We start from the raw sequence: 70,463 nt of genomic DNA, 5'->3' as shown, positions 1-70,463 counted from the left end.
GATCAGAAAACACACTCTGTATAATTTCAGTTCTTTTATGTTTGTTGAGGTTTGTCTTATGGCCCAGGATAGAGTCTGTCTTGCCATATGTTCTAGGAACATTTGAAAAGAATGCGTATTCTCCTGTTGTTGGGTGGAGTGTTCTATAAATGTTACTGGATCCTCTTGTCCAGTGGTGTTGTTAAGTACTTCTATATACTTGCTGATTTTCTGTCTAGTTGTTCTAGCAACTATTGAGAGAGGGGTGTTGAAATGTCCAACTGTAATTGTCAGTTTATCTATTTCTCTTTTCAGTTCTATCAGTTTTTGCTTCACATATTTTATAGTTGTTTGGTTCATGCATATTTAGAATTGCTATATTTTCATGGTGGATTGGTCATTTTATAATTATATAATGTCCCTTTCTATGTCTGGAATTTTCTTTGCCTGAAGTCTACTTTATCTGGTATTAATATAGCCATCCTTGATTTCTTTTGATTAATATTTGCATGATACACCATTTCCATCTTTTTACTTTCAAGCTGCTTATAACACGATATTTGAAGCAAATTTCTTATAGATAGTATGTAGTTGGGACATGTTTTTAACCCACTCTGCCAATCATTCTGTTTTTTTGATTGGTGTAGTCTATTTACATTTAATGTAAATACTAACACGGTACACTTAGGTATGCATTTAAATTTTTGTTTTCCCTGTGTTCTCTCTTTTTCAGTGCCCTGCTTTCTTTTTTCTGCTCTCATGTTTATTGTTATCTATATAACTCCTTCTTGGGACTTGAACATTTTTAAAAATTCCATTTTGATTTATCTATAGTGTTTCTGAGTGTACCTCTTTGTATAGCTCTTTTACTGGTTTCTTGGTATTTTATTACATATACATGACTTATCAGTCTACTGGGGTTATAGTTTTATAAGTTTGAGTGCTGTGTAGAAATCTTACCTCCCTTTATATGTATTTACTCTCCTTTGTTTATAATATAATTGTCTTAACTATTTACACACATTTAGAAGCACATCGGAGAGTATTACAATTTTTGCTTTAACCAGCAAACAAAATTTGGAAAATTCAATAGCAGAAGGAAAATCCACCTTACTTACTCATTTTCATTTATAGTGTTCTCTCTTCCTCCTTGATGTGCAAAGTTTCCTTATTTTACCATTTTATTTATGTTTAAAGAACTTCCTTTAACTTTTCTTTTATGGTATGTCTACTGGTGACAAATTCTCTTAGTTTTCCTTCTTCTGAGAATGTCTTGATTTCCCCTTCATTCCTGGATATTTTTCCTGGATATAGGAATCTGAGTTGGCAGGTTTTTTTCTTTCAACAAGTGAAAAGTGTTGCGCTAATTCCTTCTGACCTCTATTATTTTTAATGAGAAATCTGCTGTCATTGGAGTGGCTTTTCCTCTCCAGGTAAGATACCATGTCTCTCTCACTGCCTTCAAGACTTCTTCTTTGTCTTTAGTTCTCAGAAGTTTGACTATAGTGTGTCTTGTAGATTGCTTTGGGTTATCATGTTTGGAGTTCACCCAACTTCTTGAATCTGTAGGTTTCTGTCTTCTGCCAAATTTAGGAAGTTTTTTGCCATTATTTCTTTGAGTACATTTTCAGCCTCCCAACCCCCTTCTGGGACTGTCAGATCTTCTGTTAGATCTTCTGTTATGGTCCCACAGGTCCCTCAGACTCTGCTCAATTTTTGTACAGCCTATTTTCCCTATGTTGTTCAGACTGGGTAATTTATATTGTTCTGCTTTCCAATTCATCAATTCTTTCCTTTCTCCCCTCCATTCTGCTGTTGAGCCCATCCACTGAGTTTTTCATTTTGGTTATTGTATTTTTCAGTTCTAAAATTCCATTTTATTCTTCTTTACATTTTCTATTTCTCTGTTGAGACTTTCTATTTTTTTATTTGTTGGGTAATTGTGACATTTTTTCATCTTGGTGTTGGCATCTATTGATTGGCTTTTTTTTTTTCATTTAAATTGTGATTCTCTCTCTCTCTCTCTTTTTTTTAATGTTTCTGAAAAGATCTTTATTCCAACAGGGCTCTTTATAGCAGTTAATTTCTTTTTAACATCTTTATTGGAGTATAACTACTTTACAATGGTGTGTTAGTTTCTGCTTTATAACAAAGTGAATCAGCTATACATATACATATATCCCCATATCTCCTCCCTCTTGCGTCTCCCTCCCACCCTCCAAATCCCACCCCTCTAGGTGGTCACAAAGCACCGAGCTGATCTCCCTGTGCTATGTGGCTGCTTCCCACTAGCTATCTATTTTACATTTGGTAGTGTATATATGTCCATGCCACTCTCTCACTTCGTCCCAGCTTACCCTTCCCCCTCCCTCTGTCCTCAAGTCCATTTTCTATATCTGTCTTTATTCCTGTCCTGCCCCTATGTTCTTCAGAACCTTTTTTTTTTTTTTAGATTCCATATATATGTGTTAGCATACGGTATTTATTTTTCTCTTTCTGACTTACTTCACTTGGTGTGACAGACTCTAGGTCCATCCACCTCACTACAAATAAGTCAATTTCATTTCTTTTTATGGCTGAGTAATATTCCATTGTATACATGTCTCACATCTTCTTTATCCATTCATCTGTCAATGGACACTTAGGTTGCTTCCATGTTCTGGCTATTGTAAATAGAGCTGCAATGAACATTGTGGTATATGACTCTTTTTGAATTATGGTTTTCTCAGGGTGTATGTCCAGTAGTGGGATTTCTGGGTCTTATGGTAGTTCTATTTTTAGTTTTTTAAGGAACCTCCATACTGTTCTCCATAGTGGCTGTATCAATTTACATTCCCACCAACAGTGCAAGAGGGTTCCCTCTTCTCCACACCCCCTCCAGCATTTATGGTTTGTAGATTTTTTTATGATGGCCATTCTGACTGGTGTGAGGTGATACCTCATTGTAGTTTTGATTTACATTTCCCTAATGATTAGTGATATTGAGCATCCTTTCATGTGTTTGTTGGCAATCTGTATATCTTCTTTGGAGAAATGTCTGTTTAGGTTTTCTGCCCATTTTTGGATTGTTTTTTTTTTGATATTGATATAGCAGTTAATTTTAGAATTAAAATGAGCAAAAATTCAAAGAGTCATCTCCAATTATAAATCTCTGCTATCTAAATTGTGATTCCCTTGGGTTTTAGTTGATGAATGATTTTTGATGGAAACCTAGATATTTTTGGTATTATGTTACAAGATGCTAGATCTTATTTAAGCCTTCTGTTTTAGCCTTCTGTTTGTTCAGCCTTTTTTGATATCCAAGGGAGGGACTCCTCGTTACTGGTGGGAAGGGCTGGAGTCCTGGCTCTCCACCTGGTCACCACCCACAACTCCCTGGCTGGGAGAGGTGAACCTCATTACTGCTCCCCACATGCTATCTACTGGCATCATGGCTTGGGGTATTGTGTTCTTGTTACCACTGAATGGTGGCGAGAGTCCTGATTCTGCTGGGGCTCCTCAGCCACCACCCCCATGAGAAGGGGAGGGGCTCCTCATTCCTGCTAGTAGGGGTGTGGTCCAGACTCCCTGTTTGGCCTGCTCCGACACCATTTTAACTGGGGATGGGGCAGGTTTTGGTGCCTCATTACAGCTTGAGGAGGGTGGACATCTAGACTCCCCTTTCATCTTTGCTGGTGTGGGTGGTGCGGGGAGTTGATTGCGTGGTATTTGGCTGGAATAGAGCAGTAATTGTCTATAAATTTTCTATAGTGCTAGGCTGCTCCTTTTCTATTCCCGTGGTGAGAGAGGACAGTCTTTTGTGGGAGCTTTTGTTGTTCGTGTCCATTGGCACTTCCAGGTTATTGCTTTCTTCAGCGGAAAGTCTGAAGACTATCTATGTGGCAAAAAGAAAACCCGGGACCTCACCATAGTGTGCTTCCTTAGGTCCCAAGGTCCTGACCACCCTGCCTTCTCCTCTCCACCTTTCAGAGTCTCCTTGTGTTTGTTTGGCATAATGTCCAGAGTTTTTAGTTGTGTTGGGGGGAAGAAGAGAGAAAAGCATGTCTACTCCATCTCCCTACTAGCTTGCCTGTGACTTTTAAAAGATTGAACTTGGACTTCTTGTAGCTCTCTCCCTATTTGAAGTAGGTTTGGGTTATTCTCAACAAACATTTGGCAGCTGTAAAAAAGTGGAAAAGGGGCTCAGCGGGAGTCGGGAGAGCTGGGTCCTTGCCTGGGCATCATGGCCCTGGGCAGGTTTCAAACCTCATACTCCATCTCCTTATTTTCTGTGGCAGGAAATAATTTGCTGAAATAATCTCTGACACTGATTTCCCTGCTCAAGCTATTTTCCCTTTCCTTCCCTTAAAAAGTAGCGAAGACTTTTTTTTTTTTTATTAAATTGATTCTCTCTCACCCTGGGGACTTTTGAGTTGCAGGGCTCTGCCCAGAAGTTTCCAAGCATGCAGAAGATAATCTCCGTAACCAGACGTTTGCTTTCAAAAGCCAGGGCTCAGCAAAGTGACCGCCAGGTCTTCCTAGAGGGGAGGGGAGGGGATGGAGCTGGGGCTCTGGAAGGGAGAGGCAGGAGGTAGAGGAAGCATTTTCCAGGCCTGGAGAGGGGAGAGGTGGGTGGGCAGACGCCAGGAGAGCTCAGTTGTCTTGTGGAGGCAAGAGGGCTTCTGCCCGTGACCAGGATGCTGAGCACACTGGACTTGAGCTGTGGTCTTTGGAAGCGTGGAAAGTCTCTTTGTGTCCCCAGGGGCATGGCCTGTCCTGCATCTGTGGCTTGGGAATCAAATTCACACGTGTTTCAGTGATGACATCTGCCCTCCGACCCCGCAGGGGTGTTCTGAGCATCACAGAGGGTAATGCATGTTACAGCATTTTTCAAACCATTAGATGGCATCATCGAATGGATCCAGGTAGGGGTTGCTTTGTAGGATTGAGCACATGGAGTCTGGGAGGGCAGCTTCCCAGAGGACAAGTGGGTGCCCAGTGGCCTGGGAGTTCCAGCTATGTCCCAGCTGGGACCTTTTGTGGGGGAAGGAGGCCTCTGGTAATTTTCCAGTGTCCGCCTCTGAGACTTCTCTCCTAACCTTCCGCTTTGAAGGTCATCTCATTGCCAGATGCTATTCCCTCTTCATTTGTCTCCTGCATCTTTCCCACCACTCTGTGTTCCTGGTTAACAGAAGGAAGCAGACATAATCTGTTTGCAGTGGTGAACTGGCCTCTTGCTACCCTAGCTTATGAAATGCTTCCTTGCCTTGTCCTCTCCCTCCTTCATCTCAACCTTCCTTCCTGCCCTCTGGGCTCTTCCCTCTCTCTCCTTCCACTCTGCGCTGCACTCTCAGCAGAGGGCCCCGCCCCTCCTTTGTTCCCACCTCCGGGAAGGCTGGGGAGGGAGGGGTCCCTCTCTGGAGCTGGGCTGGCGCCCACCCATGATGAGACAGAAGCTGGAGGAGTCAGGAGGGCCAGCAAACTAGGGATCAAGCAAACCACAGCGAGGGGAATAACGTTGCTTTAAAATACGCCAATTTACAGAGTCCCCATTTAGTGTGTGACTGGACCTCAGGCTGTCACCCTCCCTGACCGACTGTCTCTGTGTCTGTCTACTCCCCCGCTCCCCTTTCTACCCCTTCGCCGCCGTCAAGGGCTAAGACACCTGTTCTTACCACTTAAGGGTCTTTTTTCACTCCCTCCCCCCTCTTCCTTCTTTCCTGTGTTCCTCCCTCCCTCCCTCCCTCCCTCCCTCCCACCTCCTCTCTCTGTCTTTCTCATTCTCTCTCTCTCTTCCTTTTTAAAAGTGGAGGCAATGGCTTCTTTGTGAACAGAGCTAGAAAGGGCCTGATGGTCACTAATTCTCTGCTAACACAAGTGGAAGTGTCAGAGAAGCCGAGAAGGCAGGGGCCATGACCCGAAGGCAGGTCTCCAGCCCAGACAAAGGCAAGTGTCCCCCAGCGACGCCTCCGGTACCTGTTGTGTTGTCGTGAGCCTGGGGATATAATAAGGCAGGGTTCCTCCTCACCCCCCGCCTCCCAGGAGTCCCCACCCTGTCTCCCACCACTGCCAGCCTGGGGAAGGGACTAGCCCCTCTTTATTACTGGCTGTAGCGGCACCAGATTTTGCTTTCATTTGACTGAAGACATTTACTTTCAGAGTCAGAGCTTTGGGTTGTAAAAAGCAAGCAAGCAAACAAACACTCCCCTACACCACGCCTCCAGAATCAAGTTTGGTGAGGCTTTGGGGAAAGAAATCCCATACACCCACATATTGCCGCAGTGCAGGGGTCGACGTGGTGAGAGGAGCTGGGGACGGGGCAGGGGGACCAGGCTTCTGTGGGTTTTTATTTTCCTCTGGGAAATGGTGGGGTACCAGAGAAGTTCCCCTGGTGGAACATGGCAGGGCAGGCACTTTCCACACGGGGGGCTTCATGCACACTGGAAACAGCCGGGCTGGGGGACCCAGAGGGATGGGGGTGGGAGGTATCGACCAAATAGCTGATGAGCCGGGACAAAATCCCTTACCAGGCACCGTTCTTGGGGCTGGAGATCCATGAGTGGATGGACGTTCCTTCCGGGATGGAGCTTACATTCTCAAGGGGTATGGTGGGCAGTAAGCACAATCAATAGTAGATTAATTATGTGATATGTGATGCCCAGATTACAAGGGGGCATAGCATTGGGGATGAGGCAGCTTGGGGGGATGCAACTGCAGATATCAAGTCTCTAGGGTGGGACACCTGAAAGGCTGACTCCAAAAGGGCTGGACTGCGGTAGACCAAGATGCCCCTGTGGCACCAGTTTGGCTCTGGCAGGGTCTCCCTTAAACTACACAGTGAGAGTTCCTCTAACTATTTACAAAATACGTTGAGCTCATGGAACAAGTTAAAAACATACCCAATTTAGATAAGAATGTCAGCTTTCCAATCTCTCCCCGTTACTCTCTGACCACACCTGAGGCCTTGTTTCCCCCATCTCGTCCACCCTGAGTTCCCAGCGTTGAGGCCGCATTCCAGTGAAACAGGTATTTCTGTCTGCTGAAAGGCATGGCTGAAATTGTAGGTCTTGGAAGGAAAACAAAGCTCAGGTTGGTGGAGCTCTGCAGTCGAACAGAAGAAAGTCGGCCGAGCAGGGTCCACGTAGGTTAATCACTTAGGTTAATTCAGAGCTGGCCACCCTGTAGTCAAAGAAGGCTCAAGGTCAAATTATCGAAAGCCAGATCACCCAGATGTGAAGAAGACGGTGTTCATTAGATTTCTTCCTTGCCAGCTGAGAGTGGTGAGGCTGGGAAGCCATGGGATGTGCCCAAAGGTTCCTCTGGAGGCATCAGAGACCTTTTGTTCTGGACCTCCAGTGCTGGGGCCATTCAAGATGCCGAGCCATGCTCACCCCCTGTGGCCAGCTCCCTGCAGAAGTACACCTGGGTCAATCCCCAGGCCTGCCGCAAGGCCACCTGGACATCTGATTTACCTGTATCCACACTCCCTCTCCATTCACCAAGAGCGGAATCCTTGCACCAGAGACGAAGACCTCAGGGCGTCCCCTCCATCACCCAGCCTCGGGGGCTGTACGTCTGGCATAGATAAATTGGACACTCCTTAACATGGGATTTGGGGGATAAAGTGCAAACCAGGCAACTGAAACTACACAATTACAAGGAAAGTGAATTGAGTCGGCTGCTGATTGCGTCCACTGACCTGCTTGCTCCCAGGACATCAGGCAGTTGGCTCTGCAGCGTGGTAGCAGGTCCTTACCAACAATTTGAGGGAGCAAAGGCTCGTTAGAGAGCGGAGGAGTTACCTGGAGTAGGTGTTCGGGTGTGGACCCCAAGTTTCACAGGGGACACTGAGAAAACGGAACTCAGAGAGAAAGGTAAGCAGGAAGAAGCGGCATCTTCTACAGAACAATGTTGGAGGGACCAGGCATGATTTGTCCGGGGAAGCTAAGGCCTGGAGAGAAATATGGTGCCATGACTGAAGAGCTCAAGTCCTGTTGTGTGGGGGTGGGGCTCCCTGGCACGGTGGAACACGGAGCCCTCGGGGCGACAGGGCGTCCCATTAGGCACAGGGACCGCTCCCTGCAATGACAACTCCTTCAAACTGGTATGGGCTGCCCTTTGAGGCAGAAAGTGTTTTCCCAGTGGACATTCTCAAGCCCAGCCTGGTCCACCTGCCTGTGATGTCCTGTCGAAATTCCTGTTGGGGTTGGGGTCTGGACTGGGCAGTCCTGTGATGAGCTCCTCTTATGTTTGCCTGCCTGGAACCCACACTGGGCTCTGAGTTCCCCAAAATGGCCTTGAGGAAGCACCCATGTCCCAATCTTTCTGCATGTTTCCATTAGGGCCGACATTCCCTTTGGCCTGTTTGGTTCCCTGGGATTCAAGCCAGGCCAGTCAGTGTTTGGTTCCCCCTCACTGGGCATCGTGGCTGGTTGCCAGCTGATGAAACCCAGTCCCCTAAGACCAAGTTCCTTTACCAAGTTTAGGATTCATCTCTCATCCAAAACTTCATCCCCTTTCTGTCCCATCTGGCCTCAAGCCTGGGCTGTAACAACACTAATCACCAGAGTTGGATGCTTAAGGTTGCTATTGTCCATCGTTAACATACTGAAATTGCTGTTATAGATTCATCATTAACGTACAAACTCGGGTCGTTTCGCCAGGGCAAGGTGAGCTCACAGACCCCTGAGCCGGGGACCACCTGGGACATCCTGACTCCCAAAACCATGATTCAGAAATGTCACAAGACAAAGATTCACCCCAGCTTCTTTGTTCTTCCCCTTAAACACATCCCCCAACCCAAAGACCAGGTGGGAGCGGCTCTGAGGCTTGTCTCCCCGTCCCTCACTTGATGCCCTGCAATTAATGCTGCACTTTCCTTCACCACAACCCGGTGTCAGTAGATTGGCTTTGCTGTGTGGAGGCGAGTGGACCCGGATTTGGTTTGGTAACACTGATGGGATGCAGGCTTGGAGCTGCCAGGAGGGTGACAGTGACAGCCTCGTGGAGCAGAAAGCCAGCAGATGGAAGGCAGAGCCATGCAGAGAGCTAGAGATCAAGGGCTGAAAACCCAGAATGGGTGCTTGGTCCTGGCAGGCCTGAAACCAGTGCACCCTGAGCCTTCCCTTTAGCCATTTGGAGCAGAGTTTTGGTCACTTACAACCAAAAGTCCCAATAGCAATGTCACAGATCCGACCTACTTTACCATTTGCTTATTCTCAGATTTGGCTCCAGGGGGATACATTAGTAAGGGTTAGAACTGGAGTGCTAGCTATGTGCCATGCACCGTGGAGAGCACTTGATAGGCGCTATCTCCCATGTGGCTGAGATGATTATTACCCCAATGTATAGATGTATAAGTGGGACCCTTTCCATGCCTGTAAGTGGAAAGCCAGCAGCTCAAGCCACGGGAATAAGGACCCACTTTATCGCTGTCTGCCCTCTCTGGCTTCCTCCTAGGCTCTACGTATTGTCCCCCTGGCCATTCCCAGGAGCCTGGCGAGCATCGCCTTACACTTCTGGTTCCTGACCAACCACTGACCAGATCGCATGGTGTAGAACTGGGGGCAAGGGGAGTTCCAGAAGGAAATTCTGAACACATTCCTAGCAGCATGGAGAATGGATATTGGGCAGAGAATAGATGCCAGTGCAACAGGACCATGCTGTCACTTGTCCCAGCCACACAGCTGGGCAGTGACCAGCCGGGTTCTCATAGAGAATCTCTCTCCAGCCGCGTTCTGTGTCTTTCTCCCCTGCTTTATGTCCCATCTGCCCCTGGAGCAAGTGGTGGGCTTCAGTGCCGGCCACCAATCCTGGGTCCCAGAGATGAGGCACCTCTGTCTCTGCCTTTTGGCCTAAACTCTCCCAGGGAGGTTTGTGGGTTTGAATCCTCTTTCTAGAACATTCAGAGTTTGTTGGCCTCCCTGTTCAGCACGTTTAAGGCACCACACAGCCCCGTGGGCCCAGCATGTAGAGGGTGGCACCTGGAAATGCAGCAGTCAGATTTCCTAACGATAGAAGAGAGGTAATGCGTGGACTCTTCAAGTGAACTATGCAGACAAAAGCAGGGCCCTCTCCCCCTTGAAATCATACATTATACCGCCTAGTCCTCCTTTGATTTGAGGGGAGAATTTGCCTATGGCCATCAGGCTGTGGTGTGAAGTGCTCCTGCCTGGCATGAAAAGCCATGCTCTCTTTCTAGGTGAGGAGAAGGACAGGGGCTTAGTTCATCTGAGGGGTAGTGGGGAGGGGCGATCCAGGTGTGCTGGATGGGAGAAGAGATGCATTCCTACCTGTGGTCCCCACATGCAAACCACTGAATAAAAGCATTGGCCTCTGAGACTGGGAGTAAGGAATGTCTTATCACCATGGTTACTGGGAAATGGTCCCACTTATACATAATAAGGGCTTTAGCAGAGGCCAGGCCATCTGATGCTCCCATCTGGGGCCAAAAGACAGGGTGTCTGAAGTGTCACTCCTTATGAAGTTACATGAACACAGCTCTGGGCCAGGTGCTGGGCCACGTACTGGGAACACCGTATCTGAGAAAAAAAAAAAAAAAGGCTTTTCTTTGTTTGTTGGGGTCGGGGGGTGGGAGCCAGGGGAGGGCACAGTCCTGGGCATCTTCACCTAGTCACCCCTTTGTTACCCGGCACTTGGCGCTGCGCCTGGCACACAGCAGTGCTGCACTAATGAGTGAGTGTGCCGCCTCAGTATGGGGGTACCACCCCAGATATGGAGCTGCAGTGGCGGGGAAGGGGGCGTTGGAGCGGCCATCTCTCCTTTAGTTCTCACGCCCCTACGTGGCAGAGAGATGCCCAACAAGGAAAAAGTGCCCCTCCCCCGCCAGACGCCTCCCCTGGCCCGCTCTGGCCCAGCACTGCAGGCTTCGAGGTGGCAGTCCTGGAAGGGGACCCCAGCTGCCTAACCGCAGGGGGCCCGGGGTCGCTGGCCCAGGCCCAGCGAGTTTCCGAACTCGGCGCCTCCGGGGCCAGGGCGGACCCTCGGCACCTGCCAGGCCTGCGGCGTGGGCAGCGAGAGGAGCGGGACTGCCTAGAACTGGGGCAGCCGCGCCGCACAGGAGCAAAACAAGAGCACGCGCACCTGCCGGCTCCGCCCCGCCCCTGCGCGCCGGCCAATCGCGGGTCGTGGGCGGGGCCGGCGCGGGCGGGTCGTGGGCTGGGCCGGGGCCCCAGCTGCGGCCCGAGCCGGAGCCAGAGTCCGCGACCGGCGCAGCCGCCGAGCCTAGGGCGAGCGCAGCCTCTTGCCCGCCGCCCGTCCCCGCCACCCGCAGCCTCGTCCCCGCCGCCGCCGCCCCCGGGGCATGGCCTGTCTGACGGCCGCTTTCTCGGTCGGTACCGCCATGGTGAGTGAGCGCATCCTTCGGCCCCGGGGCTCGGTTCTGTTCTCTAGGAGAATAAAAAAACCCCACAAAGACCAGCACCCTCACCCTGACACCTGTCCCCGGAGCCCCGGGAGAGGCGCCCGACTCCCATCGCCCCCCGCCCTGGCTACCTGGCTCCTCGGGATGCCCCTTGCAGCCGAGGATGCGGGGAAGGCGGAGGGGCCAGGACAGGCAGGGAGGAAGGAGGCCAGGAGCCCCACACGTGTACTGATGGCCTTGACCTCGTCTGCCTCCGGGTGAGGGACCTGGGGCCTGGGGCCCCGGAGTGTACTGGGGCGGGGCGGCAGCCTGGGCCAGAGGGAAAGGGGGCCCCATCCCTCTGCCGGCGCGTGCGGCCAGAGCCTGGGGAGCGGGCGCCTCTCGCGCTACTCTCCGGAGCACCGGCACTGTCTGGGGGAACAAAAGAGAGAGGCGGTGGAGAGCCGGAGCCCGTGCTGTCCCTTCGCCCTCGGGGACAGCCTCTCCCGGACCTGCTCAGAAGGGGGCGGCGGAGTCACGGGGAGGCAGATGAGGGGCGAGCCTGGGTACCTCTGGCCACATTTCTGCACCCTGTAGAGAGAATAGGGTGGGGACAGAGGCACGCATCTCACTTTTCCCAAGGGTGCCAGCTCCGTAGGGGGACCACCGGCTGCAGGCGCATTCTTTGCTAGACACTATTACAGTAAGTGCTATTCCTCTGAGTGGTCAAGAGTCTCCTCTTGCGCTTTAAAATATCTCCATAAAGTCACATTAGGAAAAAAACAAACTAGCCATCGTCTCACCCATCCTAGGGCCCTTCATTTCTATGCCTAGCACGCCGACAGTGCAGTTAGGTACCTCTGGACCGATTTCAGGTCATCTAAAGTACAAATAGAAAGCATTCCGTATTCCAAGCCCTCTCGCCCTCCCTATCCATCCGCCTTCTATCCTTTGCCTATGTATTTACTATCCTGCTAGTCACTTCCCTTGAGCTGTAACCCCACCGTGCACATCGGGTTTTCACCTCCACCCCTCGCCTTTATTTCATTTTTAGCATCCTGTATTTGAAGTCAGCAGAGCTCAGCAGGATTTGACCGACAGTTACCTCTTGCCTTGAGCTCAAGAAAAAAAAAAAAGTAGCCGGGTTTCTGCGCATGCTCTGCTCTGACAACTGCATCCTATGATTCCAAACAGGTTACTGTAGAACATACCGAGCCTCGGCAGCTCATTATATAATGATTTTGTGTAAACCGATAGAATGGGGCCTCAGACACATTAAGGAGGTTGGTAGAGCAGGAAAAAGCCATGGGTAGGGGGACCCACAGGCCGGGTCCCATCTCTAGGCATGTTCTGCCTTTATGACTTAGCTTCTTACATATAAGAGGGATCGAAAAATGAAAGAGGCAGTCCCCTCCTCATGACATTTGCTTTTATCTGGTTGCATGTTTGGGTAACACGTGGCCATTCTTCATTTTACCCGTGTTCATTTCTTTGGGATTCCTAAGTGATGGTGGCAATGGAAAATGAAGGAAGTTACTCTTGTTAGCTGTGGGTAAAGAAAGTTTCAGGTCTTGGAGATACTGGGTAACTAACTCTTGAATCCCTTTCAAAGCTGCAAAAGTAGCTCATACATGTGGGACAATAATGACTCAGAATGTTTTAAGGGACAGGTGTTTTTATGTCAAGATATTTTGGATGTTACGTTATGGTTTGAGACAGCCCCAGGACTCAGGTGTTTCGTTCGTGTGGAGGTGCTAAGGGCTGAGCTCATTTTTTCAGAGAATGTAGTTTTGTGTGAAAACCATTCTCCCTGAAAACCTTGTGCTTTTTTGTTTTTAATTTAAAAAATTCTACCCAAGTCATAAACAGAGCCCTTGGGAGATACCCAGGATCCTAAACTTTGCTCTGCGGTCCAGCCCGGGGCTGGCTGCCAGGTGTGAGTCTGGAGAAGGTGCCTTGGAGGATGGAAGAAGCACCCACATGGTGTTTCAGAGTCCCTGAGCTGGGCTGGGCAGGGCAGGCAAGGGCTCCCAATGGGACTGGTATTTGGGGCTGTTGGAAGCCAGATTTTGGAGACAATGAGGTTGGCATTCTGAGTGACCATGCCAGTGACACCTACCCTTTGCTTAGTTAAGGGCGTGATGTTTGGGTTCTTTTCCCTTAGGCGGTGGCCTTGAGGATTCTGGACCAGTACGTTTTCCTCTTATGTGCCCAGGGTCCCAGGGAGGGATCTGCCCTTCAACCGCAGGGTCTGCTGGTCTAGGTGGGCACCATAGCTGGCAGCAGTGAGAGAAGTGAGAGTGCATGCCTGGAGCCTGCGAGTTCCTCTTGGCTTTCCTCCCTTCCCCAGGATTCTGTGGGGAAAGTTTCTATCTCCAACTGGACTTCCCTGGGTAAAGAGAGTGAAGCAGCCTCACAATGGCTCAGGGGCTCTCTGACCATTAGAGACCCTCCCCAGCTAAACAAGCATCTCAATATATTAGCATTCAAACTGAAATCAGTGCCCAAGAAAATATTCTTACCAACAGCAGTCAGGAACAGTCCAAATAGGGTCTCCTCTGCATTCCACACCTGTGAATGGACTCACTAGTATTTACCATTTATTATGCAGCACAAATTGTGTGTGGAAGGGGAGGTCAAAGACAATGCTTCAGCAAGATAGGGAAGCAAACAAAGAAAGGGAAAGAATGGGGAGGGAGGATGTATTTGTTTCATCTTTAATGAACTCAGGAGGCTCAGGACAAGCTAGCTGTAACCTACATCGCCGGCGGCTCTCATCTGAGGATGTGTTTCCAGAGAGCTGGTCTATTTTGGAGTGACAGCCACTGCCACCCATCAGACAGGATTTCAGGATTTTATTAATTGGACACCCATGGCGGAAAGGTGGGTGATGGCATGCACCGCTTTGGTGTCAGTTGCTTTGGGGGTAGGGTTGTGTGGTCCCCCATTCTCTTGTGGATTTCCCTGCAAGGTACGGGGGCTGGGATGACCCAGGGTCCACTACAGCTTGCCTACAGAAAGCCAAGCAACGTCCCGGCCCTGCTGGGGACTGTTTGGGAGGACCCGTGCAGGCAGGGAAGCCGCACAGAGCTGGACCCCAGCTTGGCTACTTCTTAACGGTGGGGTCTCAGGCAGGTAAGGTGGTATCCTCGTGAAATGGAGCGGCAGAGGGTCATACCCCACCCCGGCCCCTGCCCCCGGAGAGCTGTGGAGACAGAGGAGGAGTAATCTGTGCAGTCTGGAGTTTAATGAGCGCACTGTAATCGTGCATTGCTGAATGAATAGTCACTACTGTTCATAATTGCTTACCTACTACGCGGGAGGTATTAACGCAAAACTGTAAATAGTAAGTACGAGCCTCTGGCTTCACCCTCTCGCTCCCAAATCAGTTTACTCCCCCAGCTTTGTCCCACTGGCCCGTCCATTTGTCTCCCTCCCCACTGCCCCCTGCTGGTGAAGGCCACTCACCCTCCCCACTGCAGGCTCTGCTGCAGGAGACGGTTCTCACCGGCCCGCTGGTCTGCTACTTCCGCCTTGAGATGCCTCCGCGGCCTGCAGAGACCTCGGGATAAAGTGCACAGCCCTTAACAAGCTTTGCAAGCCCTCCACCGTGCAGACCCCGTGTGCCTCGCTAGTCCCACCTTGTTCCAAAAGCCCCTCCCCCGTTCCCAAATCAGAGCTGCAGCCCCTGAATTTCAGATCTCCAGATGTTCCGCTGTCTTGCTGCCGAGCCTTTGCACGTGCTGTTCCCTCGCAGGGAACGTCGGTCGTGGACGAGCACCCCTTCCCCACCCCACCTCGCTAAGCTCACCTCACAGTTTATTTCCTCAGAAACACCGTGTATCCCCACCCAGAACCCCCACTGCCTTGCGTGACCCTCGTGGGTCCCTGCATCGTCTTGTTCTAGCTCTTGCCCCTGGGTATTGAAATTGTTTGCGGCCCAGTCTTGGACTTGAGCTTGCTGAGGCCACAGGCCATGTCTGTCTGGCTGACTGCTGATCCCCAGGGCTTTATCTGGGCTGTGAGGGAGAGAGTGAGTGAGAGGACAGATAGGCTTGGAGTCTAGACGGGCAAGTCAGACCCTCATCATAATCCAGGTCTGGCATCTGCTCCAGCTGGCAGGTGGGTGGAGTCATGGCTGTTCGTCCCTGTATTCGTGTAGGTTTCATTAAAAAGGGAAGACCCGACCTGTCCCTGGGCTTCCTCCGGGGTTGACGCGAGTGGTGGGTGCTGGGGGAGGTTGTGGATGGTCCAAGGTGGTTGGAGGTGGAGGGGGCCACGCCCTGGGGAGGGGCTTCTGGAAGCTCCCGCCCCCAGCTGAACACAGAGCAATTGGCTGTCCCGGCGTTAGAGCCAGTGCCCCAGCAGGACGTGGGTCTGGAAGTAGACGTCTCACCTTTCCAGGTGGGGGTGAGGATGGACTTTGGGGACCAGGCCTGGAGCTAACTGTCTCACCCATTACTCTGTCCACTACCCACCCCCCCAGCAAAGCCAGGATTTGGTGCTTCCAGGGCCCCTGTGGAGTCAAACGGGCTTATAACCCCGGGACAGCAGCTCGTGTTCCCAGGAGCAAGACAGGTGGGCCCAGGGATGGCATTTGGTGCTGCTCTAGGTGCTGGAGCTGCAGGTGCACGTTCTTACCCGCGGGTCAAAGCCAAGAGCGTGCTGAGCTGGGGCAGGGTCTCCTGTTGTTCCTTCAAGGGGCCCCGACGCAGAAGGCACCAGACAAGCTCGGATGCAGAGGCCACGCCCTGCAGCGCCCTCCCGGCAGGCAGCGGGAGAGGCTCGTTCTCAGCCCAGGCTCTGAGGAGGCCCGTTGTCAGGCTAACACAAACCTCCCCAATTATGTGGAGGATGCAGGAACCTACTCCTGCTTGTGTTTGAAGCATTTCTCATGCTCGGTGCCAGCGGCAAACCAAGATGAATTTTGTCGGAGTTTTACTCCGCACTTTAATTTTTAGCCACAGAACATTACAGTCAGGGAGCTAAGTTCTGATGCGGTTAAGCTTTCCAGAGGTAGGAGATGCCTGGGAGGTGTGTGTGTTGTGTGTCTTTTTCTCAAGCAGCAAAGCAGCATTTTCAAACAGCACAAGAACTGGAAACCCCTGTGCCCACATCTCGCCATCCCCCTATTTGTGTTTTAAAGATTCAAAACCTCCAAATCGTCCAAGATTTCCACGATGGAAATAATGTGGAATAATAATAATGGAAATCCTCTTCAAGGATGCAGTCACGTACCCTCAGGAGGCCACTCTAATGTGGGGGAGGGCTTGTTTCGGTCACTAGAGTTGCTGGAGTTTATAAGGATGTTTATGGATGATCCACTCTCTGGTTTTGTTTTAGCCTTTTGTTAGAAACAGTAACGATCAAAAAGCCATCAACTTTAAAGAAATCTCACAACCTGTGGAAAAATAACAGTCTGATGTTATTTAGAACAAATAGCAGTATGGCAGTGTCTCCCCAGTCCTACGGCCATCAGAAGGGCCTGAATTATCAAAGGTGGTTGTCCACGGGCTCTCCAGATCAGGCTGACTGCCTTCAACAGTATGGAGGAGTGTCTCCAGAGGCCCACACTTTTGGCACTGTGGAACGTTCTGTCTTGATTCAAGAGGCAGCTAGAAAAAGCACAGCACATTATTCATCCACCCCAGGGTTCTTCTGTGTTTTGGAGGTGCCTAAAGCATATTGACTTGTCCAGCGTAGCCAAGCCATTAGAAAGGATATTCCTTTCTTTGCTTAAATACCTTTGGTTCTTGGCTTATCTGTAACGGTTCAATGGACTCCCAATGGAAGCTTGAAAAGCCAATGTAGCTATGTATTAGGTATCCAGGTGATGCAGTGGAAGAGGCACCCGTTTTCTAAGATGACTCATCCTGGGATCACTTCTGCCCCTCACTTGATCGTAGAGCTCAGAGCAAGTTCCTTAAAATAGTTTGTGCCTCAGTTTCCTTGTCTGTATCCCAGAGAAAAATAAATCAACCTTTCCAACACTTCAGTGCTATTATGAAGATATGGTGAGAGAGGAGAGCTGTAGGCATTTGGAAAATTTACAAGGAAAACACAAAGACCGTCTCCCACAAACCCCGTCAGGTCAAGTGGTATCATTGCCCTTGAGAAATGTTTATGAGGTTATGCCAGGAAGGGACTAAAAGAGCTCATTGTAAAGCTTTTTCAGTTGTGCATTTCTTAGCAGCCTCATGTATTTTTATGGGAGTTTTTAGTGAGTGGACTGTAGGTAGACCATTTTTAGGGTGGCTGGTGTTTCATCCTTTGAGATGTATTTATCAGTTTTGTGATTAGATGTTATGATTCCTAAATAAGATGGTAGATCATAGCTTATCTTTAGCATGTTTTTAGTAGAAGAATAAGTGAGGGCCGGGGAGGAGGCATTCCTCCAGGTGAGCATCCTTCCTGTGATGCTGAGGGCACCACGGAGGGTGAGAAGCACCGATCGATGACGCTGGCTGATCAATGGCCCTGAGCCTAACGGTGAGTCCCTGTGGTCCTTCCCGTGGTGTAACTTATACCTGCTCTCGGTGCTTCCTCCCCGTCTTTCTAGAATGGCAGCAGTTACTCTGCAGCAATGACAGAGCCCAAGTCAGTGTGCGTCTCTGTGGACGAGGTGGTCTCTAGCAACCGCGAGGTCATGGAGATGGAGCTGCTGAACGGACACCTGAAGAAGGAGGACAACAGTGTCACAGAGGCCCAGCGCCTCTCCTCCCTGCCGCGGAGGGCGGCCGTGAACATCGAATTCAAGGACCTTTCCTATTCGGTCCCAGAAGGCCCCTGGTGGAGGAAGAAAGGTAGGCCGGGGGCTGCTGTGTGCATCCAGAGGCGCAGGCACCTCGGAGGAAGGAACAGGTCGTTTGGGAAGATCTGGGTCTGGAAGCTGGGAGGCTGATTCTCTTTCCAGACTCTGGCTCTGCCGTGGCCAATGTATGTAATTGCTTTATGCCCGATTTTTCCTCACTTAGGATATGAACAGATCAGATTAGATGACTCAAGATTCACAGCGTTTGTTGTGTTTTTTTTGACTGAGTGTAGTTGATTTACAATGCTGTGTTAGTTTCAGGTGTATAGAAAAGTGATTCAGTTATACATATATATATACGTATATATATATATATATATGCACTTTTCCAGATTCTTTTCCATGATAGGTTATTACAAGATATTGAATATAGTTCCCTGTGCTATACAGTAGCTCCTTGTTGTTTTTCCATTTTATATATAGTAGTGTGTATCTGTTAATCCCAAACTTCTAATTTATCCGCCCCCCGCTTCCCTTTGGTAACCATAAGATTGTTTTCTACGTCTGTGAGTCACACACTGGTTCTTAAACTCTGATATGATCACAGAGTTTGACCAGGGTCCATGTGTGCTGGTTTCCTGTCTGCACTCGGCGGGTCCTCTTTACTGGATGATGTTAATGTTAGTCTTTCGAGATAGGACTCTTTTTTTAATGTTTCAGAGCAAAGTGGAAGCCAGGTGTTTCCTCCCAAGCTTGAAGTGTTGAAAAGTAACCAGTGACCTCTAGTAACCTCTCTGGAAACCAGTCATGTACGTTTACAGATCTTGAAAGGACTGTCTCATGGTTGGGGCGTTGGTGGGCTCTCCATAAAAACAGAAGAGATGATGGAGCAGGTGGGACTCGGAGGTCTCGGGAGAGCCACACACACAGGGGTTTGCCGCCGGCCTGTTGCCTGTTAATGGGAATTGACGACTGATGGTATTCTGAGTTTTCTTAGCAACGTGGATGCTCCTTTGCCAGCTCTAGATTTTCAGAGTGTGTGGAGTTAATGCCTCCCTGGGTTGGTATTTCTTTCTCGAGCCTGACCGACTTCCTCCCCAGGAACTCACTCCTCATCCCCCGCGGCCCCGTGCACCCTCCATCTGCCCATCTTTGAGGGGGGGTGACTGGGAGAGGACGTGTTACACTTCACCCAGAAACAGTGGTCCTCAGTTTCTAATGAATCATTTCAAACAACTTGAAAATCTATGAGGAATTTGGAACAAAGTGACTCAGGTACCCCCGGAATATCCTGGAATATTGGGGTTGTTTAGAGCTCTCAACTTAAATCTAGATTCAATCCTTCTTCCTTTTTGAAGAAGACCCACCAAGACTCACTTGTTTACTTTTCATCTTTCTCCCCCTATTGCCTTCATGTTGCTTCCTACTCTCTTGACGTGAAGCAGTTGAGACGGTTGGCGTGGGCACCCTGGAATTCCTTGGAGCCATGATTTTAGAACTTTGATTGGCTGGTCCCTGGGACCTTCAAGCCAAGCTGGTTGTGGGATGATTTTGTGTCTGTTTGCACAAATGGGAACAGATCCCAAACCTTGTCAGCGGCTGATACTATAGCATTGTTATCTGAGACTCAACATTTTCAGAGTGTGCCAGCCTGTTTTGTTAACAAATTCTGTGAGAGGCTCAGGATTGGGCCCATTTGTTTGAGCCTCTTGAAATTTCAACAGAAGATTCCAGCCTTTTCCTTCTCCACTTGAACAAAGATTTTACCGAAAAAATGCACTGAGCGACCAGGAGGGTGTTGTGAGGTTTTGACCTGATGTGTCTCTATAGACAAACTGCGGCAGACCTGTGGGCCACGTGGGCAGGTTTCTGTCCACGTGTTACAAGTGGCCTTAGAAACGTGGTCATGATGCTGAAAACGCTTGGATGGGTATCCTCTCAGGTGAAGGCTTGAAATGCAGAAATGCACATATTTGAAAACCATGGCAGAATCTTGGTTTGAAATCCAACCCAGCAGTTGTTCACCTGGGGCTGGCAGGTGAAGACTATCATTTCCTGGTCAGGTGTGTGGCTTGCCCACCCTGTGTTCTCTACATGTTAGAACTGGTCACACTGATTGTCAACGGTGATGGCCTCTTAATTAATGAGGGAGGGGCCACTACTGTCCATGGCGGGTGGCCTCCTAGGAAGCCCCGCCCAGATGGCTGCCAGATAAACACTTGCCCTGCAGTAACCTGTGTGGGCTTAAGCAGGGAGGAGTAGAAAGTGGGCCCCAGGGACCTGCCCGTTGAGTCAGAGATGGCTAGGGCTGGAGAGGAAGTCGGGCACCATGAGCCTGGTGCATCCAGATTTTTGGTTTCTCAACCAGCGAGGCCTGACTTCTCTGTCTGGCTTCCTCCCGGCCTCTGTCTCCGCCCCAGCGCCTGTGCCCACTTCCCTCTCTCTGGGCCCCTTCTCCCATGTAGCCCTGTGGGTACCCTCACTGTTCAGAATTTAGATGGTTTATCACTCCCGCATACCTCGAGGGTGTGGGATACTTGTCCACCTTCTCACTGAATAGAAAGGAAGCCACGTGTGAAGGGCTTGCCCCGAGCCTGAGCTGGGGGGTAGGCCAGGGGCTGGGTGGTGGTTTCCAACTCTGTGGTCCAGCTTGGGCACCCGGGCAGCGCCTGGTGCAGGGCCTCAGGGTGCCAGGGTCCCCATGGCCATAGGGAAGCAGCGCTCCTTCTCCAGGCTTGGTGCCCACAAATGCTTGCCGAGCTGGCAAACATTTCCCTTTTCTCTTGGTGGCAGTTTTATATTTCGCGTCACCTCTGTGTGATGCCCAGCGTGATGCCAAGTGTGACCAAACTTTGGGTCAGGAGCTTTTGCTCTTACTTCTCTGACCATATTCTGTTTTTCTGTCTGTATCCAGTCAATAGTTTTTTGTGTTTTTTTTTTAATTCAACTTTATGTGCTGAGCTCATTGTCATGACCACAGTGAAGTGTGTGGTGAAGGACAAAGGAGCCTGAGGGCTGGAGTGATTCGCTCAAGGTCGGAGCCAGCAAGGTCCGCCATCCAGCCCTCGGATTCCTAGTCCAGGCTTCTTTTCATCACGAAGACACTGGGCCACTCCAGTAAACTCTAGGAAAGCTGTTTTCTCCCAGAACATGGTGCTACAACACAAACTCAACCCAGAATGCTGCAGCAAAGCCTGGCACTGGGATTAGAATAATATTAAATAAATATTAAATAATATTAAAAACTCTTACACAATTATTTTAAAGAAAAAGGATGGAGAAAGAGAGCTTCATAATCCTTAGTAGAAAGGTCATAAGTGACTCCACAGCAGTATTTTTAAGAAGGCAACGTCAGGCACTGATTCTTTGTAATTCTTGAGCTTGACAATTGCCAGGCATTGACTTCAGCGTCTAAGAAAACAACTTGTATTTTCAATTGTAGCTCCATTTTCACCATATGATTAATGATGTCTTGAGAGGAAAATCTGGATCGTATAATAGATTCCTAGTAGACAATATAGTTGTGAAAGGAACTGTTCTCAGGAGAAAAAAAGTACACCCCAAGGATGATGTCCCTGGCTTCTGATACAGTCATTACTTTCCCTGAAGGAATTCACTCACAGAGCCTAAGTCGATGGGATAGATGATTTGGAGCAATGTGGACTCTGGTGCCGTTACACAGACTATCGTGTCGAGGGACGTAGGGGAACGATCCGGTTTGATTGTCCTCACTCACCCCAGTGTGACTTACTTTTGAAAGCAGCTTTTGCTTCCTGGGCGGTAGACACTGCATTGGCGTTGGTAACATTTAGGACCCCTTGTTAAGAAGAGAAACCACGTTGTGAAATGCTGAGGTGAAGCGGAGAAAATTCTACACTCAGACAGCACTCTGTGGCTTTCAGAGCTCGTCCACACTGTGGAGTTAAGGGGGGACTCTGGGTCGTCTGTCCGCCAAGGAGACTAGAGCCATTTCCATTTATACAATTCAAGCAGCCCTTTGGACCAGCTGGCTCAGGGGCCAATCCTGTCCTTTCAATGTGTGGAGTACACGAGGTTCAGAGATATATCCCTGGTCACAGGAGCAGGGGAGGTGGGACGTGAAGGCAGGTCTGGGGGGCTTGAGGCTATAGGACCTGACAAGACACCTAGTAAACATCCGGCCCTGAGGTGGGCACACAACAGGACCATGATGGCACGGATGTGCCTCACCCCATTTTACAAAACCACTGGGGGTGGCCTTGACTGTTACCTCTGACTCATTTCCCCTTTAATCGGCCTGCTTGGATGTCAGTCACCTCTGCCTTTCACAAGGACCCATAAAGAGGTCTCCTAATCCCATGGAGAGGCTTGGCTGTCCTGTCTCCTCCCCCAGGGAGGTGAGGCTGGCATGTATGGCATGCTTTGCACAAACAGGTGACATGATTCTTAGAAATGAAATAACACCTCCCAAGATGACCCTGTGGGTTGAGAACAAAAGTAATCATATCTGAGGGTTCGGAGAGTTTTCTTTACTCTTCCCCAGCCTGGCTGGGGCCTCAACACAGTAACACTCCGATGGAATGGGACAGCACCTCCTACTTTGAACCCGGACCCTCCAGCCTCATCCTTGCCAAATGCCAGGATGGAGTTAAATATTCTGGGCAGCCCCACATCAGGTTATCTGTATTGGTTTGCTTCTGAGCTATAAAAATGCATTTGAACACCCTTCTCAATTTGAAGTTTGCTTTCTCTTAATTTCCATGGCAATTTCACAAGGCCTGCTCTGACAGGCTGGCTAAAATGAGTAGAATGTGCCATTAAAATTCCTTTCAGCAATTCCATTAAAGTAAGACTGGATTCCAACGCAGCGCTGGGTGACTTGATCCAACCGACTGGGACAGGGGTGGGGAGGGAAGGCCAGATAAAGGGGGACTCTGGAAATCCCAGAGCAGAGAGGGGGCTCCAGAGGGGGGTGCTGCTCAAGTGCAAAGGCGGGTTTCTGTTCCCCTAGCATGAATGAATTACTTTTGTACTTCTTGGAAACTCTCATGCTAAGGTGGGCTTTCTTTGGGGTGCAAAAGAAATGGCTTTTGATACTGTGCCTTTGTCTTTATTTGAGGCTGTGACTGGTCTCCTAGTGCAGTGTGGCAAACCTAAACCTTGCTTGCCAGGGATCCCTGCTTGAGGCTGGGGCTTTACACCGGCAACCCAATGACCCCAGGTCACCTTGGCGAACGCAGATGGCTGGACACCTCCTCCCATCCCCTCCCGGGCCAGTTCTCAGGCTCTCAGTGGCTTCCTCTCGGGCCCATTTGGTGATGAGGTCTTCTGGAATAGTTCTGTACCTCCGTCTTATATACTCCGAAAGAGGCTTTGAAAAACTGTGGAGGATGGGCTGACTCTCAGGACAGATGGATGTAGCATGACCATGTACAAAACCAAAAGGGTTTGCTAGTTTACAGGCAGAACTTGAACATCCAAGGGGTCTAGGCACCCCTTCTCCAGCCAGCCCCTTCTCTCCCTTGGAGCACACTACGTGGAAGCCAAACCATCACCAGTTGGGACCTGGAATCAGGGGTGCGTGATTCAGGTGTGGCTCGATCAGGCTCAACAGCCCCCGTAGACACAGCACAAGTGGCCCTGCCGACACTGGCTCTTCTCCTTTGCTTCACTGTCAGGCCACCCCCGTCGCCTTCCGATTGGCAAGGCACAGTAACACGTTGCTATTTTTCCAGAGAGTGTGCCTGGTCTGGAGCCATCTGGTCTCTTCAGTGTGACTTTGCAGGACTATGTTCTGCTCAGTGAGGGGTTGATGTCACTATCACTTTTCAAGGACATTCTTGCCACACTCATTTTCACCTGCTTGGGGGGGGGTGCCCTCCTGCCTTCCTTTAACACCCCAAATATGCTGACATCTTGAAAACTTCACATGCCGGAACTAACGTCCTCTCTTATAAACCAGAACCGAATCCATCAAGGCCAAGAAATAACACAGGGTGACATTCTGCTGAACACGAAACCATTTCTTTTTTCTATAAATTGGCAGAAGAAAATGTTTAGTAACCATACACCTGCTCTTTTGGAGTTCAGTCGTAGAATCAACAGATTTGCTTATTTAAGGAACAAAGGTAACCATGTGGGTCAGATTAAAAAACATTTGGAAAGACTGAACCCTACAAACCAGGGGTTTGTAGAATGAAGGTACGTGCTCTATAAAACCCTTGCTGATGGAGTTCTAAAACCTCTAAAGGAAAGCTTACATTCAAGTAAAATATCTCTGATACTGAATGTTTTTGCCCCTAATTTGAGAAAAGGCATCGAGCGGAGTTTTCAGAGTGAAGGCTGGAGGCTGATGCACCTGCAGGGACCCGGCCTCACCCACAGCCCTTGGTTTTACTTCTCACTTTGTCAGCCGTGTTGTCGTTAGTCACCTTTGTGCTTGTGGGGTAAATGGCATTCAGTGTCAAACTTAAGACATACCAGAGTGATTTCAAGACTGTAATTATGTCCAGCTGAGACCTGTATTTAGAGCCTGAATCTTGGAGCCCAAAGGGGCCTGGGAGCTCCCTCATCTGGCCTCTCACCCGTGGAGCAGTCCCTCTCGCCCCATGACAACGGGCGGCCAGCCTCTGTCTGGGCAGCAGCCAGAGCCTGACATCTCTCTGCGTGGCCAGGTCCATGTTTGCACAACTCTCATTCTTAGAATTCTGTCTGTTGAGCTGAAATCTCAATTCGAGTCATGTTCATTTGTTGATCCAAGTTCTGCTTTTTGGAATTCTGCAGAACACATACAATCTTGGTCTTGAAATGAGCTCACGAATTGGGAGGAGGAAAGCCTAACCGTGTACAAAACAGGTACATCAAGATCCAGGGCTACCTGGAAAGGAGGAAATAAGAAGCCTGTGGTTCGTGGAGGAGATGAGGCTGGAGCCCTGCTTTGGGAGCAGGTACCACAGTGGCATCCCTGAGGGCACGGCAGTGAGCAGGGGCCCCTGCTGGAACGTTCTGGGTCTTGGTTGTGAACTGGTAAGGGTGGAGATCAACGGAAAAACAGAACCTGAGTGACTCTTTCTGTTTCTTTTACTGTCATAAGGTGAACTGATGTGCTCAGACAAAAAAGTCCCTCGCCTTGATAGCTCCACTGCCTATCTTGAAAGCGAAACTTTTAGCAGGAATTTTATGGGATTTCTCAGTTTTTATTTCTTCTCTCCCACTTTTTTGGCGGGAGAAGTGTCTATTTTTTTTTTAATTAAAAATAATTGTTTACTAAGCAAATGCTGTTTGCTTTAGCACATTGTCTCATTAAGTGTTCCCCGGAAAGCCACGGGGCATTATCAGTATGGACATTACCCAGGAGAAGAGGAGGCTTAGAAGGAGGCAGATCTCAGGTTCAGGCTTAGACCGCAAGTCCTAACGACCTGCCTCTCAACAAGCTCCACTGAGAACCCTTCTCCCTTTTGTCATTTCGCAGGTCCACGTAAGATGAGCTGTTTTTCTCACCTTTTCTTTGCGGATGACAAACACATCCCTAGACCCTGGCGGCAGCAGGGTTGCCACAAAAGCCCTTCTCATCTGCTGGGGAAGGGGACCCCCAGATTTCCTTCATGAGCTGGGCTGGGGGCAGTTTTGGCTTCCATCGTGAATCAGAACTCCGTCCAGCTGGCTGGGGTCTGTGCGGGGCGCCTCTGCTCGCCCTGCCTCTCCAGGACGGGGTTATTGGGCCCCCTGTCGTCCACCCCTACGTTCCTTCCAAGGGCGACCGGACCGGCTTGTCTCGAAGGAGCGAATTCATTCTGGCCAGTCCCCACCCCCACCCCCCGCCCGCCGAGAGGGCTCTTCCTCCGGCTTTAAAAACGGAGTAAAAACCCATCTCTTTTCTTGGCCGGGGCGGACGCTGAGTCTGCAGGCGTGGGGCCCAGGGCGACATTTGTGCTGTCCCAGCCAAGCGGCAGGGACACACCTGCTTTCAGATATAGATCTAGCTGAGGGTCCGGCAGAGGCTCCCTGGAGGTTTTCGTGCTCCTCGGGAATCCTAAATTTTCAAGGGTTGAAAGAGAAGATCACGGTCGGCCTAGCTGCGGGCCCGGCAGGTGCGCCCCGCTGCGCGTGCGCAGTGGCCGCCGGCCGCCGCCGCGCGCGCCGGGGTTACTACCGGTCAACGCTCGCGGGTAACCTCGGCGGCGCCGCGCGATTGGCTGCGCGTCGGGCGCTGTTGCTAAGCGCGAGCAGAGGACGCCGAGCTCCTAGGTCCCGATGCTGCGGCCCCTCCGAGCAGGCCGGGGTCTCACCCTACCCCCGACTGGGGCTGCCCCGTGCACAGCGGACCCCCGGGCATGCACTCCCCACTGCTCCAGCCCAGATCCGACTAACACCTGGGCCCGGAAAGTGGGAGAACCTTTCCAGTAGCCTAATTTTGCTCTGGAGGCATCACTAAAATGTATCTGAGGAATGGAGATATTTCTTACCCAGTGATGATTATTTTGATGTCTTTAAGCGTAATTGGGAAACTTCACTGGAATAGAAATAGCACACAGATATTTAGAAAGGCTGTCCTCAGGAAAATGGCTGGCGTCCTGGGCAGTGTCTCAGTCCTTATCGCTTTCATCAGAATGGGGAGGCTCCATGAATTTTCCTGACTTCTATTTAAAGTGGCAAGTGGGGCCATTAGGTCAGGTGCATGCGTTTCCCGTGAGACAACCGAAACCTGAATCCTCATGAAATATTCTTGTTTTGCTTTGTTTTAGGTTCTCCCTGTGGGTGAAGTAATGAAAGGCAGGGCCTCCTGGTTTGGGCCAAGTCAGCGTTTACAAATGACCAGGGTGGATTTTGGAATCCTGGAATTCCCTTAGGAATCTGAGTGGCAGGTCCAGTAAGTGGGCTGGAATCCAGTTCACGCTGCAAGGCTGCCTCTTCCCTGATCTCTGCTGACTCACTTCCATCCTGGGCGTGTTAGCGAGGCTTAGAGAAATAGCAGCTGAACTTTAGGTGTGCTTCCCGTAGCATCCAGTACACATCGTGTGCATGTGTGTGTGCGTGTGCGTGTGTGTGTGAGAGAATCCATACATGCGATCATAAGCCCCGTTCCAGCGCCTCAAAGGCCTGGGATGCCTTGATGGAACTGGAGGTGCCATGCTTTGCCTCTCCCTGGGAACCAGGGTCTTCCCTAGACAGCCGGCCGGTCTGGTGCCTATGGGCTGAATTTAGGTGAGTTATGAAACGTTCATCATTCATATGGCCTCTGACCAAACACAAGGAGACCAGGAGCTAATGATTGTTCTTATGAGAACAGTCTTGGGTTTTACTTGGTCGCTTATTTGATTTTGTGATTGTACAGTTGACATTTTTATAAACCTACCTAGAAAGTATGGTTCTCAAATCTCTGAGACTCACTGACCTGAAGGTTGGATACAGGAATCAGAGATGGTGGTGGGTAACTTTTACACATAAATTCCCTCTTGTGTTTTCCTGAGGTGCTGCTGGTGAGGTGGGTGAAAAACCTTTGGAAAAAAGAAGGAAGTGCACATTTATGATAGCCGAGACGTTCCATTGCTATAAACAATAACAGTGCTTATTGCCAACACAAGAACAGACTATATCCAAAAGCTGGTTGAAAAGTGGGGACCCCTTACATTTAGTTTCACATTTCATGAGAGTCCCCACTGAGACTTGGAAAGGAAGCTTGTGGGTTTCCTGTTTCTAAGACCTGCATGTCGGCCTGTCCAGAAAATGGTTATGTCCTAAATGGTATGAGAGGGTACTGTCTAATCATGGGCTTCTGGTCTACCCTGTAAGTTGTCACAAATGTGCTGCATGCCTTGGTCCAAACCCCGCACCCTTTTCTCGTCTCTGATTTTTGTCTGGCTTACAGAGGAGGATGACAACTGTCATCTTGTCCCTTTGTCTCTTCTTAAGAGTGTTCTTAGTTTCAGGATTGGATAAGTCTCTATAAGTCTCAAAGTGCTTAGCCTGGCCGAAAGTCTCTCTGTGGGCCCTTTCCTGCTTGTCTCTTTTCTCCGCAGCCACTCTGCATGTGCCAGCCAGGTGGACCGCCTGCTGCAGAAGGGGCTGCTTACCCAGTATCTGTGTGTTCTCTGCCTGGGCCACACCCTCTGCCAGGAACCCTCCCTGCCTCCCCAAGCTGGGGGAAAGCCTGCCTTCATCCATCCTTACCTCCGGGACCAGGGTCCTTCCTGGGCACCTCCCTACCCCTCTGCCCTATGATCATAGAACTCAGAGCATGATTTTATGTGTTTCTTCTTCTGAGCTTCCAAGCAGTGGCTGTGTCAGTCACCCCTCATCTCTGCCACCTACCCCAGGCTTCACTCAGAGTCGCCACCCTCTAGGTGTCTGCCAAATGAAGGTATGAAATAACAAAAATCTGAATCACAGTAGAAGAGCATCTGCTTTTACCCCAGAAGAGGTCTTAGGAGAAGTGGGGAGGAAAATCAAGAGCCCCGAGGAGATGGAGTGTTTTGATCTTCCCTTGCTGTGTCAAGCCCGTGAGCCGTCTCTGACTAGCCATGTAGGAAGTGGTTTCTAGGTGCTGCTTCCTTGGGGCAGCTCAACCGCTGGCCTCAGCTACAGCATCGTGGGTGGGCAGGTGGGGTGCCGGGCAGTGGGGAGAGCCTGGATTCTGGGTCAGGCAGCCTGCCCTTGAAGCCTGGCTCCATGTGGTTTGGGGGCCTCGGTTTCTCATCTGCAGAATGGGGCTGATAAGAGTGCCGGTCTCAGAGGGTCGGGGTGGGGAGTGACTGTGACCCACGTGCACACAGTGGGGCTCAATGCTTTTTAGTGTGTGGGTCAAAGGTCTCTGAAGGGTTGGGTTCTTGGCTTCATTAAAGATTTGGCATAATAATAATAATAAAATAATAATAATAATACAGCTCATGCGCAGTAACTTACCCCGTCTTCCCAGCAACCCCGTGGGAAGGTTTGCTTACCCTTGCCCTGTGGTTCAGAGCAGTTAAGTCCCCTGCGCATTTGTCCAGCAGCACAGAAGTGCCGTCTCTTGCACGGCATCCAGGATCTCTCATCCAAATGCCTGGAGCTTCCTGCCCTCCCAGAGGGAGACAGCTGACAAGCTTCCCCAGAGTTGTTCTCCGAGAGAATTTCTACACTGTTCCTTCTCTACCGTGCCCCTGGGTTTCCTGCTCCTGGCAACAATTAGGACTAAATCAACCGAGCGTTTCAGAGATGATGTGAACAAATGCCTCTTGTTAAGACGCATGTGCTTTCGTGGACCAGCTAGGTGGAGTTTATTCTATCCGGGAGGTCTTCCAGGAGCTTTAGGTTACCACCCGAGGAGGGTTGCATGGTCCAGACATTTACATGGAAGCATCTGCACTTGTCGTTACTGGATGGAAATTTCCACCGTTGGAACGAAGCTACCCACAACCTTACACTTTAGAGCTTGACCTCAGGAGTGAGGTTTGTGTAGGTTACCTTAGGAGGATGTGAGATTTTATCAGGTGCCGTGCGTTAAAGTCTGGTGGCTAGACTTTGACGATTGAACATTAAGGATGTTGTACCCACTGCTCCAGCTGGTAGCTGTGGGGGTGTCGGTGGTGAGCGAGGTCTCAGCGTGGCAGCGGCATGGCCAGCACGTGAAGGCTGTTCTTGGATTTGCAGATATTTAACGTGAAATCCCACTGGCTGTAGTTTTGTAGAAAACGTATTTTCCTTCCTTTACAGTAATTCTGAATTAATGTGTACCAAGAAGGAGGTTAAGATGAATTGAATTGTATGTGGGCCTTAGTTAAAATTTTCCTTCTTTCTCTCTCTGTTTATTTTAATAAAATGATTCCCCATCTAGTGCCTTTTAGCAACATGCACTCAGCAGAGAAGGGGGTGGGGCTGGAAACGTGGCCTCCAGACTAAAAGAGTCAGGGTTCAAAACCCGGCTCCACCACTTACCAGCTGGGCAACTGGCTGAGTCACGTTACCTCCCTGTAGAAAGGGGTTATTAATAATAATGATGCCCACCTTATTGGACCGAATATCTTGATACAGGTGAAGCTCTGTGCCCAACATGTAGCACTTAATAAACAGTAGCTACAGTCCTTATGAATGGTATTATATGGGATATAATAAAATAATAATAGCCTAGAGTCACCAGGATGTTATCATTCTAAAAGTAAGTTGGGGGTAAAATCTGAGGCTTTAGAAATAAAAGGAGTGAAGCTACTGCACAGTTACGGTGAATGTTGACTTAGCTGAGCGTTTCCTGGGTGCAAGGGAGGAGGGGGAGGACCACCCGAGGTCACAGGGCTGTAAGTCTTGTGTTAGAGGGAGGGTCCAGCCCTGTGTACCTGCCTTGGGCTGCGAGGCCCCCCACTGGGCAGAGGAGGATGGCAGTGGTGTGACCAGCCTTGCCGGCGTCCCCACCGCCTTGTCATTGATGAGGGAACCGCTGCTGGAGAAGCGTGAGCGACACGTTCAGCCTTCCTACGAGGGCCACTAGGACCCAGGCTCCCCCTCTCTGTCCTGCATCCTGTCAAAAGATCCTTTGACCTCCCAGGTCCACAGTCATTTTTAACAAACTTGAAACGTTAAAATATTTCCTTCTTTCACGCACGTGCCCTGCGGCGTTGTCTTCATCGAGAACAAGGTAGTGTCATCAGAGAGAACTCTGACGAGCTTGGAGGCTGTGGTGTGGGAATCCTGCAACCAGGGCTCACATCCGGCCCAAATTCAGCCTGCTCTGCGTCTCTGGGGACAGCAGACAGCCGTGACAAGCGGACACCACACTCGCGCACGCAGGGCAGTGCGGGGTGAATCCGCTGCTCTGGGACTTCGTCAGCATCGCGGGGGTGGGCTGGCCATGTGGGCAGAGTTCCCAGCGGGAGTCGGTGGCCCGGGGGCCTGTAATGGCCAGGAAGGAGCACGTGGATCTCTGGGAGTTTCGTGACTCTGACGCTCCAGGACTTGCTCTGAGAGTCCTGCCCACGTCCAGAAGTGACTGGACTCGGAATGCGAGAGCCGGACGACCCAGCTGGGCCACCGGGTTTCATGAAAACCTGTGCGAAGTGGGCCTTCTTGGTTCACATGACGTCGGTGAGCTTGCTGTAGACTGAAGGGGGCCACATCAGAGCTGTGTTTCTGGGGGGAGTTTGAAAATCCATAGGGTTTGATAATGTCATACTGTTTGGTAAGTGATTCCGTCGTATGCAGAAGGCCCCAGGGTGCTTTGGTCCCTTTTTTTGTTTGTTTTTTTTTGCGGTACACGGGCCTCTCACTGTTGTGGCCTCTCCCGTTGCGGAGCACAGGCTCCGGACGCGCAGGCTCAGCGGCCATGGCTCACGGGCCCAGCCGCTCCGCGGCATGTGGGATCTTCCCGGACCGGGGCACAAACCCGTGTCCCCTGCATCGGCAGGCGGACTCTCAATCACTGCACCACCAGGGAAGCCCTGGTCACTTTCTTTTACAAACGTGCCTGCCATGGACAGTACAGCGGAGCCAGATACCTCCCTAAGGAATGTGGGGCAGTGAGGTTTTCTTTTATTTTGTGCAAAATTATCAAAGCACGTGCTATTCTTACTACTGTATTTGGACTTTCTGCGTTCCCATTAGGGATTAGTGGCTTTTCAAAAACTGTGCTATGAGAGGGGAGGAGGGTGCTGGAGCAATTAAGGGCAGCGATGCCTGGTACCCAGAACCGGATGGTCAATCTGGGGATGGAGAGAAGTGCCGAGAGGTAAGGGGTGAGTTTGCTGCCGGGAGAAGGCCGACCTCTCGGGGGGCTGTTTCACACCTCACACGTCCACAGCTGCTCTCAGAGCTGGTGAGGGTGCGACGGCCCAGGAGGTGGCACATTGGCTGTTTCATGCCCCCAGAAGCTGACGTGGCAGGAGTCCATCACAGTGAGCAGTGGTCCCAAACCGAGCGAGCACGAAAGTGGCCCGGAGGGTGACCGGCTCCCTGCCATGCCCCAAGGCTCTTCTTTGGGGGTCTGAGGCTGGCAAGCCTCGGTGTGTCCAACAAGTGCCGAGTGACACTGATGCTGGCCCGGGGACCCTGCTCTGAGAGCCGCTGGGGTAGAGCAGAGAAGCTGGCGGCCACTTGAGAACCACACTTGACCTTTTTAAAAGCCGGAGCCGGAAACGGCCCTGCTCACACAGCCAGCTTCCCTGGGGATGAGGGTGGTGGGACAAGGATGCAGACCTTACTTCGTGGGAGATGCAGGGCCAGGCATAGCTTCTGAGCCCCCCAATCTGTGGACTTGGGGAGCCTGCAGGCCCCTCCCCTCCACAGCGACCTGTAGAAGTTCACTGTCCCTCAAGGAGTCTCTGTGCTTCCAGACGCTGGATAACAGGGCAGGAATGCCTGGATTCAGCAGTTTATTTATTTATTCATTTTTGACCGTGCCTCGTGGCTTGTGTGATCTTAGTTCCCTGAACAGGGACTGAACCCAGGACCTTGGCAGTGAAAGCGCAGAATCCTAACCACTGGACCACCAGGGAATTCCGAGGATTTAGCAATAATTTATACTATTATTTAAGAGAGCACAGATTGTATTTTTTTTTTTTTTTTTTTTTTTTTTGCGGTACGCAGTCCTCTCACTGTTGTGGCCTCTCCCACTGTGGAGCACAGGCTCCGGACGCGCAGGCTCAGCGGCCATGGCTCACGGGCCCAGCCACTCCGCGGCATGTGGGATCTTCCCGGACTGGGGCATGAACCCGTGTCCCCCGCATCAGCAGGCAGACTCTCAACCCCTGCGCCACCAGGGAAGCCCCACAGATTGTATTTTTATCTTCATCTGATCCAGAGAACCATGTTCTAGGTACCCATCCCTGTGTGTGTGTGTGTGTGTGTGTGTGTGTGTGTGTATTCATGCTCCCTGGTTTGCGGTATCTTCTGTGCAGGATAAAGAAGATAAAGTTTCCTTCTGCTTATTTGCAAAACCTGGTCAAGCCCCCAAGTAAAGCTGTTTTGAACTCTGTCACTGTCCGGCTTATCCCCCGGCCAGTTCCTCTGTGAAATCTGGGGAGAGGGCTGGTGGGAAGAGCTTCGCAGCACCGCCCAGACGGACGGTGGGAGAGTCGTGGGCGGGTGCCCGGTGCGCACACTCCTCACCTGTCTACCCTGGCTGTTCTCTTTCCTTGTCTGTAAACCTCCTTATCTTTGACCAAAAGAAGAATTGTCCTCTTCTGGATAAAACCACACAGCAAGTAGCAAACTCATTTGCAGAGGCTGGAGCCTGAGGTCAGTCTGGGGTGGGGAGAACACGGCAGGGGCAGCTGCGGGGCTGGTGGGTGTTTAGGGTGGGGCGTTGGACCTGAGCCTCTCCGTCCCCTCCCCGTGCTGTGTTCTGACATGAGCCTATCTGAGCCCTTCTCTCGGTATTTTGTATGTAGTGATACCGGTCACTGCAAAGTAAGGTCGGCATGTCCACAGTCCTCTGCAGCAGCTCCAGGGACCAGGTAGGAAACACGGGCAGCTGATGTTGTCACTAATTTGCCAATCAATCGGCACATCTGAAAGCCCTCCAAGTCTGTCCTCTCACGCACCGGGTACCCACAGTCTAATGGATGGCATTGCCTTACTTTGTGATCCCCACTCTCTTTCTGGCAAAGAACTGGAGCCTCTTCCTCGTCTCCCAGATGGCATATCCTGAATTGCAGGGATAGTAATTCATGAATTTTAAAAATTCTGCTTGGAGCACGGAGATGTCCTGGCGGTTGGAGCATGAGCTGGGTGATCGGAAGCCTTCTTGCCTCTGTGCTGAAGCGAGGGCCTGTTTCCAGGAAGTCCGTTCCCCCAACACAAAAATAATTGACCCTACGAAAAGCTTGGAAAACACCTGCTGAGAGCTGACTGTGACCTGCACCCATGGGGAAGCACCTTCCCTTTGCGGGGGCGGGGGTGTGACCTTAGGCAGAGAAAATCCCAAACTTGCTGGAGGAACTTCAGGTTCAGAGAGAGTCATTCCGGGAGGGGGAGGAGAAACCAGAAATGTGGGCGCCATCATTTCCCGACGCACTTGTGGAGGGTCACCTCCAAGGAAGACTACCCCGTGCCTGGCAGGTCCTGAATCCCCCAGTCACTGACCCAGCTCTGCCCTTCAAGTGCCTCCTGAAATTCAGCCCCATTCTAGCAGCTGACTTTCTGGAGGGTGTCCTCCGGGGCTGCCCCTGGGCCTCCTCCGAGGAATTCCAGACGCCCTGTGCTTTGTACCGGAGGGTGTAGGCTGAAGCCAACTTCAGGATCAGAAGACTTTTTTTTTTCTGGCTGCATTGGGTCTTTTTTGCTGCCTGTGGGCTTTCTCTAGTTGCAGCGAGCGGGGGCTACTTTTTGTTGCGGTGTGTGTGCTTCTCATTGCGGTGACTTCTCTTGTTGCATAGCACAGGCTCTAGGCATGCGGGCTTCAGTAGTTGTGGCACATGGGCTCAGTAGTTGTGGCTCGAGGGCTCTAGAGCGCAGGCCTAGTAGTTGTGGCACACGGGCTTAGTTGCTCTGTGGCATGTGGGATCTTCCGGGACCAAGGCTCGAACCCGTGTCCCCTGCATTCGCAGGCAGATTCTTAGCCACTGTGCCACCAGGGAAGCCCCAGGATCAGAAGACTTTTGAAAGTCTGTAGATGGAAGAACCAAAGAAAAATGGGTTTATGTAAAAGCTTGAGCCTTTCCGTTGGTTTGTGTATAAGCCTGATTCATAAGGGAGACGTTGGTCTGGGGTTTTTGTAGTCATAAAAATTAGAAAGACACCGGAAATTGCATTTTTCTCCAGTTGACTTTAGGCATTTGGGCCAGATAAAGGGATTACCCAGTGAGGGAAGCCAGACCCCTTCATCCTGATTTGCTTCACGACATTGACATTGCCTGGACAAGGCGCTCTCATGGACACTGGGGTCCTCTCATTTGTAAGCTGGGCCACACATCCTGCAATCCGGCACAGATGAGATGGGCAGCCAGGGGACAGGACAGATGGCAAAGCAGAAGCAAAGACAAGCCGAGTCCCCTCGTGGGAGGGAGGCACGGAGAGATCCGGGGAGAGGGAGTGGGCTGGCCAGGTGGGCGGATGTCCCGTCAGGGCAGCGACGAGAGTGGCTCGGGGGAGAGGAGGCCCGTCGGGTGGGAACTAACCTCACTGGCCAAACTCTGGGGAAGCCAGGCGATCCAGCAGTTCCCTTCTGTTTCTGAGCACCCCCTTTCTCAAAGGCACCTCCACATCTGAGTGTCTTGTTGGAGCTCTGACGACCGGCAGACGGGGCTCAAGGTGGGGAAAGTGCTGGTGGGGCAGCATGAGACACCTTGCCTGCGTCTCTCCCACAAAATGTCCCGGAATAAGATCAGGGACAGCAACCCTGGGCAGGAGCATCCCAGAGAGCCCAGGGCAGTGGGACACCTGTCACCGGAGGAGGTAGCAGCTGTGGGAGGGGGACAGGAGCCAATGGCCAGGGGGCAGGAGGTCACTGTCCCACGAAGTAGCTCCCACCTCTGGGCAGCTCACTGGCTCAGCTGTCAGCTTCCAGACTTGGGAGGTGGCAGGGACGGAATTTGCCATCCAAGCACTTCAGAGGAACTAATATGGGGAGTTTTAGAGGCTGTTGCTCGAGGGGAAGCATAGTCATCAATGCATATAAGATAGCTTTTAAAAGGACTTATTACTATCGAGACATTTTTCACCTAGGATACTGGCAAAAACAATAAAGCTGTTCTAATAATTTACCTGTGAATGAATATTTTCATAAATGAAGCTCAGTCCAGTGCAAAAAGAGTAAACAGAGCTGCTTTGGCTAAGAGAAAAGTCATCAGGCACAGCTTTTCCTCACTGACATAAAGGGATGAAATACAACTCCATGAGCTTTTTAGTTTCTTTTTCATAAATTTGCCTGGCAAAAAGGAAGAAATGTAACTTCAAGATACAAGAGCATGTGCCTATATTTGTGCTTGTATTTATAAATACATTCATGTGTGATTATATTTATATATGAGTATTTTTTTAAGTTAGGAAAAGCCGTTAAAGATTCCTGTAGTTCAGTCTTCTCATTTTATAGATTAGAAAACCAAGTCGCAGGTTGAGAGATTTTTGGTTTAAGATAAACCAGCTTTTGAGATCAAGTCCTATTACTGCCACATTTAAATGTGTGTCTTATATACATGTATTTATTTTGTTCTGAGTGAGAAAGTGAAATATTGATGATTCTCCTGTCAATACTAAAGCCTCATGTAACCAGATTAAGATAAATCAAAAAAAATCAAACACCTACAATTACAACAGAGCCACAAAGCTGTAGCCTTGACCCTGATTTTACAATGACACTGGGGCAACTTTGTACTTCAAATTAGTCATGAACGTCTAAGGTAAGAATGTGAGGAATTATAAACTCTCAGGAAGCAATTTCTAGCTGAGCCTTTTCCTCCTTCTTGTTGAGTTTGCTTCTTTCTCAATCTGAGTAATTTTCAAGGTAGAAAATATTTGAATTGTTTTTCCATTCATTCTGCGGGATTAAGCATCTGTTTGTCATTCAACACGTTTTTATTTTAATTATCTGTTATAAGCAAAGTACTTTTGCTAAGTGTTGGGGAGGAAAAAGTGGATGAACCATGGCCCTCAATGAGTTTCTCTTTGGCACGGAGAAGGTCTCTGGGCATTGGGAGGGGGGACTTGGATGACCTGGGAAGACAGGACACAGATGCAGTTGGTGAGGAAGAGGGGGCTGGGGACAGAATGTCCAGGGGGAGCAGAGGCAGCCCAGCACGGCTGGCAGGAAGCCTCTTTAGAACAGAAGGCGGGTGGGAGCCACAAGGAAGGACCCTGCGGAGGGCTTGGCTGTGGAGTTGAGATTTGGTGCTGGGAGAGGTCAGTGGTGATGGAAATGGGCTTTTCGGAGGCTGCCTGATCAGGGTGCAGGGTGCCTGGGAGGAGAGAGGCTGGAGGCCCATAAAGGGTGTTTCACCACAATTCGGGTGAAGATCTTGGACTCGAGTATGATGTTGACTGAAAAGAAATGCACAACCTAAAGGTTGAGAGTTGATTATTTGGTGAACTTTCTGAGGACTCATGCCTGCCTAGGAGGCAGCCTCCCAGATGGCTCCAAAGAGGTCAGGGGGAGCCAGGATATAGAGGAGTTTTTGCAACAGGTAGTTGGACCATCAAAAGATTACTGATAATTAAAGAAAACCAGACATCTCAAGTTAATGCATTTAGCGCTTTTCTATGTATGGGGAGATGCTAGAGTCTGGGCTCATGGAAATCATTCCTTGCATAGGCACCGTAGCTCTCTGGGGCCAGCATCCTGTCCTTTCCCATCCTGAGTCCCCTCAGGATGCAAGATTGGGGTCGCCTGCAGTGGCTGCTGGCTTCATGGCCGCAACATCCTTTGTTTACTCATGTGGCAGGTGACATTCTTCATCCACAGTGACAACGGGGTAGTGGGTTGAATGGTGACCCTGAAAAATGATGAGTCTATGTTCTAACCCTGGACCCTGTAAATGGGACCTTACTGGGAATAAGGGTGTTGGCAGATGTATTAAGCTAAGGATCTGCAGGTGAGATCATCCTGGATTAGGGTGGACTTGAAATCCAAGGACAAGGTCTTAGGAGAGAAAGGGACACTCTGAGCTAAAAGACACAGGGACACAGGGCAGAAGGCAGGTGAAGACAGAGGCAGAAATTGAAGATGCGGCCACCAGCCAGGGGGGCATGGAGCCACCAGAGCTGGAAGAGGCAGGAAGGACCCTCCCCTCGAGCCTTTGGAGGGAGCACGGCCCTGCTCACAGCTTGATTTCAGACTTCTGGCCTCCGGACTGTGAGAGAATACATTTCTGTTGTTTTAAGCAGCAAACTTTGGGGTAACTTATTGAGGCAGCTCCAGGAGACGACTACAAAAGAAAAGAAGGGGTGAACATTTTGACAAAGAACCTCACTGTGGAGCATTGGTGTGGATGTAGAGGGAGCATGCTCTTCCAGACCGACCCCTCTCTTCCGGGGGTGTGGCGGGGGCAGCCCCGGAAAACACACCTGGCTTTATGAAGCCAAGTCAAAGACTCATACGCTTGGTGACCCAACATTTTCCCTCCTAGGTGTGTGCAATGCAGTCGTGTGTTTTTTGTAATAGCAGAAAGACTGGAGACACCCCAAATGCTCATCAAAGGAAGAGTGGGTAACAAATGGTGGTTAACTCCATGGTGGAACATTGTAGAAGCGTGAAAGAAAATGAGCACAGTCATAGCATCAACAAGAATGAATCTTACAGACAAAATAAAGTGGAGAGGAGAACAAAGCAGTTCTTGGAAGACACACATTATGACACCGTTTATATAAGTCCCCCAAACATGCAAAACTTACCAAAATTATTGAAGGATAAATACAAATGGGATACAGTAGAGACAAAAATAAGGGAATAATACAATTCAAGACAATGGTGACATTTGGAGTGAGGCAGGGGGCTGAGATCAGGAGGGGCACAGCGTGTGTCTTCATTTATTTTTCTTCTTTAAACCTCACAAACATGCAGTCTGCGTTAGAGAATCAGTATAGTGTCAAGTATGAGCTTAGAGCCTGACTGCTTGGTGTTAAGTTCTGGCCCTCCACCTGTTAGCCATGGTACCTTAAGAAAGTTATTTTAGCTCTCTGCGCCTCAATTTTCTCACTTATAAAATGGGGATATTAAAGTCTGTACCACACAGGGCTGTGGTGAGAATCAAAGTTAATACACGTGAGAGCTCAGAATAGTGCAGGGTGTAGCGCGTCTCGATACGCGTCGGCTACTGTAGTTGTCATCACATGATTGTCATCATCCAGTAAATGTAAAGTGCACTGAAATGAAAAAAAGGAAGGGACGGGACCGTGCAGAAATGAGGTGAGTGCACACGGGGGTGGTGGGGACCCTAACCGTCGGCCTGGGTGACCGGGAACCACAGGAGGCAGTGACACAAAATGAAGACAGAGGGGAGAGACCTGGCCGGAGCTGATGATTCTATTTGGGTGGTTGGTGTTCTCCTGGGGCGAGTCCCGCCCCTCTGCTGGCCGGTGCCATAGGGGCCCTGTTGAAGGCGTGTTCCCAGGGGAAAGCAGGGGCTGGAGCTGAGCTGGGACTTGGCGGGGGGTTGGCCCTTCTGGTCACATTTTGAAAGCATTCAAGTGGACAGAAGGCAGCTTGAAACCTAGTTCGCCCTCCCCGTGCTGCTGGGCGCTGCATCGTCCTCTGGTCTCCTCGGGGTCCTTGTGGATGTCCTGCACCGGGAGGGTGGCTCCGGGCTCCCCAGGGACAGGCAGCAGCATGCAGTGGCGCTCAGACGTTGAGAAGCCACACTCAAGCTCGCTCCTTGGAACTGGCGCCTGAATATGGGCACTGGGGCGTCCGTGGGAATGAGTCGAGGCCATTCAGGAGAAACGCCTCCCCCTGGCCTGCTTGTGGGTTCCCCCTGTGGCTGTTCTTGGTCCTCTGGGGTCACTCATGGTGTCAGCAGAAGGCACGCTTGTCTGCATCAGGGTCTGTCACATGGTACCGTGAACCCAGGCTGGTTCTATGCCTCGTGTTCACCGAGCTGAAGATAACACAAGCTTTTTTGTCTCTCTTGCAATTGTACCTTTCCTCCTATCATGCCTGACTGCTGGCTTGGGGATGTGTTCAGGAGTCAGACCAAGGAACAGACAGTGGTGTGTGGAAGGCCTGCTCCAGGGACCTGGGAGGATCGGGCTCCCAGGGGGAGACCCGCCAGACAGCTGGGAAGGGGAATCACGGCAGAGCTAATAAGTACACCGCTGCCAACAATAGATACGATAGCAACACAGCGTCGATCATAGTAACTAGCTTCGGTGCCAGGCTCTGTCCCTGCCTGACACACGCTGCCTTGTTTACCCACCTACAGCCCGGATGGAGCTATAGCGCCCTTCCCTTGAAGGTGAGGAGCCCGGGGCCCAGGGGACTCTGTCATTGGCCCAGGAGGGAGGCGGGCATGGGATCAGCTGGTTTGCCTCCAGGCCTCCCATTCTGACTCTCAAGGTGGTGAAATGATGAATGGGCAAATTGAACAAATGGATGAAAATGGCCCAGTTGCTTGGAGGAAGAAGCCATTGCTTTAGGTGTGGGGGGGGGCCGTCTTTGAGACCCACCCACGTATGGAATGCTTCCCAGTCCTCATGTCATTTCATCTTCCAGCAGCACCCAGTGGTAGGAGGTATGTGTATCTCCAATTGATGGATGAGAAAACAGAGGCTCACAGAGCTACATCAAGTTGCCCCAAGTCCCACGATACGCGAGGGGTGGGTTTAAGGTTTGAGCTGTTGTCACCCTATAAAGGTCCTTCTCCTCCTCCGGGGCCAGGGCACTGGCTTGAAGAACAGGCAGGACAAGGCTGAGAGCGGACGGTGTGCACGTGCTCAGTGGAGGAGGTGCACCAGCACGGGCGGGCTGGGGAGACCCCGAGCAGACCAGCCCGGCGTGCAGGGAAACTGAGGCAGTGGGTAAAGGGGGGTCAAGGGAGATGGGCCTAGAAGGGCTCGTGTGTACCATGGAAGGAAGACCGTGAACCCCAGGCTGGGGCACGTAGGGTTGGTCCTGGAGGGAGATGGGGGGCGGCCATCCAGAGGGAGCCTTGAGAGGCTCAGCGTCCCACCCAGGAGCCCCACTGGTCCAGGATGTGTCCCCGGAGCCCGTCGAGGACACATACGGGCACACAGCCAGCCCCGTGGGCAGCGCTCTCTCCACGGGACACAGGGCAAGTTCACGAAGCAGGTGTCAGCAGCCTCAGCCAGGTCGCCGAGCCCTTGAAAATCCCCAGTGTAGAAATACAGCAGCTCTCTGAGCTGCTGCTTCTAAAACTGCCCCCAAAATGCTCCCGCACAGCAGCCAGTGGCTGAGCCGAGCATCTCCAGCTCTGCCTGGCTACTTGGAGGCGCATCATCTGTGGGCCGCCGGGCTCTGAAAAATGTCATTAGCATAAACATTCGGGGAAGCGCCAAAGCCCAGTGATTGTCAGCCCAGCCCTGCTTCCAACGCGCTCTGTGCCTGCCTTTGTGTGCGTGCTGATTTTTGCTTTGTTTTCTCTTTCTCTTTCACAGTGTGAACTTGGGGCCAGGAGTACAGCCATTTGCTGTATCAGAGCAGTGATCCTGGCTCTCATGAAATAGAGATCCCCCAACTACGAATCGGCCAGCGGGGCTGGGAAGCCGAGCTCAGAGGCACAGAGCTTGTGCAGCTGGTTGGGTGCGGGGCATTTTGGCTCACCTCCTGGGCTGTCCTGTTCGAGAGTCTTACCTGTGCCTTTCTTGGGAGTCTGTGGCCTCTGGTTGGTGTTGCACTGTGATCTTTCTTTCATAGAAGGTGGCTCCGATGTCATTCAGCTTTGAAATGTGTCCCAAGAGAAAGCTTTATTCACAGATGAGTTGCTTGGGGACCAGGAGCATCTTCCCGGCTGGGTGACTGCGGGTTGGAGGTGACCTTTCCTCCCTCCTCCCGGCAACCTTGGATTTCAAGGTTCACCACTTGGATTTTAACCCGCTTTGGGGACGGGGTTTGGGAAGTCATTGGAGGGAGGGCCACCTCTGGATGTCGTCCCGGGCCAGGTGGTGGCGGCAGTGAGCGAGGTTCAGGGGCTGCTGCTTGGGCGCAGCTGTGGAAGGGACTTTTGTGGTGGGGCTGCCACCTGTGTGCTCTGCCTTCCAGAGTGCCCGCATGCCTGCATGTGACAGTGACACGTGGGGACGGGTGTAGCCAGAGCTTCAGGAAGCAGCAGATGAGGCATCTAAATCCAGATCCCAGCCTGGGGGCAGCTGGTCCCCAGGGAGTATGCCTCCTCTGCCCTGAATCAAGGGCTGGTCGCTGCTCCAGCGGGAGATGCCAGGGTCGGCGTGGGCATGTCAGCCGGGAACACGGGCGAGGGGCAGAGACCACAGCACCTTTCAGGGCAGGTGCCCAGAGCAGGTCACAGGATCAGACCAGGAATGCGCAGGTGCCCCCTCGGCGGGTGGGGAGTGAGCCAGAACCGTGCCGGGCTCAGCTCAGCAAGGCCTGGGATTCAGCCCACTGTATCGTTTTCTCACAGAGCCCCTTGGATCCTGGTAAGGAGAGAGGCCCCCATCTGATGGGACCCGCTGGGCAGTTGCAGCCAGCATCCCACTGTCCCCAGGCCAGGAGCCCGCCTGGGAGGAGCTGGGCGCCACCCTCGGTGCTATGACTTTTTTCTGGGGAACACGAAAGGGAAATTGCATTTCAGCGACTCTGCTGAGTGGCCCCTGACATGCCACTGTCCTCCAAGTCTGCAGAGTAGTGGGCTTTGAAGGACAGGCTAGAAGCTCTGTGTTGCAGGGGCGCATTTTAAGGTGGTGGATTTCCCAACAGTCTCATGGGATCAGAGGCGAGAGGAAGTTGTGTGCGCCTCCTTGGCGGTGCTTGTGGACACAGAGCATCATTGTACACGATACCTACTGACGTGATAATGGCCCAGCGAAATTCAGAATACTTAGACCCACTCAGGCAGAAGGATGAGAGGTTGCTTCTGCTGGGGGTCGGGGCAGAAGTGGAACCTAGGGGGGCACTGGGTTTGTGGGGGGCGGGGGCAGGCAGACAGACTGACGGACCTCGAAACATGAGGGAGATCAGGGTGGTGAAGTGGGGAGAGGCTCTCAGGACAAAAGAATGGAAAGCATCCCTGAGCTGTGGTCAGGGGACCATCTTTTTTTAAAAAGCGTGGGGACCCACTGTGATTGGGTATCCCTGGAGGGTTGTTTTGTTTGTTTTTAAAAAATATTTATTTATTTAGGCTGCGCTGGGTCTTAGTTGCGGCATTCGGGATCTAGTTCCCTGACCAGGGATTGAACCCAGGCCCCCTGCATTGGGGGCACGGGGTCTTAACCGCTGGACCACCAGGGAAGTCCCCAGGGGACCATTTTACGTCCATTAAAGTCGCGCCTCTGGGGAACCGTCAGGAAAGCTTGCCGCCTTGTCTGTTGCCCTGTGTACTTCCAGAGCGTGAGCGCCTGCTCAAAATCCAGGGGTCCGTGTTCACAGCCTGACAAACTGAGCAGCTGTTCTGAAGGCAGAGTGGACTTCCTGCTGTAACATCCAGCGGGGGTTGGCAAGGGGTGACGTGCTATCTGCGCGGTTTGGGGACAAATGACAATGTCCCCATTTCGCGAGTGGTGCTCCCTCCCTGTGACTCAGAAGCCTTCACATGTTATGGTCGGGTCCATGTTGATATTTTTAAGCCCAGCTTCCCAGACCTGGTTCTTGTTATTGTCGGCGAAAAAGCCCCCTTTCGATTTCAGAAGGTGCGAAAAACAAGAAGAGGTCTGAGCTGTGGGTGTGGCTTTGCCCCTTAACAAGGAAAAGTGAGGCACTGATGAGCCGGCCCTTGGGCATTAGGGGGAAGAAGCAGGTGGGGGAGAAGGAAATGTCACTGGTGTCTGGGAATATGGACCTTTGTCTTTTTTGCCTTGAGCTCTCTATTGGAGAGGGAGGAAGAGGGGTCTGGAGAATAAGGCTGTCTGTTCTCACCAAGAGCCCCTTTCAGCTCCAAGGGGAGACTGATGGGGGAGGGGAGGGGGAGGGGGAGGGGCGGAGAGCACAGCTGGGAGTATCTGGTCAATGTTGGCATCTAGAGGAAAAGCACGACTTTGGGTGCAGAAATGGACCTGCTGTGTTGATTTCAGATTGAAGTTGACGTGATACTAGATTGTTTGGCAACCTTGCTGGTGCTTTTGGCATAAATTAAATAATCAGAAGGGTGGTTTTTTCTTCATTGTTCTAGCAGGTTTAGAAGCTTGTGAAAAAGACCAGTTCTTCTTTTAGAAGGATAAAAATACTGCAGTGATAGAAAACTGCTTCATGCCTGACAGGCAGATGTGAATAACTCCTATCTATATTTTAGTGTCTGCACTGGGGCAGGGGCTCCGCTGCCAGTGCGCTGATGAACTAGCTGCCTGTGGGGCATGGGGGTGTGTGTACATGGTGTGTGTGTGTACATGGTGTGTGTGTGTACACAGTGTATGTACATGGGGGTGTGTGTACATGGTGTGTGTGTGTACATGGTGTGTGTGTGTACACAGTGTATGTACATGGGGGTGTGTGTACATGGTGTGTGTGTGTACATGGTGTGTGTGTGTACACAGTGTATGTACATGGGGTGTGTGTACATGGTGTGTGTGTACACAGTGTATGTACATGGTGTGTGTGTGTACATGGTGTGTGTGTACACAGTGTATGTACATGGGGTGTATGTGTACATGGTGTGTGTGTGTACATGGTGTGTGTGCACAAGGTGTGTGTGTACACGGTATGTGTGTGTATACAGTGTGTGTACAAGGTGTGCGTATGTACACAGTGTGTATGTACATGGTGTGTGTGTACACAGTGAATGTACACAGTGTGTGTACACGTTATATGTGTGTACTTGGTGTGTGTGTACACAGTGAATGTACACAGTGTGTGTACACGTTATATGTGTGTACTTGGTGTGTGTGTACACAGTGTACACAGTGTGCGTACACGGTATGTGTGTGTACATGGTGTGTGTGTGTACACAGTGTATGTACATGGGGTGTGTGTGTACATGGTGTGTGTGTGTACATGGTGTGTGTGCACAAGGTGTGTGTGTACACGGTATGTGTGTGTATACAGTGTGTGTACAAGGTGTGCGTATGTACACAGTGTGTATGTACATGGTGTGTGTGTACACAGTGAATGTACACAGTGTGTGTACACGGTATATGTGTGTACTTGGTGTGTGTGTACACAGTGTACACAGTGTGCATACACGGTATGTGTGTGTACATGGTGTGTATGTGTGTACACAGTGTATGTACATGGTATGTGTGTGTACACAGTATGTGTGTGTGTACACAGTGTATGTACAAGGTGTGTGTACGTACACAGTGTGTGTATGTACATGATATGTGTGTACACAGTGTATAGGTATGTACACCGTATGTGGTGTACATGGTGTGTATGTGTATACACAGTGTATGTACAGTGTGTGTACATGGTATGTGTGTGTACACAGTGTATTACACAGTGTGTATACATGGTATGTGTGTGTACATGGTGTGTGTGTACATGGTGTGTACGTGTATACATGGTGTGTGTGTACTTGGTGTGTGTGTGTGTACACAGTGTATGTACATGGTGTGTCTGTGCACGTAGGGGTGCACAGCATGTGTTCTTGGCATCAGCATCAGAGCTGCTCTGAGCACCCAACCCAGGACTGCTGGCTTGAGGGGGCTGTGATTCCAGGTGACCTGTGTAGCCTGGGTGACAGGAAATGATTTCCCAGCAATGTCCCATCAGCGTTCTCTGGGACCCTAAGCCACTGAGAGACAGAAGTTCTCATGGTGTAAACAGATGCACGTCCTCTCCTGGGGAGGCTGGGGTCAGGGTTCCCAGGCAGCCCCGTCCCTCCTCACAGAGGCTGACCGGCCTCTTTGCACCCAGCAGCATTTGGAGGCATTCTGGTGCCTTCCAGAAGTGGGTTCTGGCTCATTGAAAATGATCACAAGCCTGAGCAGCCAAACCCAGGACGTTAACCCTGAGGTGGGCGCTCTTGGTGGGCGCCCCTTCCCCGCAGATGCGCCAGGACACGTGTGGCATCCTCAGTCCACGTGAATGAGGATGGTGGTCCAGCTGTTCCTCCTCAGGTGAAGAGACACTGCTGTCACGTGGCTTGTGGTTCCCAGGATGTGTTTTGTCCCAGTTGCATCTCTAGCGACCACTGCTTATTACATCACCTACCTGCAGCTCCTTGTGACATTCTTCTTCAAACACGTGGTCTTGTTCTACCTTCACAAACACCCGTAAGGTCAAGTCCTCCTTCCTGCCCATCACCAGGTGAGGAATGTGAGTCTAGGAAGCTGAAGGAAGTGGCCCCAGTCACACAGCAAGCTAGAGGCACAGCTGTAGGGTGATGGAGGGGCCCCTGGGGCCAGACCGCCTCCATCCGAATTGTTTCCAAAGCTCCAGGAAGACTCCACCTGCAGGCGATATTGCGGGCCACGGTACTGGTGGTTCTGCAGAATTATTTCCCACTCAGTGTCTGGTCTGAATTATCCCTCGTTGTCTATGGAGTTGTTATTAAGCAGGCACAGGGCTGGTGAAGAGAGATGCAGCTGCAGCAGGACACGTGCTGGAGTTTGCTTGGTGCTGGGGATAGATGAGCTGAGACCCACTGTCCGTCCCCCCTCCTCTAAGCAGCCTCATCCCAAAGCTTGTTGCTGGGCCAGTGTGAGGGCATAGACACCGACCACGGGAAGGCACGATGCTGGGACATCCAGACTCTAGAGGGCCGACCCCTCCCTCAGGCCACCCACCCACTGGGCTCATTCCCCCACAGTGGATACAAAACTCCAGAAATTGGAATATGTTTAAATTCGTGGTCAAGAAGAAGTTCACACACGTTGGAATGTGATGGAACTGGCCACCGAAACGCCTGCAGTCCAGAGGTGCTTCCCTGCATGGCTCGAGTGAGCCCAGCTATCATGCCAGCAAAGGAGTTCTCGAAAACGACGCTTCATGAGGATGGAAGTGCATATGGGCTGAATTGCTCCAAGCCAGCTGGGTACAATGGACAACACTGGCGAGCACAGGAGACATTTACACTTCCTTCCAGAGGCGACTGGACAACCAGAACACGACTTGTCCTCTCTTGAGCCACCAAGGCAGCCTCTTCTGTGTCCCGCAGCTCCACTTCCCTCTCCCATCATTCAGCTGATGTTCCCTTCCTGGTTTCCAAACATTGAGAAACATCCAGAGTGATTAGTGCTCACCACATCAGACAATCCTTTGATTGCCGTAATTTTCGCATGCCATGACATCGAGGATAATTTTCATCAGCCGGCTAGGAATGTCTGCCTCGTTTCTACCTCTCAGCAGAGAAAATACACAGTCAGTGAGCACAGTTCCAGGTAGGGGAGAGCCAGTGATGTGTGTGGTATGAGGGCAGTGCATTGGGGTTGGGCCAGTCTTCTTTGGCAGAGCTAGGAAATGTCTCACTCTAGAATCCTGTGAGTCCGCTGTGCAAAAATTTACCATTAAAAAAAAAAATTAAAGACACACATCCATTTGAAAATAGTCAGTGACCCGGGTTTATTGCCTGTTGGCTCTTTGTAATTTGCTTGGGCTCCCTCGTTTCTTTTTAGTTGTCATTGTTTAGAACCAACTGAAAAACATCTCTGTGAAATGAAAGACCTGCTTCAGATTGAGGAAAGATTCTGGGCCAGGCCCTGCATGCTGGTAAACTTGGGTTCAGCCTCAATAGCGACGTTTGCCGTGAACGTTGAGTCTGCAGATGGAATTCCGTGTCTCCGGCCCTTAGGTTGGGACCCGTGGCCGTTTCAATAAAAGCCCACACCTGAACCTCAGCTGACATTTGGTTGTCCAGGGAAGAAAGCCCCACGTGATGCACACCTGGTGAATTCTGGGTCTTTGGAGGGTAGACCTCTTCTTTCATCAGGGGAAACTGAGGCCAGGGTGGTGGACGGCCTGTGCATGGCCACTGTGCAGCCATGAGCATGGCTGGGAATGAGGCCCGGGCTGCCACCCACCCCCGTGCCTCCCCCTCTCCCGAGGTCCCCACTGGAAACTCCAAGGTCGATCATCTTCCTTTTCACATTTAATTGGACAGAGCTTAATCGGCTCCTTTAACCTCATTATGAAAAGCCTGCACTGGGGATGCTTTAACCAGGCTTCGTGCCCATGTGGGCTGCACAGGAAAGTCTGAGAATGACCCTGGATTGGAGAAGGGCCCCTGGGAGAGCTGCAAGATGGCAGCACTCATGGCTTCTAGAACATTCCTTCTCAGGACACTGCCCCTTGGGAGGGCTTGCTGGCTAAAAAGTGCAACTGTTACATAATATTCATGGAGGAAGCAGGAAGTTATCTTCCGAGGGAAGTGGTCCCCCAGGGAGGACCCAGGAGGCCTGGCGGAGGCGTGGCTGGTGGGGGCAGTGGGAGGCTGGGCGTGTTCGTTTCGTATGGCTGCTATAACAAATTGCTGCAAACTGGGTGGCTTAAAAACACACACAAGTGGGCTTCCCTGGTGGCGCAGTGGTTGAGAGTCCGCCTGCCGATGCAGGGGACACGGGTTCGAGCCCCGGTCCTGGAAGATCCCACATGCCGTGGAGCGGCTGGGCCCGTGAGCCGTGGCTGCTGAGCCTGCGCGTCCGGAGTCTGTGCTCCGCAACGGGAGAGGCCACAACAGTGAGAGGCCCGTGCACCGCAAAAAAACAAACAAACCAAAAATAAATAAATAAATAAAAGAAAAACAGGTTTCTGATGTTAGAGAAGCACCGCCCGAGAGGGTGGCCTGCACGTGAGGACGCTTCTCAGCTGGCCGGCCTTGCATCATGTCGCACATACGCCCTGTCCCTCGCTCCACGTCCCCCAGAGCAAGAGCTGGGGGGCCGGTGACTCACTTGGCTCCACATGTATCACTTCAGCTCTGGGGTCCACAGCCAGACCCCCAACTCCAGTTTGCTGGCTGTAAATGACAAAACCATGGTCTGCAACCCCGGTCTGCCCGCCGTTGCCCCTGAAAGGCCTGATGCTCCCCCAACTCCCAGACCCATGTCTGTTCCTGGCGTCCTAGCTGTGAGTGTCACAGCCTGTGGGAGCTCTCTGGCAGTGTTATTATCTGGTGCCCCCGTGTGGACCCCAACACCACAGGTCACAGTGAGAGCAGCACCCATGGGCGCTGCTGGAGGGAAGGGACCCCTCAGATCCCCAAGGTGAGGCTGTCCTCAGGCGTCATGACCCAGGGGAAGGCTGTACGTGGCCTCTAAGTGGCCAGTGGTCACCTCAGCCATCCGTTTCCCTGGCCAGGTGGCTCCCGGTTTCCAGGGGACCAGCTGGGGATCGGCTCTGAACTAGGGGAAGAACAGCCTAAAGGAAGGTTTGCTGCGGAGTAACCCCGATGCCGCCTGAACCCCCAGGAGGACAGTAATGAGCAGACGCCCGGCATTAGTGCTCCCTTAGTGATGTCACACAAGTCCCCTGGGCCCGGGGCCTGGAGCACCTGGCTCCCCTCCGCAGAGCTCCATCCCATGGGGAGCCCACGCTGGGGCTTGACCCTGCAGGGAGGGGGCCCTGCTGTCCCCCAGCTCTTCCCTCCATCTGTCCACCATGTGGCAGACATGATCTTTGAGGGTCCCCGACCCCCAACCCTGGTCTCCTTTGGCTCCCCTGCTGTGTGTTTGCCCACCTGCCATCACCCACGTCCCGGGGGTAGGAGTCTGACTCACTTGCGGTCCTGAGCTGCTCCCCCAGGCCCCCCTGCCCCCGTCCGTCTGCTCCTCGGCCCTTCCCCCCCAACCACGGGTGACCTCAGGTCTCCCCAGGTGACTGCCGCTCCCCGTAATGAGTCAGGTCGCAGGGCCGTGTGCTACCTGCCTTTTGCTTCCGCTTCTCTCTGCCTGATTAAAAGGTCCTCAGGGACTTGCCATCCAGATCAAGGAGGCAGCTGGTGACAGGCTGGGTGTTTAGGGTGTCCCATCTGTGAAAGACGAGAGGCGGCTGGGAGAAGACTCCCCAGACCCAGGCTGGGGCTCGAGTAGACACACAGGTTTGGGGGTCCAGGGAGCGACTAGGGGCAGAGTCCAAGACCAGGGCTCAGTCGAGGGCTCCACAGGCCCTTTCCTCATCAGGCCCCTTTCAACTCTGCGTGGGAAGCCAAAGTACCGCTTTTGCCCGATTCTGATCATTTAAGGGTATGTCCTTGGAATGTTTCTCAGAGACTGAGAAGTGTTTCTTCTTTTTTTAATTTAATTTTTATTTTATTTTATTGACTGCGCCGCAGAGCACACAGGATCTTAGTTCCCCGACCAGGCATCGAACCTGTGCCCCCTGCAGTGGAAGCGCAGAGTCTTAACCACTGGACCGCCAGGGAAGTCCCTGAAAAATGTTTCTGAATTAGGAGTCTTTAGATGAATCCAGTTGCTTCTATTTGATTCTTTGTAGCTCATTTGAACAGTCTGCTTGAGAAAAAGCAATGTGACTCCATTTGGCATGTGTAGTTTTTTTTTTTCCTTTTACAAAGCTCTCGGATGGAGATTTGGCAGAAAGTCCAAAGCAATGTGATGCAACTGCAAAATGATAAACTTTTAATTACTAATGAATTATTAATATATGAATCATTTAATTATAAAGTAATGATTTGTGAATAAATTCTATACAAATAATTTATACCGGTAGAGATAAGAAATAGAACATTCATACATGAGATAATAAATTAATCACTTAATTGATAAAGACATGAGTTGACCATTATGGTGGGTGGTGCAGCCCTGGGTTAGGATCTGTTTACACTGGCTCTGGGGTCCTGGACAAGTCGCCCAGGCCCACTGGACATCCAGTTCCTCAATCCGAAATGAGAATGGTGGAGTCCCCGTACCCTAGATGATGCCCACGAAAGGGCTTTGTAAACTCTGAAGAGCTTTATAAAGGGCTAATTGCTAAAGGGCTTTGTAAACCAGTGCACCAGTACGTGCACTGGTACTTATCACTGATACACCCATGACATGCAATCGAGGAAGTAGGCAGAGGCATCCAAAAGACCTGAGGTCCATTTTCTTGCGCAGAACTCAGCATTTTCATAAATACTATGGCAGGGGTCCCCAACCCCCCCCCCCAACCAGGCTGCACAGCAGGAGGTAAGCAGCGGGGGAGCGAGCGAAGCTTCATCTGTATTTACAGCCACTCCCCATGGCTTGCGATACCGCCTGAGCTCCGCCTCCTGTCAGATCAGCTGCGGCATTAGATTCTCATAGGAGTGCGAACCTTACTGTGAACTGCGCGTGCGAGGGATCTAGGTGGCACGCTCCTTATGAGAATTTAATGCCTGATGATCTGAGGGGGAGCTGAGGTGGTGATGCCAGTGCTGGGGAGCTGCTGCAAATACAGATTCTCATTAGCAGAGAGGTTTGACCGCACAGAGACCATAATAAATCTGTTGCTTGCACACTCATATCAAAACCCTATCCGTGAGTGGCAAGTGACAATTAAGCTGCATCTTACGGAGCAGACTGGACATAGCAACACACTTCGGGTGTCACTGTCTCCCATCACCCCCAGATGGGACCCTCTAGTTGCAGGAAAACAAGCTCAGGCCTCCCACTGATTCTGCCCTATGGTGAGTTGTATAATTATTTCGTTATATATTACAATGTAATAATAATAGAAATAAAGTGCACAATAAATGTAACGCACTTGAATCATCCCGAAACCATCCCCCCCAACCGCCGTCCGTGGAAAAATTGTCTTACGCGAAACCAGTCCCTGGTGCCGAAAAGGTTGGGGAATGCTGTACTTTGGTGTGAAAAACCTTGCCTTTGCCCTTGGTTCTGCAGCCAGGTGTACTATGTGTTTGCCTCTGCAGTACTGGGGGCAAAACCAGTGAGTCCTGGTTTGAAAATGAATGTGATCCGCTTTTCACAGGATACAAGACCCTTCTGAAAGGAATTTCTGGGAAATTCAACAGTGGAGAGCTGGTGGCCATCATGGGTCCTTCCGGGGCTGGGAAGTCCACGTTCATGAACATTCTGGCCGGATACAGGTGAGCAGACCCTCGCCCCGCGGTCAGCCAGGGGCCAACAGGATGAATGGTCCATCCCATCACTTCTTAAGGCTCTGGGCAGGCTCCCGGGAAGCCGGAGGGGTGTCTCACATTAAGAGGCTCTGGAATCTGTGAAGGGAACAGAGCCCCGGCATTGGGGGCATCAGAAGGCAGCACCTGCTGGTTGTCACCTGGTGGTGGTGAGTGGATGCTGTGCTCAGGAGAGGGAGGTCCTGGGGCAGAAGGGCCAGGCCTTATGGGACAGGAAGTAATGGAGAGATCCAGGTTGGGGAGGGGGATGGCAGGAGAACGCTGAGACACGTATAAATGAAGGTCAAAGGTAAGATGAGCCACTTTCAGAAGAAAAGCAGCAGCGTCGGGCTAGGGCCCAAAGCTCACGCGACTCTTGCTTGTGGCCATGTTAGCTGCTCCGACGTTTGGAAACCACAGCTCTCGACATCCTGTCCGGTGACGTTCATGTAAGAATGATGTGAAGACTGAATCTTCAGAAGTGTTTACAAAATGCTCTCTTAAAGCCAGTTCTCTTCAGATCTCATGGCTTCCATTTGCTACTTCAGCAAATACATTTTAAAAAGAACTTCATTTACTGGCAGAGAAAGATAAATTCCGCCCGCCCCCTTCCTTAGGACTTCTGAATTACTCTTTAAAGATGAAAATTAGGATTTTCAAAAGTCTCACTTATGGCAGATTCCTGTCTGTTGTATTCACTTCTAAAGGTGAGAGCCAAACTTCCAACACCCAGCATCACGCTGGGGACACGGGAGGGGAGATCAGCCGTTTTTCAGCTCATCCCACACCCTCAGCTGTTGTTCAGCCTGTGTGGCACGAGGCCGTCCTGGAGCCACAGAGGGCAACCTGGAGACAACTGAGCTCCCAGCCTGGTCCCCTGAAATGCCAGTTGATCCCACCCATTCCCTGGAGGAAAGCAGGGACCCACCACAGGGCCGACGGTCACAGCAGTGGCCTGGATGAAGTTGGACACCAGATATAACTGCACTGGTCTCCATAGACCCTCTGTGTTTCTGTTCTTCCTGGCATCGAGGAGGCAGGGCTGGAGAACGGGGACCCTTCGTAGGATGCCCATGGCTCCCACTGTGTCCCTGGGCTGAGATGATGCACCCAGAAGAGCATCGGGCCATAGCGATGCCCGGTGGGTCTGTGGATGGGGGAGTGAGCGTGGCTGGTGGGGCCATGCCCTTCCGTCTCCACAGTACACATAGGATGCCCCACCTCCACTGTGGTCAGAGAGAACAGCTTCCCATCGCTTGGCCGAGGAGGGTCAGGGTGCAGACATCCTCCTCTTTGAGCCACCTGAGCCCAGGGAGCCTGCAGTGGTCCTCCCAGTCAGCATCATAGTCATGCAACCCTCAGGAGCTGGTTCTGATGTAGTGGCCACACCCCAGACTGAAGATCCTTGGCCTCTGGGGCCTCTGGGGTGGTTGGTGTAGCCTCGGCGGCACGCAGGATTGTTCATACGCCCATCTTATAAAACCCTGCAAAGCCTAAGGTGTGCGTGGGACCTCGTGGCTGCATGTCGGAGCATCCACGTGTATCTCCACTGGTTTGGTCCACAGGCGCCTGTTACAAACGTGCTCTCCCAGAGAGGCCCCACGCTCGCTTCTCCCTTTCCACGCTGAGTCTTTTCTTTGTGCAGTTCCCTCCTCTGAGTTCTGGTGCTGTTCTGGGCCTCGCGTCCCTGCCTGGCTTGGTGTCCCTACTGGTCCAGTGAGAAGACGCTGGGAGGGGCTGTCCTCTCTCCCCTCGCCAGGCCCTGGAAGAGGAGGAGGAGGAGGTGCAGGAGGGATGGGGCTGACACGTCCTCTCGCTGGCCTTGCAGGGAGACCGGCATGAAGGGTGAGGTGCTCATCAACGGCCTCCCGCGGGACCTGCGCTGCTTCCGGAAGGTGTCCTGTTACATCATGCAGGACGACATGCTTCTACCACACCTGACCGTGCAGGAGGCCATGATGGTGAGCATCCTGGGGCCTGCCGTCCCTCACCTGGCCGCCCCCCTCTCTCCTCGCAGGAGACAGCGCAGCGCCCGGCACCCCTCCCTCAAACGGAGTCCTGACACCTGCTGTGCTATTTGGACAGCTTTGCCCAAGGCAACCCCTCAAGGCCCTGGGTTCTGTAGACCCTGGATGACGAAAGCGAGGTCAGGTTTCTGAGAAGGTTATTACCCTGGCGGATGTGAGGGACCGCTTCCAGGGTGACCGCAGTCCTGCGCCCCAGCTGAGCCTCTTCCCTTCTCATCAGTGTTCTGTGGCTTTGGGCACAAGTTCCAGGCAGTCTGGTGCCTGGGTTAGGGCCCCGAGGGTCTCGTCCTCTGACTCACGTGCCCGCCAGGTGGGGGTGAAACCAGAGTTTGCTGCACACCGGTTGGGTCCCAGGCCTTCACCTTCATAGCCCGGCATGGTCATCAGACGTGTAATCCTGCAAAAGCACACGAGGAAGGGCGCCTCGGAGAGTTTAGCAGTTAGCCCGGGCGTCCTGTACAGTGTGGTCCAGGATGGCCTGGCCCAGCTGTGCTCTTTGGACAGACCATGACCCAGCCAAGTACCAGGTGGACAGGGACCACAGTGACCCACCGTGGGCCATGGGAGCCACTAGAGAGCCTCCCAGCCAGAGGAGATTGGAAGGTCAGTGGGCCGCCCTTGTCTGTCATGGAGCGTGTGTGCCCGGGGCTGCTTGCTGTTCTGCGTCCCCTCGTCCACGGCACAAGGCGGCGCCTGACCTCCGGGCCTCTCCCGGCACGTTTGGGACCTTCCCAGCTGGTCTGCCTTGTACTTGGGCAGTAGATAGGCATTCCTCTTGGGCTACTACGGGTGAAGCGTTGCCCTGCACTCTTGACTCGGATGGTGCAAGGCTTCCTCTCTGTGGTGTTGCATCTTGTCCGAAGGGCAATTCCAGGAGATCCTTAGCTGAGCAAAGAGAAGCAGGGAAGGTGTCGGGTACGTGATCTGCCCTCTGACGGGCTCCCCCAGCATCCATGAGCACTGGGCACCCTGACCATGTAGCTTCTCTGGCCTCCAACTGGGCATACTGATGGGGGCACAGGGAGCTCAGGAGGTGTTTGAAAATAGGGTGGTAAAGTTAGGAAATACAAGATTTCTACCGACCCTGTGGATCCCTTAATCGCTACTTCACCTTCATCTGGGGTGACCAGAGTTTCGCTTGTCAGAGTTACTGCATGAAGTCCTTGGTTACTTGTCTGAGAAACTTCACTTTGATTTCCAGCTCAGTCACTGCTTTCTTCTGCAAACAAGCTTGGTGACTCCTGGTCACCGCCATCCTCCCCCAACCTGTCACCAGGCTCTGCTGCGAAATCCATTTATTTTTCAGAGTTAAAATCAATTAGATTTTGATTTTGAGAATTTCACAATTCCTTTGATAAATACAGTTAACCTGAGTTAATGAGAAAAAGGGTACCTTTCACTCTGCAGGGTCCTGTCCCATGTGTAGGGATGATATTGGCCACCAGCCATTGGTGGTACATTTCCATGTGCTGCTTCTGACCCTCCACCACCAGGCAAGCCAAGATGTGACACTTGGTGTCACATGGTAGGCGGCTGGCCCTGTGTGACTCTGGGACCATGGCCCTTGGGCCCCTCGCCCCTGCATCTTAGTGTCTCATGGAGCCTCGGGACAACCTCACTAGCTCACCGGGTGGGCAGGTTCTAACCTCACCACTGTGCTGATGAGGAAACCAAGGTCCTTGCTTCCCAAGGTCACAGGCATTGGCAGAGAAGAACCAAGGCTGATGTGCTGGGCACGGTGATGGTTAGTCAGGGTTTCACCAGGCAGGGTCAGGGGCCCCATGGTGTGCTAGCAGGCAGGATTTGAAACAAAACAAAACCAAACAAGAGCAACAACAAAACTGGAGTTCTTATATGTACCACTTACCAATTTCTGTGGCATAAATACTCCGCTATGCATAATTATAAGCTATCAGTGGTTTAGCAGGTGGCTTGTGAAATTCCTGAATATGCACCAGTCGGCTTCAAGCCCTTGATGCCTGGGGATTCCTCATCTCTCAATTGCCCACATCTAACTTCCCTCGGGGCACAGCAGAGAATCCCCTGAGGTAACAGGATGCATCCCAGGCATCACTGCTCTCCTGGACCTACCTTAGTTAACCAAGGCAGCTTGGAAGCCCAGATCTCTGAGGATTTCCTCCATCACCTGGCGGCTCAGCCCCCTGGGGCACTGGGCCTGTGGTCGCTGAGTGAGTTTGTCCTGTTGCCGGTCACCTGTTCTGATTCCACACTGTTGCCTCCATCCCCTGCAGGTGTCTGCACATCTGAAACTCCAAGAGAAGGACAAAGGCAGAAGGGAGATGGTAAGTGTGTTTGCTTGGGCCACAGGTGGTCCAGAGTTGCCTGAAATCTACTCAGCACACACGCGTGGAGGGGCCTTTGGGGGCTGGTTGAGTTTGTGGCTGGGCCCCGGCTGTCCTCGTGTGGGTGACGGTGGCATCGCGGTGTGCGCCTGGGCTGGCACACACCCGGAGTGACCACGCCGCCAGGGACTCTCAGACGCAGACACACAGTCGCAGTGAGAATGTACAGGACACCGGCCTGAGGACCCCGCCTCAGGGTTAGACCCAGCGCTCTGCCCTTTCAGTGTTTAATACACGTTATGCTCCATTGTGGGGTTTTTTTGTTTGTTTATAAAACACCAACCATGAAGATGGTTAATCATTCATTTAAAAATAGGGCTTCCCTGGTGGCACAGTGGTTGAGAGTCCGCCTGCCGATGCAGGGGACACGGGTTCGTGCCCTGGTCCGGGAAGATCCCACATGCCGTGGAGCGGCTGGGCCAGTGAGCCATGGCCGCTGAGCCTGCGCATCCAGAGCCTGTGCTCCGCAACGGGAGACACCACAACAGTGGCATACCGCAAAAATAAATAAATAAATAAATAAACAGAGTCCACCCCGACACATGTGCAAGGAGAAATTGGGTTCTTACGTGTTACTAATCAGCCTTTTAAGAATAGCACAAACAAGTTTCTGGGATGATGGAGATCTCCTAATCCTTTTCATTGCTTTTTTCTGCTTCCCTAAAACCCCAGGGAGCACGAGGGTGTTGGGTAAGCAGACCCCACAGGGAGCGCCAGAAAGCCCCACTTCATGGGGAGGCCTGGTTTATATTTACACATCCCTGTATGTTTACGCATTGTCCAAGGGAAACTCAACTTAGCTGAACCTAACCCTAACCGGACTGTGTGACTGTCTAAGCAGAGGACTGCTGCTGCTGAGGGCATGCCCTGACTCATTTCCCTCCAGCCCCTGTGTGTACCTAGGTCCTGGTTGTTTACTTCTCGAGGAAACACAATAGAATGGAATGTTCCGGCAGGTGGTAGAATGTTGCCCACCTCCCTCATTTCCCAGAAAAGCAGCCTCAACCCTCGAGAGCCCCCAGCGAGGAGCCTTCCTCAGGAGCCAGTTCTCCCAAGGCCGGAACATTGTTCTTTCTGATTAATTTTAAAACAAAACCAGCCTTCAGGGCGTCACTCTGGAGAACTGGGGACAAGAGGCCGTCACAGGGCGGAAACGGGAGGGACTTACCTTGACCTCCACCTCCAGCATCCTTCCGGTGGGGCTGAGGGCAAGTGGGGATGTGGTCTTTGTTTTGCACCTTCCGCCTGGGTTCCCGGGGACGCCTGGAGCCGTGTTGTCCTAGGAAGGCCAGCAGACAGTCCACGTGAGGGAAAGTGTGCCTGAAAGATGGCCTTTTCTGGGCCATCACGCTGACCTGCCTTCCCGGGAAGAGGCAGTGGAGCTGGGTTAGGGCTCAGCAAGGGAGAGGCCAAGCAGGATTCAAACCCAGATCTGTCTGACCCGCCTGCTTCCTGGCCCGTGGAACCGCTATCCCCTGACTCTGCCTGTCACCAAAGCCACGTTTTGTCCTGACCGTGCAAGTTATTCAAGAGCTGGGCTGGACATTTTCTTCCTTGTGAGTTTCTTCTCCTTTTGGATGACCTCATCTCCCCGGAGAAGCCGCCAGACTGGGGTCCCCCCGCTGCCACCAGGAGCTGGGACGATGGCCCAGTGAATGCTGGCGGGGCCTCCGTGGCAGGCTGTGCCCCGAGAGGTGAACCTGGAGTTGGAGGCGGGGAGGGCCGCTGGCCCCGGGAAGACGCTGGGATGGACCCTGAACGCTGAACACTGCGGCCGAAACGCACGCCACAGCCTGCACCGAAGTCCTCTGACCTCCCTGCGCCCCGCATCAATACCGCATCAGTGACCGGACGGGAGCAGCCAGGGAGGGCTCAGTGCACAGCGGGCTGCTTTATATCTCGGTGCCCAGGCTGCTTCCAGGATGGCATCGGCAGGGCCGCTGAGGGAGGTGGGGACAGCTTTAAGCAGTTTCCTCACCTTGCTGCTGAGTCAGAGACCTTCTTTGCCTGTTTACAAGAGTGAGAGGGGCTTCACCCCTTCTTTCTGAGAGGTCCGGCCTGCTTGATTGTGTCTACAGGAGCTGTGTACACTAGTAACAGTGTCAGTAATAGCTGCCTTTGAGTAAATTCTTACTGTGTGCCAAGCATCTTATCCGCTGCGCCGAGTCCCCTACTTACGAACGAGTTCCGTTCTGAGAGCACGTCTGTAAGTCCAATCTGTTCATAAGTCCGAGAAAGTTAGCCTAAGGACCCAACTAACATGATCGTCTATATGGTACTGCACTGTAATAGGTTTATAATACTTTTCACAGAAATAATACATAAAAAACAAACACACACAAAAAATAAAACATATTAGACATCACAGTACAGTACCTTGAAAAGTACCATAGTACAGTATAACAGCTGGCACACAGGGGCACGTTCGCGTCTTTGAAAGTTCGCAACTTGAAGGTTCATATGTAGGGGACTTACTGTATTGCATCAAACCATCAGGGTGGCCCTCCCCTTTGTGCTGGTCAGACACCTGGTCACTCGTCCACCTATGTGTTCACTGATCCACACTTTCTGCAGTGTTTATCCAACATCTTCCCTGACCCGGGCCCTGAGCGAGGCTTACAAGTGAAGGGACTTGACAGGTGACCTACCGGCAGGGGGCAGGACCAGAACTCCAACCTGGGACGGCCTGGCCCCAGCACTGCCTCTCAGCCTCCTGGGCTCACACTTGCCTAGTGTCTGCCACCTTGGCAAAGGGCAGGCGTGCGAGTGGGCTCGGGGAGGCAGCTGGGGGTTCCACGGGAGCCCTGTAGATGGCTAGGGGGGCAGGTGGTCCCTGATGCCACTCTGGCTCCACTGTCCCCCAGGTCAAGGAGATCCTGACAGCCCTGGGCCTGCTGTCTTGCTCCAACACGCGGACCGGCAGCCTCTCGGGCGGCCAGAGGAAGCGCCTGGCCATCGCGCTGGAGCTGGTGAATAACCCTCCGGTCATGTTCTTCGATGAGCCCACCAGGTAAGCAGGAGCCATGGAGGCAGGACCCCTGCCCTCCCTGCTGGCAGGAGGGGACACCTCCTGAATCCCCTCCCTTCCCTGCACAGACCCAGCCAGGACACTCTGAACGTAGGGTCTGGCTGGGGACCACAGGCGTCTCACAGTGCCCCTTGCCTTGCAGCGGCCTGGACAGCGCCTCCTGCTTCCAGGTGGTCTCCCTGATGAAGGGGCTGGCGCAGGGGGGGCGGTCCATCATCTGCACCATCCACCAGCCCAGCGCCAAGCTCTTTGAGCTGTTCGACCAGGTGCGTACGCCTTGCTGTGATCAGCCCGGGTGAAACCGAATCCCAGTACTCACGGCTTCCCCTTAGTTCATTGGGGTGTCTTCATTTCTGAGTGGCTTTAAGTGTTATGTTTCTTAAGATTTGGGCTCCATAAGCAGCTCAGGTGGCAGGACCGGAGCGGGTAGGAGAGTTGGCCAGTATCCTCTCTCTGGGGCTGGTGTCCGGCTGTGGGGTCTTGGGCGAGTCACTGACATTGCTGAGGCTTCATTGCCCACCCCCTCGTGACAGTGGGGGAGTACTTGTCATACAGAATTAGATAGCAGGTTGTGATATTTGGACAATATCATCTCTTTTATAAATCTTAGGTTTTGATACTATCATGAGCAAAAAAAAAAATGTCCCAAGGAATGAAATGTGTGTAGCTCCAATATCTTTCCTAAGCAGGTGGTTAGCATGAAGGGAAAAAAGCAACATAATAATAATTCCTGGTCATATGATATCCTCTGTTTTCCCTGACTTATCATGGATTTCCATTGAGTCCTTGGGAGGTAACATAAAGCTCTCCTGAGAGAGAAATTGATGGATTGATGGATGGGTGGATGAATGGCTTGTTGAATGTATGGGTGGTTGGATGGATGGATGGATGGATGGATGGATGGATGGATGGATGGATGGATTGAGAGTTTCTCTTGCTTTACAGAGGAAGGCAGAGTTGATGTTTCCCTTCTCCGTACTTTTTTCCAGCTTTATGTCCTCAGTCAAGGACAGTGTGTGTACCGGGGAAAAGTCTCAAATCTTGTACCTTATTTGAGAGATTTAGGTCTGAATTGCCCAACCTACCACAACCCGGCCGATTTTGGTAAGTAGAGCCATGACCAGCCGGAAAGAAAAGAAAGGGGGTCTTTTTTATTCTTGGTGGGTTTCCGCTTTTACCTGAAGCCTCCTAATCAAGAATTACTTGAATATTCCACAGATAGCTCAAGTGCCATCCTGAGGTAGAACTTTTAAGACCAAGTCAAAAGAAGTTTTGTTTCCTCCAGATAAAATACTTGGGAACTACAACAAGGGATCCATTGTTAGGAGAAATATTTCCACATACTTTACTCTGTGACGTTTCTAGTCTAAAGGAAGTTATTTCTGAAAAGAAATCACCTTAGAAAAAAACCCTTTTGCCTTGATTAACGGAGATGTAAAATGCTGATTTAAATTTTGACCAAACCCAACAAAAAATGTGACCCTGGGAGTCCAGAGACCAGGCTAATGGTCCGAGTTACTCCTCCTGACTCGGAGGTCCTGAGGCTGGCGCTTCCGTGCTTTGCAACTTGTGATTTATGGGCTCCACCTCCGGTGCCCCCGGGGCTCCTGCTCTGGCCTCCCCTCTTGGCCCAGGCCCTCCAGAGCACTGACACCGATGTCTGAAGTCACTTTCCCACCAGATCTGCCCATTGTGCGACACACACGTTTACCTGCAAATGACAGCCTCTTCAAGTCCCATGCCTCCCTCTTCCTACTGTTAGATCTGCCCTTCCTCACCCTGCTCTCCAAGCGGGAGACCTTGCACCCCCCTTGCCTTCTCTTTCTCTCGAGCTCATATTTACTAGACCACCAAGTGCTCAAACAGCCTGACCCAGTCCTGTTCTCTCCCTCCGCCACTGTGTCTGGGGTCCCTTCTGGCCATCGCATCCTGCTTTCCTGGCACTGCTATAACAAAGCACCACAAACTGGGTGGCCTAAAACAAGAGAAATTTCATTTGATCACGGCTCTGGAGGCCAGAAGTCAAGGTGTCTACAGGACCAGGCTCCCTCCTAAGGCTCCGGGGGAGGGTCCTTCCTTGCCTCTTCCAGCTTCTGGAGGCTCCGGCATTCCTTGGCTTGTGGCTGCATCCCTCCAGTCTCTGCCCCTTGTCTTCACACGGCTCTTTTTCTGTGTTTCTCTGTGTGTCTCTGTGTGTCCTCTCCTCTTATTATAAGGGCAGTCTTCGGATTCAGGGCCCATCCCAAATCCAGGATAATTTCATCTCAAGATCCATAACCAGAAAATTACATCTGCAAAGAACCTTCTCCAAATAAGGCCACATTCTGAGGTTCCAGGTGGACATGAATTTGGGGGGAACACCCTTCAATCCACCATAATTCTCCTCCTTGGTCTCCTGGTCACCGGCCTTTCTCACTCAGTTGTTTTACCCTCAAGCATCCAGACCCCGCATTCTCTACATGTCATCTCCCAGATAGTGTTCCACAAGACGCTGTTGCTGGGACATGCTTCTCTCTTAAAAGAAGGGGCTCTGACGGAGCAGAACCAGAGTGCCGTGAGCTGGAAGGACGTGAGGAGGGCCGAGGGAGAGGAAGAGGAGGCTTGAGCACCTTTAAAGGCAGGGATGGATCAGGTTGATAGCTGCCCAGTCGTTCAGGAGAGAGGACAGTCGGGGACGGGTGCTGCTGCACAGGGAGAGGCAGTGAGGTTCGTGGCCTGCGAAGAGGTGAGACCCTAGAGAGGAGGATGACAGGAGAAGGCACAGGGCCCGTGGGACGGCAAGGAGGGCCCCAGGAGGGGGAGGCGTGCCCTGCCGGTGGCTTCTAGGTCCTCAGTATCACACCTGAGGAGACGGTGAGACGTGGGGAGGGCGGTGGGTGTGAGTGACCAGCACAGTGGTCAGCGCTGGCTCGTCTGGTGTCATCCGTCGTGACGTTCTGCTGGTGACGACAACCTCTCCTGGTGTGTGACCAGATGGAGGACGGCTTAGCCACCCCGGCTCGGGAAACAGACAGCTGGTTTTGCCAGAGGCGGGGGGGTCCCTGCGGGCTTTGCATTAGCAAGAATCTTATTCGGGTGAGGGGCTGGGACCCACACGAGGAGGGACAGGATGGGGGAGAGCAGAGGGCAGGTGGGAGGGCAGGAAGGAGCATCAGTCGCCGGGGGGAGTGTGGACCCAGGAGAGAAGGGGCCGCGGGGGGCCTTGGACAGTTTGGGGTGCAGAGGCATGACACTGGGGCCAAGGAGGGAAGGTGGAAGAGATGGTCCCGGGGGATCTGAGAGGTGGGCCTGGTGGTCCATGATCTCGACGTCCCCAGGACGCCGAGCGCACCTACCGCAGGACCCCCGGCACTTCTCCTTGGTCCCAGAGAGTGACCACGGCGCCCGTCACTCACCCCCACCCTGGGAGCTGCCTTCCCAGCAGGAATCCTGCTTCCGTCTGCCCTCCCCCCAGCTCCAGCTCTGGTGCTTGAATGCCCACGGCCGGCACTCAGTACATATTGGACAGATGAATCAGTTAACAGATGCATGAGCTCATGACTTCCCGGGCTCTCCGACATCGCATCCATATTTGCGTTTTCAGGCTCCTGACGTGATAAATGGCCTTGCCTGGAAGTTTAGAGCCAAAAGAACATGGGTCACTAAATGATTTTTATCATATCATTAGCATCATCACACAGCATCTACATAATCAGTTAAAAATATTCCTGCTAGGTTAATGATTTTGTTGCCACGCAAAGAGGCCCACCGTTCACATGAGCGCTACCTAGGGTGACCCTGTCTGTGTCTCATGGTGCAGTCATGGAAGTCGCATCCGGTGAATATGGCGATCAGAACGGCCGCCTGGTGAGAGCCGTCCGGGAGGGCATGTGTGACTCTGGCTACAGGAGGGAGCCCGGAGGTGATGGCGAGGTGAACCCTTTTCTTTGGCACCGGCCCTCTGAAGAGGTAAAGCAGGCAAAACGATTGAAGGGGTGGAGAAAGGTAATGCCAAGCCCCAGCCCCCAGCAGCACTGCACGCCCCCTCGTGCGCCCGCTGCATGAGAACTTTTCTTAGCCGAGAGGGGAGGTGTCCCAGGGCTGGGGTCTCACCCCTCCTCCCTCCTTGGTGTGTCCTCAGGACTCCACTTCCATGGAAGGCTGTCACAGCTTCTCTGCCAGCTGCCTCACCCAGTTCTGCATCCTCTTCAAAAGGACCTTCCTCAGCATCATGAGGGATTCGGTAAGGCGGTCTCATGGCAAAGGAAGCTGTAGGGTCATTTTCAGGTTTTTCATCCTGCTTGCGCTCTCAGACTGTTCTTCCACCTGCATCCATCAGCTCCCTGTGAAGCAATAGTAACAAACACTCCCCAGATGCCAGTGACTGGGACAGTAAAGACTTAGGTCTGGTTCGTGTAACGTGTTGTGGGCCATGGCCTTGCCCCACGAGTCTTCTCGTCCTGGGACCCAGAATGGAGGAGCGGCTCCTTTCTGGAACATGGCAGAGGGAAAGTGCAGGAGAAACCAAATGGCAGCCCTTACAGCTCTGGCTCCTGGAGGGAAACGGTCACTGGTGCTCACATTCCGTTGGCCACGGCTGACATCGGGGAGTGTGTTCCTCCCTCCGGAAAGCTCCGTCCGACACAGGGCATGGCGGGTGGTGCAGACACTTATAAGAAGGAGTTGGTGAAGGATTGGGAACCATGACAATACCCACGCTTTCGAGTGGATGATCTGACAACCTGTGTAGGGGGCTGAGTGCCCAGGGCCCTCTGGGACCCAGTTTGAAAGACGTAGGGGCTGGTAGCCACCAGGCGGAGCTCTGCAAGGCTGGGCCTGTCACGTGACCATTCTTTGCCCCCTTCGCTACCATCCTTGTCCCTTGTCCTCCCCCCTGAAGGTACACGGCCCTCCCTGCTTTGCCATTTTGAAGGCGATTTCACAAAGGATAGCAATTCTTTCTGTCTTAACGGCGGTAAAATGCCGCCGTGTGTGTGGTGGCAGGGGTGGGCACACACGCACGCACGTGTGCTGGTTTAGGGTCGGGGGCTTGTTTCCTGCAGGGAGGGGACAGGACAGAGCTTGTGACCCGCCTTGGCTGCTGCCTCTGGGGGCCTTGGCCGCCTTGTTCTTTCACCGTCCACCCTCGGACTTCCGCACACCTGAGTGTGCACCACGTCTGCCCCCAGGTCCTGACGCACCTGCGGATCACCTCCCACATTGGCATCGGCCTCCTCATCGGGCTGCTCTACTTGGGGATCGGGAACGAAGCCAAGAAGGTCCTGAGCAACTCCGGCTTCCTTTTCTTCTCCATGCTCTTCCTCATGTTCGCAGCCCTCATGCCCACAGTCCTCACGTGTGAGTGCCTGGCGGACCCCATGCCCACCCCTCCCTCCTTATCTGCCACTGAGGCCATGGCTTGCTTGGCCACGAACACATAGCGTCTTATTATTATTATTATTATTATTATTATTTGCGGTACGCGGGCCTCTCACTGTTGTGGCCTCTCCCGCCGCGGAGCACAGGCTCTGGACACGCAGGCTCAGCGGCCATGGCTCACGGGCCCAGCCGCTCTGCGGCATGTGGGATCTTCCCAGACCGGGGCATGAACCCACGTCCCCTGCATCGGCAGGCGGACTCTCAACCACGGCGCCACCAGGGAAGCCCGCGTCTTATGTTTTTAAATACCGTTCTCTTTGTTGACAGATGTAGGTATTATTGTATTTTCTGTTAGACAAGAAAATACATACTATATTTAAGCCAAAGGAATGAACCACTAGGAAGTCTTGTAAGCCTGGTGGAAGGCTGAAGAGACATTTTTAAAAGGTTTTCTAATCGGGATCCCCTTAAACACTAGTGCATGAGCATTACCTCGTTCAGTTAAGACAGCCCTGGTGCGGCCGAGTTCGTGAGTGGGTAAAGCGATTCTAGGTGGATTTCCGTGCAGTTCTAGACTATTTGCAAAGTAGGCTGCCCTCGGCCACTTCGGGGAGACAGTGTAGAAAGCTGTTGCCTCACCGGCTCTCCAGCCTGAACACCCCCTCCCGGCAACGCCGCCTCCTTAAATTGCCCTGAATTTCCAAGAGCAGCTTGCGAGGTCTTGTCCAGGAAGGTCATCACGTCGTTACAGTTACTCAGTGAAAATCAGGGCCGCCGTAGATACGTGCACCCGTCACTACAGTGAGGCTGCCCACTTGGACTCTCCCCTTCATGGCGCTTCCGTTATAAACATGATTGGCAGTTTTTCCAGGCGGGTAAATCATTTCACACCTTTCCATTCAGCCTTCAGGTACTTTGTAAGCACTGCATGGTCCACGGGGAGGCATAGGACGGGTCAGGGCTACAGAGGGCTCGGCAGGAGACCGAGGTGGTGGTTTGAGGTGGGGACCCCACTGTGATGTCTGCCGGACCCTTTCCATCTTCCCATCCCCTAGTTCCCCTGGAGATGGGAGTGTTTCTTCGAGAGCACCTGAATTACTGGTACAGCCTGAAGGCCTACTACCTGGCCAAGACCATGGCTGACGTGCCCTTTCAGGTATGTGAGCGGCAGTGGCATGATGTGAAGAGGGGCAGGGGTCCTCCAGTGCCCCCAGTGGGGGAGAGGAGAGGACGGCCTCCAGGAGAGGGTGACGGGCCCTGTGTTTCCAGATCATGTTCCCCGTGGCCTACTGCAGCATCGTGTACTGGATGACGTCCCAGCCGTCCGACGCCGTGCGCTTCGTGCTCTTCGCGGCGCTGGGCACCATGACCTCGCTGGTGGCGCAGTCTCTGGGCCTGCTGATCGGAGCCGCCTCCACGTCCCTGCAGGTATCAGCCGAGGATACACCACAGGACAGGCCTCGCTTCTCCACCCTGGCCCGTGCGACCGGGGCTGTAGCTCTGGTGGGGCTCAGCAGCCCCTCCTTGTGACCCTCCTCCTGATGTTGCCCCAAGTTCCTACTCTGGCTTCAGTAGGTCGATTGACCCCCAGGGAAGGGATTGAGTGGTCCTGGCTGCTCAGGATGGGCCAATTGACAGCAGCAGGTGCCCTTGTGTGGAGCTTGGGGCACACCAGGTGCTGGTCTCAGTGCTTTCTGAACATCAGCTCATCGAGTCCAAGCACACCCATGAGTTGCCTGCAATGCTCCCCATTTCACAGATGGGGAGACTGAGGCCCAGAGGGGCAACGTGATTTTGTCAGAGTCGCACAGCCGGCTCAGAGGCCAAGCTCTCAGTGCCTACGTTTTGTTGCTTCTGCGGGATCCACTCAGCTGTCCCCTAGACGCCCCCCTTTGCACCCCATGCTCCCACCCTCCTGACCCCCTCCAGGTGTCCCTTCTGGATGCCTGGTACCACCCACCCCCAACCTGCCAAACCTGCTGCGTTTGCAGTTTCTGCACCTCTGGGGCTTCCTGGTGCTCAGGCCAGTCCGACCCTTAGAAGACAAAGCCAGAACCCTGGGGAGTCAGCACCACCGTGGCCTTCTGACAGCCCCCTCCCCGGCGTGTGATGGACTCCTTTCTGTGTCCAGAGCCTCTGGGCGGTACCCTCATCTGTGGATGGGAATAGCGATGGCATCCACCCCACAGCCGACAGCGTAGAAAGTGCTCGGCCCACGCCAGCTGCAGTCAGCACCCAGGGGATCGCGCTCCCTGGAACACGCTGACCTCAGGTCCTGGGAGGCTGTGCCTCTCTCCCAACCAAGCGCCCTCACAGCCATGTCCAGCATCGTGCTATCCCTGCTCTGTGGGGTTTCTACTCTTTTTTGCCTCCTGTCCCCTCTGCTGGGCCTCTGGGCACAAACCCCAGCTGCTTCCTGTACCAGGGACCAGCCAGCTCGCTCCCCAAACGGGGTGCTTCTCTGCGCCGTCCTGGCCCTGGTGTGACCCGTCCTGAAGTCTCTGGCCCTTTCCCAGCTGCTGGCGACTGCCCAGAAACATGGGCTGTGGCCTCCGGGCCACCTGAGGAGGAGGAGTTAGATGGGAATAAGTCCCCTTTGTGTCCCCTCTCAGGTGGCAACCTTCGTGGGCCCCGTCACGGCCATCCCCGTCCTCCTCTTCTCAGGATTCTTCGTCAGCTTTGACACAATCCCCACCTACCTGCAGTGGATGTCCTACATTTCCTATGTCAGGTAACATGCGGGGGCCCCTTACGACTCAGGGACTTTAGGACGACAGAGGGAAGGGACTTGGGGACGTGCAGAGGCTCACAAAAGCCCCTTGTTCGCTGTCAGCTAGATGATGGCATGTTTCTTGGATCGTGAACCCAGAGAGTATCGGTGCCTTTTGTCTTTTTCCTAGTTGGGCATGCCACACACACACGCATACTCGTGGCTCCGTGTCCTGTGTGCTTGGGAGAGCTGGCTTGCATATTTCCATCTTTTAGGAACTTCATTCCTCTCTGGGATGAACACTGCTTATAACAAGGTTCTGAACTCGTAAAACCTTAATAAGAAATCCAGTGGAAAACAGGTCATGTTTCAAGCATCCTAATATTCTTGAACAAGACAATTCTGGTGCCTCAGCACTTAGGCGATCAGATTTCACACTCTCGACTCAGAGGTGCTTCGGCACGTTGGCCCTCGGCAGGCGGGGCTGGTCGTTAGAGCTTTTCTCCCCAGCCACAGCCATTCCATGTGACAGCCAGGGTCCCCAGTTGTGAACAAGCTTGTCTTTTCTAGAATGTCAGTTCAGACCCAGGTGTATTGTTCCGCAGAACAAAATCAAAACAAAGCACTTGTACAGAGTTTCAGCCGTCGATGCACCTTCCAAGACCAAGAAATCAGAAACCCGTGTCTTTCTTCTCAGAATTAGCGTTTTTGTTCTGATAAGGCAGGGCTGGAACAGAATGAAAGGAGAAGCAGAAATGTTTTATTTAAATGCTCCCCAGTCCTTGGAAAGCTATCGGACCCTTTATTATATTTAACTGTTAAAAGAAAGTATGATATCAGAAGTAATCAAAGTGCTTCTCCATTCGTATCACCCTTGAACAATACCTACTCTTGGTTCAATTTGTTTTTTGGGTGGGTTTTGTTGTTGTTGTTGTTGAGACTTTGGAGAAAACAGAATTGGAAAACATGTCGTCAAGCTGTTGAATGGATTTATCTGAGGAAGCTGTGGAGTCGTTAGGAAGTGTTCCAGGGAGAAGGATCTCCGGGGAGGGAGGGGAGCCAGGCTGAGGATGGGGGGATGGTGGTGGGACCTTACCCTCCGCAGACGTGGGCAGAGGCAGGGGTGAGGGCTCCTGAGCCCTCCTCACGCTGGCACTTCCTTCCTCAGATATGGGTTCGAAGGGGTCATCCTCTCCATCTATGGCCTCGACCGGGAGGACCTGCACTGTGACATCGACGATACATGCCACTTCCAGAAGTCGAAAGCCATTCTCAGAGAGCTGGACGTGGAGAACGCCAAGCTCTACCTGGACTTCATCGTCCTGGGGATTTTCTTCATCTCCCTGCGTCTCATTGCCTACTTTGTGCTGAGATACAAAATCCGGGCAGAGAGGTAAAGCACTGGAAAGCCAGAGAGGAAAATTGGACACAGTGGCCAAGGGCCACTTGCAGAACCTGTGGCAAGCCCGGGCCCGAGGACGCAGACACTCCTGTGACCCAACCCCTGGGACCAGGTTTGGTTGTTGGGCGTCCAGTGCTGGACATCACCACCCCGCTGGGTTGGGCCTTCTCTCCATCACCCTTTCTAGCTGTAACTAAGAAGAAGATGTAGAAAGGTTTTTTTTCCATGTGCAGGATTTTAAAATACCATCCCTGAGGCAGAATTTAAAACTTCAACAAAGCTGGTGACGAGAGGGTTCCTCGGCAAAATTCTTCCTTCTGACCAGGGAGCTCTGGTCCTGGACGGGGATTTCAGGCAGCTTCCTGGGGGTCCCTGTGCAGTCAGACGTCCAGGGGCAGAAAGGGGAAGCCAGGAGCGATTCCATTCTGTGACTGGTGTTTTTGTAGTTTCACCTTTCTACGGTTTGTCTCTTTTTCCAATGAGGTCATTTTCCAAGCCAAAAGTCGATAAATTTCATTCATTTCCAGAAACTGTACCTTTTTAGTACTTGGTGAAGAAAATTATTCAGGGTAAATATACTTTGTTTAGAGATGAGAGGGGTTTGACTTGATCGCTGAGCTGGTCTCATTTACAGCCAGAACTTGGGAAAGACGCAGAAGCCGGCTCCAGGTTGAAGGGTGACCTTGGAACCGTACGCACTAAGCCGTGTGGAAATCTTTTAAAGTTACACAGAAAGTTGTAAGGTGAAATTGGCCATCTCTTTCAAAGTCTTTTATTTTCCCCGTGCTTCTTATTTTAAGCAAAATATATTGGGTTCTTTTTCTTCCTAACTTTCCAAGCACCTTAATTTTGCCTAAAAAAAAATTCTAGAAAATCAATCCTGTTGATTTTTTTACAAACATTTCTCTTCCCTGACATATCACATCAACTACCTCCACTGAACCTGGGGAAGCTGGGCTTAGAGAAAGTCCAGGTGTGAACGTTGTGGTAACTGCAGGTGTAGCCCGCAAAAGATGTGCTAACTGCACAGGAGGGAAGATGCTGAGATTTCCTGAGAATCCAAGGCCTTTGCCAGAAACTGGCGAAGACTTAGTGTGGCCAAGGCGTCTGGAACTCCATCAGGTCATGCACTGAGGGCCGTGGGAGATTCCGTCTCCCACATCTGATTTCCATGGCATCTCAGCGGCACCTTCACCTTCTCAGCGCCGGGCTAGCATAGTCTTTCCAGATCAGAAACTCCTTTCCAGTGACGCAGTCACATAAGTAAAATCCCTCTAGCACAGGAGTAGTGGGCACATCTGCAGGGTAAACGGCCTTTGAATTCATGGCGGGCGCCTGTGTGCTTGTTGGTGGCAGTATGACCCCAGTGTGGAAGGGGACTCTGGCCAAAGAAGGTCCTCGGAAGGAAAACGGAATCGCTTTCCCCTTCTAGAATGCCGTGAACCTGGAATCAGGGTCTCCTAATGAAAGACTGTATTTTTTGTGGACAGATTCATTCATCTCCCCGAGCCTCAGTTTCCCCACCTGTAAAGAGCAGCACGAGATCGTCCTCAAGGTCATGTTCAGCTCTGAAAGGTTCTGAGATTCCTAGGTTGTGTTCCAGAACTTTTATTTCCTATTTAAGAGAATGAGAAAGGTGCAAATTTTACTCACACATGGATTTGATTTGCAAGTGCTTAGAGGCCTCTTTTTCACTCTTAGATCCCTTTTTAGTAAACACAGTTGAGGTATTTTAAATGTAATTTTACGTTTGCCTGTTTTACACCAATGTGGCGTTGCCTTCCAGATTAAGTTACTTAACCAGGGTCAAACTTAGCCTTTATAAAAAGTCTTTATTCAGTTGCAAGATAGACTTGCCTGTACGAATGTCACATGTAGGAAGACACACATGGGAACAGCCTGGTGAAATAGAGTTGGGAAGAGGAAAAGTCCTGGACCACGCCTCAGAATTACATCACTGAGGCCAGTGTTGAAAGATTTTTCCCTCCAGGTGAGTCCTTCCAGTCGTGGGTC

The 70,463-nt window shown here is 52.0% G+C and overlaps 1 protein-coding gene across 2 annotated transcripts; it reads left to right on the top strand.

Moving 5' to 3' along the window:
- Window positions 1-11,281: 11,281 nt before the first annotated feature.
- On the top strand, window positions 11,282-68,445 carry ABCG1 (ATP binding cassette subfamily G member 1). 2 transcript variants are annotated; one of them, XM_060099721.1, is made up of 15 exons: window positions 11,282-11,323; window positions 17,880-18,123; window positions 51,415-51,532; window positions 53,391-53,523; window positions 55,842-55,892; window positions 58,817-58,962; window positions 59,123-59,246; window positions 59,970-60,084; window positions 62,780-62,928; window positions 63,101-63,202; window positions 64,149-64,317; window positions 65,394-65,494; window positions 65,608-65,766; window positions 66,951-67,069; window positions 68,217-68,445. In XM_060099721.1, exons 1-15 carry the CDS (start codon window positions 11,282-11,284, stop codon window positions 68,443-68,445), a joined length of 2,001 nt encoding a protein of 666 aa, XP_059955704.1. The 2 variants fall into 2 exon arrangements, with proteins under 2 accessions (XP_059955704.1, XP_059955703.1); XM_060099720.1 differs by having other exon boundaries at window positions 62,780-62,964.
- The last annotated feature ends 2,018 nt before the right edge of the window (window positions 68,446-70,463 follow it).

This window comes from Mesoplodon densirostris, chromosome 5 (genome assembly GCF_025265405.1).
Source record: "Mesoplodon densirostris isolate mMesDen1 chromosome 5, mMesDen1 primary haplotype, whole genome shotgun sequence".
In the NCBI taxonomy this organism is placed as follows: domain Eukaryota; kingdom Metazoa; phylum Chordata; class Mammalia; order Artiodactyla; family Ziphiidae; genus Mesoplodon; species Mesoplodon densirostris.
The sequence above is the reverse complement of the archived record's forward strand: the minus strand, read 5'-3'. Positions and strand labels throughout refer to the sequence as shown.

Coding starts and splice junctions, on each gene's coding strand:
- ABCG1 (XM_060099720.1), top strand. CDS start 11,282: ATGGCCTGTCTGACGGCCGCTTTCTCGGTCGGTACCGCCATG. Junction 18,124..51,414: donor CCCCTGGTGGAGGAAGAAAG/GTAGGCCGGGGG, acceptor CGCTTTTCACAG/GATACAAGACCCTTCTGAAA. Junction 63,203..64,148: donor TCAGCATCATGAGGGATTCG/GTAAGGCGGTCT, acceptor GTCTGCCCCCAG/GTCCTGACGCACCTGCGGAT.